The 70,367-nt window shown below is 50.1% G+C and overlaps 2 protein-coding genes across 3 annotated transcripts; both read left to right on the top strand.

The window, feature by feature from the left end:
* The first annotated feature begins 14,958 nt into the window (after positions 1-14,958).
* LOC121270965 (trypsin-like) lies at positions 14,959-20,672 on the top strand. Its single transcript, XM_041176641.1, has 5 exons — positions 14,959-15,001; positions 15,645-15,801; positions 17,705-17,955; positions 19,343-19,479; positions 20,452-20,672. The coding sequence occupies exons 1-5, from the start codon at positions 14,959-14,961 to the stop codon at positions 20,599-20,601; spliced, it is 738 nt and encodes a 245-aa protein (XP_041032575.1). The 3' UTR covers positions 20,602-20,672.
* Positions 20,673-37,727: 17,055 nt separating this feature from the next.
* LOC121271035 (trypsin-like) lies at positions 37,728-41,975 on the top strand. Of its 2 annotated transcripts, XM_041176729.1 has the most exons (6): positions 37,728-37,767; positions 37,984-38,140; positions 40,119-40,369; positions 40,780-40,789; positions 41,149-41,278; positions 41,826-41,975. In XM_041176729.1, the coding sequence occupies exons 1-6, from the start codon at positions 37,728-37,730 to the stop codon at positions 41,973-41,975; spliced, it is 738 nt and encodes a 245-aa protein (XP_041032663.1). The 2 variants fall into 2 exon arrangements, with proteins under 2 accessions (XP_041032663.1, XP_041032664.1); XM_041176730.1 differs by lacking the exon at positions 40,780-40,789 and having other exon boundaries at positions 41,142-41,278.
* Positions 41,976-70,367: the final 28,392 nt, after the last annotated feature.

The following is a 70,367-nucleotide window of genomic DNA, read 5'->3' as shown; positions in this document are numbered from 1 at the left end:
GCACACGCTGTGTCCGGGTTTTGCCAATGGTCATTGCTGTCTGACCAACTATTTCTTATAAGAAGCAGCTCAACCCCTACATTTCTAAGCTGCTCCTGGATTTCTGCACATTCGCGGACCAGCGTGCATGGACAGATAGGCATTGGCGGCCATCTGGCGTGGTCCTGTTGCGTGGGCAGGAGGAGGCACAGTGAAACTTTCAAAAAAGAAGAAAATAAACTCATCAGGCAAGAAGGAGGCAGAAGTGCTGGGTATTTCCGGCATTTTCTGTTTTTATTTCAGGTTTCCAGCATCTGCAAGTGTTTTGCTTTTGTGTTGAAATAAAAAAGACGATTGTTTGTTGGGAGGAATCTATGTCACTAAGTGGCTCACCCCCATAGCTACATGCAAGGGAAGGTGGCAGAAAGCGTCAATGTGAGTCTCCGCTTTGTATTTTGCAAGATTTTCAGCGCCAAACAAATTTCCTCTTCCGTGCAACACCTGCAGCATCACTGACTGAAAATTTGTGGATTTTAGTGGACGCTTCCACAAAAAAAGACACTTTAGAAAGAAGCAGGTGCTCCAGCAGTAAAAAGACATTCACTCAATGCCACTGGTTTTAAACATAGACACTGTACGTCATTATCTTATCTGGATATAGGACACGAGTTACTGTGCTGGTTGACTAGAGAGACCTGGAGGTGTTTGGGCTAGAGAGACCTGGAGGTGTTTGGGCTAGAGAGACCTGGAGGTGTTTGGGCTAGAGAGACCTGGAGGTGTTTGGGCTAGAGAGACCTGGAGGTGTTTGGGCTAGAGAGACCTGGAGGTGTTTGGGCTAGAGAGACCTGGAGGTGTTTGGGCTAGAGAGACCTGGAGGTGTTTGGGCTAGAGAGACCTGGAGGTGTTTGGGCTAGAGAGACCTGGAGGTGTTTGGGCTAGAGAGACCTGGAGGTGTTTGGGCTAGAGAGACCTGGAGGTGTTTGGGCTAGAGAGACCTGGAGGTGTTTGGGCTAGAGAGACCTGGAGGTGTTTGGGCTAGAGAGACCTGGAGGTGTTTGGGCTAGAGAGACCTGGAGGTGTTTGGGCTAGAGAGACCTGGAGGTGTTTGGGCTAGAGAGACCTGGAGGTGTTTGGGCTAGAGAGACCTGGAGGTGTTTGGGCTAGAGAGACCTGGAGGTGTTTGGGCTAGAGAGACCTGGAGGTGTTTGTTGGGCTAGGGAGACCTGGAGGTGTTTGGGCTAGAGAGACCTGGAGACGTTTGGGCTAGAGAGACCTGGAGGACGTTTGGGCTAGAGAGACCTGGAGACGTTTGGGCTAGAGAGACCTGGAGACGTTTGGGCTAGAGAGACCTGGAGGTGTTTGGGCTAGAGAGACCTGGAGGTGTTTGGGCTAGAGAGACCTGGAGGTGTTTGGGCTAGAGAGACCTGGAGGTGTTTGGGCTAGAGAGACCTGGAGGTGTTTGGGCTAGAGAGACCTGGAGGTGTTTGGGCTAGAGAGACCTGGAGGTGTTTGGGCTAGAGAGACCTGGAGGTGTTTGGGCTAGAGAGACCTGGAGGTGTTTGGGCTAGAGAGACCTGGAGGTGTTTGGGCTAGAGAGACCTGGAGGTGTTTGGGCTAGAGAGACCTGGAGGTGTTTGGGCTAGAGAGACCTGGAGGTGTTTGGGCTAGAGAGACCTGGAGGTGTTTGGGCTAGAGAGACCTGGAGGTGTTTGGGCTAGAGAGACCTGGAGGTGTTTGGGCTAGAGAGACCTGGAGGTGTTTGGGCTAGAGAGACCTGGAGGTGTTTGGGCTAGAGAGACCTGGAGGTGTTTGGGCTAGAGAGACCTGGAGGTGTTTGGGCTAGAGAGACCTGGAGGTGTTTGGGCTAGAGAGACCTGGAGGTGTTTGGGCTAGAGAGACCTGGAGGTGTTTGGGCTAGAGAGACCTGGAGGTGTTTGGGCTAGAGAGACCTGGAGGTGTTTGGGCTAGAGAGACCTGGAGGTGTTTGGGCTAGAGAGACCTGGAGGTGTTTGGGCTAGAGAGACCTGGAGGTGTTTGGGCTAGAGAGACCTGGAGGTGTTTGGGCTAGAGAGACCTGGAGGTGTTTGTTTGGGCTAGGGAGACCTGGAGGTGTTTGGGCTAGAGAGACCTGGAGACGTTTGGGCTAGAGAGACCTGGAGACGTTTGGGCTAGAGAGACCTGGAGACGTTTGGGCTAGAGAGACCTGGAGACGTTTGGGCTAGAGAGACCTGGAGGTGTTTGGGCTAGAGAGACCTGGAGGTGTTTGGGCTAGAGAGACCTGGAGGTGTTTGGGCTAGAGAGACCTGGAGGTGTTTGGGCTAGAGAGACCTGGAGGTGTTTGGGCTAGAGAGACCTGGAGGTGTTTGGGCTAGAGAGACCTGGAGGTGTTTGGGCTAGAGAGACCTGGAGGTGTTTGGGCTAGAGAGACCTGGAGGTGTTTGGGCTAGAGAGACCTGGAGGTGTTTGGGCTAGAGAGACCTGGAGGTGTTTGGGCTAGAGAGACCTGGAGGTGTTTGGGCTAGAGAGACCTGGAGGTGTTTGGGCTAGAGAGACCTGGAGGTGTTTGGGCTAGTGAGACCTGGAGGTGTTGGGCTAGAGAGACCTGGAGGTGTTTGGGCTAGAGAGACCTGGAGGTGTTTGGGCTAGAGAGACCTGGAGGTGTTTGGGCTAGAGAGACCTGGAGGTGTTTGGGCTAGAGAGACCTGGAGACGTTTGGGCTAGAGAGACCTGGAGACGTTTGGGCTAGAGAGACCTGGAGACGTTTGGGCTAGAGAGACCTGGACGTTTGGGCTAGAGAGACCTGGAGACGTTTGGGCTAGAGAGACCTGGAGACGTTTGGGCTAGAGAGACCTGGAGGTGTTTGGGCTAGAGAGACCTGGAGGTGTTTGGGCTAGAGAGACCTGGAGGTGTTTGGGCTAGAGAGACCTGGAGGTGTTTGGGCTAGAGAGACCTGGAGGTGTTTGGGCTAGAGAGACCTGGAGGTGTTTGGGCTAGAGAGACCTGGAGGTGTTTGGGCTAGAGAGACCTGGAGGTGTTTGGGCTAGAGAGACCTGGAGGTGTTTGGGCTAGAGAGACCTGGAGAGAGAGACCTGGAGGTGTTTGGGCTAGAGAGAGAGGTGTTTGGGCTAGATGTTTGGGCTAGAGAGACCTGGAGGTGTTTGGGCTAGAGAGAACTGGAGGTGTTTGGGCTAGAGAGACCTGGAGGTGTTTGGGCTAGAGAGACCTGGAGGTGTTTGGGCTAGAGAGGAGGTGTTTGGGCTAGAGAGACCTGGAGGTGTTTGGGCTAGAGAGACCTGGAGGTGGGCTAGAGAGACCTGGAGGTGTTTGGGCTAGAGAGACCTGGAGGTGTCTGGGCTAGAGAGACCTGGAGGTGTCTGGGCTAGAGAGACCTGGAGGTGTCTGGGCTAGAGAGACCTGGAGGTGTCTGGGCTAGAGAGACCTGGAGGTGTTGGGCTAGAGAGACCTGGAGGTGTTTGGGCTAGAGAGACCTGGAGGTGTTTGGGCTAGAGAGACCTGGAGGTGTTTGGGCTAGAGAGACCTGGAGGTGTTTGGGCTAGAGAGACCTGGAGGTGTTTGGGCTAGAGAGACCTGGAGGTGTTTGGGCTAGAGAGACCTGGAGGTGTTTGGGCTAGAGAGACCTGGAGGTGTTTGGGCTAGAGAGACCTGGAGGTGTTTGGGCTAGAGAGACCTGGAGGTGTTTGGGCTAGAGAGACCTGGAGGTGTTTGGGCTAGAGAGACCTGGAGGTGTTTGGGCTAGAGAGACCTGGAGGTGTTTGGGCTAGAGAGACCTGGAGGTGTTTGGGCTAGAGAGACCTGGAGGTGTTTGGGCTAGAGAGACCTGGAGGTGTTTGGGCTAGAGAGACCTGGAGGTGTTTGGGCTAGAGAGACCTGGAGGTGTTTGGGCTAGAGAGACCTGGAGGTGTTTGGGCTAGAGAGACCTGGAGGTGTTTGGGCTAGAGAGACCTGGAGGTGTTTGGGCTAGAGAGACCTGGAGGTGTTTGGGCTAGAGAGACCTGGAGGTGTTTGGGCTAGAGAGACCTGGAGGTGTTTGGGCTAGAGAGACCTGGAGGTGTTTGGGCTAGAGAGACCTGGAGGTGTTTGGGCTAGAGAGACCTGGAGGTGTTTGGGCTAGAGAGACCTGGAGGTGTTTGGGCTAGAGAGACCTGGAGGTGTTTGGGCTAGAGAGACCTGGAGGTGTTTGGGCTAGAGAGACCTGGAGGTGTTTGGGCTAGAGAGACCTGGAGGTGTTTGGGCTAGAGAGACCTGGAGGTGTTTGGGCTAGAGAGACCTGGAGGTGTTTGGGCTAGAGAGACCTGGAGGTGTTTGGGCTAGAGAGACCTGGAGGTGTTTGGGCTAGAGAGACCTGGAGGTGTTTGGGCTAGAGAGACCTGGAGGTGTTTGGGCTAGAGAGACCTGGAGGTGTTTGGGCTAGAGAGACCTGGAGGTGTTTGGGCTAGAGAGACCTGGAGGTGTTTGGGCTAGAGAGACCTGGAGGTGTTTGGGCTAGAGAGACCTGGAGGTGTTTGGGCTAGAGAGACCTGGAGGTGTTTGGGCTAGAGAGACCTGGAGGTGTTTGGGCTAGAGAGACCTGGAGGTGTTTGGGCTAGAGAGACCTGGAGGTGTTTGGGCTAGAGAGACCTGGAGGTGTTTGGGCTAGAGAGACCTGGAGGTGTTTGGGCTAGAGAGACCTGGAGGTGTTTGGGCTAGAGAGACCTGGAGGTGTTTGGGCTAGAGAGACCTGGAGGTGTTTGGGCTAGAGAGACCTGGAGGTGTTTGGGCTAGAGAGACCTGGAGGTGTTTGGGCTAGAGAGACCTGGAGGTGTTTGGGCTAGAGAGACCTGGAGGTGTTTGGGCTAGAGAGACCTGGAGGTGTTTGGGCTAGAGAGACCTGGAGGTGTTTGGGCTAGAGAGACCTGGAGGTGTTTGGGCTAGAGAGACCTGGAGGTGTTTGGGCTAGAGAGACCTGGAGGTGTTTGGGCTAGAGAGACCTGGAGGTGTTTGGGCTAGAGAGACCTGGAGGTGTTTGGGCTAGAGAGACCTGGAGGTGTTTGGGCTAGAGAGACCTGGAGGTGTTTGGGCTAGAGAGACCTGGAGGTGTTTGGGCTAGAGAGACCTGGAGGTGTTTGGGCTAGAGAGACCTGGAGGTGTTTGGGCTAGAGAGACCTGGAGGTGTTTGGGCTAGAGAGACCTGGAGGTGTTTGGGCTAGAGAGACCTGGAGGTGTTTGGGCTAGAGAGACCTGGAGGTGTTTGGGCTAGAGAGACCTGGAGGTGTTTGGGCTAGAGAGACCTGGAGGTGTTTGGGCTAGAGAGACCTGGAGGTGTTTGGGCTAGAGAGACCTGGAGGTGTTTGGGCTAGAGAGACCTGGAGGTGTTTGGGCTAGAGAGACCTGGAGGTGTTTGGGCTAGAGAGACCTGGAGGTGTTTGGGCTAGAGAGACCTGGAGGTGTTTGGGCTAGAGAGACCTGGAGGTGTTTGGGCTAGAGAGACCTGGAGGTGTTTGGGCTAGAGAGACCTGGAGGTGTTTGGGCTAGAGAGACCTGGAGGTGTTTGGGCTAGAGACAACTGGCGGTGTTTGGGTTAGAGACAACTGGAGGTGTTTGGGCTAGAGACAACTGGAGGTGATTGGGGTGGAGAGACATGGAGGTGTTTGGACTAGAGAGACCTGGATGTGTTTGGACTAGAGAGACCTGGAGGTGTTTGGACTAGAGAGACCTGGATGTGTTTGGACTAGAGAGGACTGGAGGTGTTTGGACTAGATAGGACTGGAGGTGTTTGGGCTAGAGAGAACAGGAGTTGTTTGGACTAGATAGGACTGGAGGTGTTTAGACTAGAGAGAACTGGAGGTGTTTGGCAGAGAGGGAACTGGAGGTGCTTTGGCTAGAGGGAACTGGAGGTGCTTTGGCTAGAGGGAACTGGAGGTGCTTTGGCTAGAGTGAACTGGAGGTGCTTTGGCTAGAGGGAACTGGAGGTGCTTTGGCTAGAGGGAACTGGAGGTGCTTTGGCTAGAGGGAACTGGAGGTGCTTTGGCTAGAGGGAACTGGAGGTGCTTTGGCTAGAGGGAACTGGAGGTGCTTTGGCTAGAGGGAACTGGAGGTGCTTTGGCTAGAGGCACCTGGAGGTGCTTTGGCTAGAGGCACCTGGAGGTGCTTGGGCTAGAGGCACCTGGAGGTGGTGGGCTAGAGGCACCTGGAGGTGCTTGGGCTAGAGGCACCTGGAGGTGGTGGGCTACAGGCACCTGAAGGTGGTTAGGCTAGTGAGATCTGGATGTGTTTGTACTGGAGAGTCATTTCATGGATTTTGTCATCGTTGGCTAGGCCAGCATTTGTTACCCATTCCCAAATGCCCTTGAGAAAATGATGGTATTTTGCCATAGGAACAGGAGAGTAGAAGGAGGCCATTCAGCCCTTTGAGTCTGCTTCACTCTTCAGTAGGATCATGGCTGATCAGCTTGTGGACTCTACGCTACTTTCCTGTCTACCGCCCCCCACCCCACCGAACCCCCACAACCAAACATCCCCTCCCACTCCCCCTTTTGCCCTCTGCCATAAACGTTGACTCCCTTGTCTATGGAAAACCTATCTAACTCTGCCTGGAATATGAATCTTCTAAACCGCTGCAGGCCACATGTGGTGTAGGTACACCATAAGCCAACGCGAGGTGGTCCACCTTTTTGATGTAGCAGTGTGCAGCTTTGCTCAGCTATTTCAGGAGGTAGTTAAGAGTCAATCCCATTACTGTGGGCCTGGAGTCACGTTTGGCCAGACCGGTTAAGGAGGGCGGATTTCCCTCCCTAAGGGGTGTTTGTGAAGCAGTTGGAGTTTTATGATCATTGATGATCTGTTCATGGTCCCCATTGCTTAGACTGGCTTTATAACTACTGGCTCATTAATAGGACTTAACTTCTAACAATTGCTTTAGTGTCATTAGAACTTGTGTCCCCAGGGGACTAGCTTGGGCCTCTTATTGGTCTAGTAAGCCTACCTCTAGGCCACCACCTCTCCAGAGGAGAAAGAAGGCTAACATGTGACGCAAACGGTGTTTTGCCGAGATGTTCAGAGGTGTTGATCGAGTGTTGTTCGCCCTCTGGAGACTGGTTCAACAGGGAGCGTGGAGTTGAAAAAGTGGTGCAAGCTGATTTGATAAATAATTTGGAAAGGGAGTTGGACAGACACTTCAGGGTATGGAAGTTACAGGACTGCGGACAATAAGCAGAATTTAGGACTCAATGGATCTGCCCATTCAAAGAGAGAATCGTGCATGATGGACTGAATGGCCTCTTTCTGTGCTGTCACTTTGTTTGGTTATTTTTCATTCATTTACAGGATGTGGGCATCACTGGTTAGACCAGCATTTATTGCCCATCCTTAATTGCCCCTGGAGAAGGTGGTGTTGAGCTGCTTTCTTGAACCACTGCAGTCCCTGTTATATACATACACCCACAGTGCTGTTAAGGAGGGAGTTCAGGGATTTGACCCAGCGACAGTGATGGAATGGCCGATATATTTCCAAGTTAGGATGGTGAGTGGCTTGGAGTGGAACTTCCAGGTGGTGATGTTCCCATGTGTCTGCTACCCTTCTACTTCCAGATGGTGGTGGTCATGGGTTTGGAAGGTGCTATTTAAGGAGCCTTGGTGAGTTCCTGCAGTGCATCTTGTAGATGGTACACACTGCGGCCACTGTGCAGTGGTGGAGTGAGTGAATGTTTGTGGATGTGGTGCCAATCAAGCAGGGCTGCTTTGTCCTGGATGGTGTCTAGCTTCTTGAGTGTTGTGGGAGCTGCACTCACCCAGGCAAGTGGGGAGTATTCTATAACCTGCCTTGTAGATGGTGGACAGGTTTTGGGGAGTCAGGAGGTAAGTTACTCACCGCAGGATTTTCAGCCTCTGACCTGCTCTTATAGTGACAGTATTAGAGAGATTGGGAGGGTTGTAGTGATTGAATTGAAGTGGAGTTTGTCGTGCTTTCAGATGCTCCTGGGAAATGTAGTATAATGAGATGAATGCAGATTATCAAAATATTGCGAACAGGAAAATAGGAATTGCTTCATCGGTGTTTATTTAATCATTTTATTTAATTGACCATTGGGTTCACACAGTTAGGTACCAATGCGGTGTGCAGGTATCTAGTTGTTCTCCATTGTTTCCCTAATCCAGCAGATATAGTTGTAGACTTTCGTGTAGACTCCAGGGTAATTTCTCTCTGCACAGCCTATTCCTCACGAGACAATTCCTTCCAACTTAACATTGCAAACCAGGGGACCCCTTGAATCCCCCTTTATGTGAGGAGAACAGCATCAGGTCAGAACACAATAATAGCAACTTGCATTTATATAGCGCCATTAACATCATAGAACAGCCCAAGCTACTGCACAGCAGCAGTTATCAAAGAATTTGTGACCCCGAGTCACATAAAGGAGATATTAGGGACTGGTGACCAAAAGCTTGGTTATAGAGGGAGGTTTTAAGCAGCGTATTAAAACAGGAAACAGATGGAGAGACAGAGAGGTGGAGAGGTTTAGGGAGGGAATTCAACAGCTTAGGGCCCCAGGCAGCTGAAGGCACGGAAGTCAATGGTGGAGCGATGGGAATCGGGGGATGGTCAAGAGGCCGGAATTGTTGGAGTGCAGAGATCGCGGAGGGTTTTAGGGGCTGGAGGAGGATACAGAGATGGGGATGGTTGTTGGTGCTGGAGGAGATTATAGAAATAGGGAGGGTTGAAGGGGCTGGAGTAGGTTACAGAGAGAGGGAGGTTTGTAGGGGTTGGAGGAGATTACAGAGATAGGGAGGGTTGTAAATGCTGGAGGAGGTTACAGAGATTGGGAGGAGTGTAGGGGCTGGGGGAGGTTAAAGAGATAGGGAGGAGTGTAGGGGGGGAGGTTACAGAGAAAGGGAGGGTTGTAGGGGCTGGAGGATGTTTCAGAGATAGGGAGGAGTGTAGGGGCTGGGGGAGGTTACAGAGATAGGGAGGGTTGTAGGGTCTGGAGTAGGTTACACAGAGAGGGAGGTTTGTAGGGGTTGGTGGAGGTTACAGACATAGGGAGGGTTGTAAATGCTGGAGGAGGTTACAGAGATAGGGAGGAGTGTAGGGGCTGGGGGAGGTTAAAGAGATAGGGAGGAGTGTAGGGGGGAGGGTACAGAGATAGGGAGGGTTGTAGGGGCTGGAGGAGGATACAGAGATAGGGAGGAGTGTAGGGGCTGGGGGAGGTTACAGAGATAGGGAGGGTTGTATGGGCTGGAGGAGATTACAGAGATAGGGAGATTTGTTGGGGCTGGAGGAGGATATAGAGATAGGGAGAAGTGTAGGGGCAGGAGGAGGTTACAGAGATAGGAAGGGATGTAGGGGCTGGAGGAGGTTATAGACATTGTGTTGTAGGGGCTGGAGGAGGTTACGGACATGGGGAGGGTTGTAGGGGCTGGAGGAGGTTACGGAGATAGGGAGGGTTGTAAGGGCTGGTGGATGTTACAGAGATACGGAGGATTGCAGTGACTGGAGGAGGTTACAGAGATAGGGAGTGTTTTAGGGGCTGGAGGAGGTTACAGATATCAGGAGGCTTGTAGGGACTGGAGGAGGTTACAGAGATAGGGAGTGTTGTAGGGGCTGGAGGAGGTTACAGAGATAGGGAGGATTGTAGGGGCTGGAGGAGATTACAGAGATAGGGAGGATTTTAGGGGCTGGAGGAGGTTGGACCTATATCCATTGATGTTTAGAGGAATGAGTGGTGACCTTATTGAAACATAAATGAGTCTGAGGGTTGTGGACAGGGCGGACACTGAGATGATGTTTCCTCTTGGACAAATCTACAGGGCACAGCCTCAATCGAATGGATCTTCTGCTTATGGTGCAGATCCATTGTTTCTCTCTGAGGGTCATTATTGTTTGGAATTCTCTACCCCAGAGAACAGAGGATGCTGGGTCTTTGAATATTTTCAATGCTGAGATCGATTCTGATTGATGAGAGGGATTCAAGTATTACAGAAAATTGGCAAGAACCTGGAATCAAGGTCATTCAAACTCACTGAATGGTTGAGCAGGTTTGAGGGACTGAATGGTCACCTCTTGCTCCTATTTCTTAAGTTCTCCTCTAGGAAAGGGGGTACCCCTCCCCAGTACGACACCCTGGAGCTCAGAGAATAAGGCCCCATTTATTAATGCATTTTTTATTCATTCATGGGATGCGGGCATCGCTGGCTGGGCCAGCATTTATTGCCCATCTCTAATTGCCCCTCAGATAGTGGTGGTGAGCTGCCTCCTTGAACTGCTGCAGCCCATGGCGTGTAGGTACACCCACAGTGCTGTAAGGGAGGGAGTTCCATTACCATGGTAAGAGTGTTGGGGGAAATACATACACAGGTGTCTCACGCTTGGGGTGTTCAATTTGGACCATGAGTCAGGGGGAATCCAGTTACTGCTCTGGAAGAATTAGGATTATGTCTCCATCTGAATCTTTCTGCATTCAGTGAATCTGGGGAGGTGACAGATTTGGGGAGAGTAAACAGAATGGAGAGCAAAATCTCTCACTGTCCTGTGTTTACCAGCACGTTACATCCTTACCTGACAGCTAACCTTCCCACCCTCCATGAATCCAGCACAGAACATGCTACTCGTGATGCTACCAGGATAATCCTACTGGCAGGTGCTTGGAGGCAGCACAGGGACATCGAGGCACTGGAGATCAGCAGGGCACAGAACTGGGAAAGGAACACATTTCACAAAGTTTACTCAATCTGGGGTTGGCTACAAAGCCAGGGATATGCAGTCACACATGTGGTCGCTGTAAAAGTCACAACTGACTGTGGGAAGGTACAGAGTGGGGGATCAGGGAGAATGTCTCCCATTAATAAACTGGAGAAATACGGAATCTGGAATAGTTGCCGATTGTATTCCTGATAACTGCCAAGAGGTATGATGCCACAATGGGTCCAAGTAGGGAAATCACAGCAATACAATTCAACAAATCACAGACACCCACTGCAACCTGTCAAATCACACACACACACCGCAATCTGTCTAATCATACACACATCGCATTCTGTCATATCACACTCACACTGCAATCTGTTAAATCACACTCACACTGCAATCTGTTAAATCACACTCACACTGCAATCTGTTAAATCACACTCACACGGCAATCTGTTAAATCACACAAACATAGCAATCTGTCAAATCACACACACTGCACTCTGTCAAATCACACACATGCACACACACTACACTCTTTCAAATCGCACACACTTGGCAATCCGTCAAATCAAACACACACTGCACTCTGTCGCATCACACACATTGCAATCCAACAAATCACGCGCACACACACTGCACTCTGTCAAATCACAGGCATGAAGCAGAGCTGGGTTTACTCCCAGTGTCCAAAGCTAACATTGCTCTTCCAACTTGCACCAGCCAAAGGCGACATAAAATCTTTACTGAGTTATTTACTTCACTGCTGACTGCGGTATTTGCCCTGCATCGAATGGTTTACAATGTTTGCAGCAGATATGTGAAGCAAGAGTTTGCATTTGTATAGCAACATCCACATCCTCCGGGCAACCCAAATGTGTTTCACAGACAGTGAACCATTTTTTAGTGTGTGGTCACTGTCGGGATGTGGACAATAAAAGTTGTTAGCTTGGCAGAGAGTACGATGCCTCAAACAGCCAGTGAGTTTGCTGAGCAGACAAGCTGTCCTTTCTGTGAGTCTGGGTGGGTTACTGACCAGGAGTCCTGTCCTCTCTGTGAGTTTATATGGGATACTGACCAGGAGTCCTGTACTCTCTGTGAGTTTAGGTGGGAGACTGACCAGGAGTCCTGTCCTCTGAGAATTAAGGTGGGATACTGACCAGGAGTCCTGTCCTCTCTGTGAGTTTAGGTGGGATACTGACCAGGAGTCCTGTCCTCTCTGTGAGTTTAGGTGGGATGCTGACTAGGAGTCCTGTCCTCTGGCAGTTTAGGTGGCATACTGACCAGGAGTCCTGTCCTCTCTGTGAGTTTAGAATTCTTGCTCTAGTTGTACAGGGTTTTGTTTAGACCACACCTGGAGTAGTGTGTGCAGTTTTGGCAATCTGAAATGAAATCAGTAAGTGCTGGAAATACGCAGCAGATCCAGCAGCATCTGTGCAGAGAAACACATTAACGTTTCGAGTCCATTGAAACTAGGAGCAAGAGAAGGCAGTTCGGCCCTTCGAGCCTGCTCTGCCATTCATTATGATCCACTTGAAGCTCTCGCACACCCTCATCCCAGAAACACATCCTTCAAGATCATGGAGGCTGGATTACAGCATGATGGATTAGTCAAGCTTGTGCTCCTTGAACAGTGGGATCTTGCCGCTTTCAACATCAATATTTCTACGTTTCAAGATATTCGACTTTTCTAAATTCACTTATCAAAGTGAAGAACCTCACACTTCCGCACATTATATTTCAGCTATTGTTATTCCATTGTGCAGTGTGTCTTTTCAAGAACGCTTTCATTGAATCAGAATGAGAGAGACAATCCAGGGCACTGAGTGCCTCGCACACTCGTAACCACCAACAATCTTGTCGTCATCGCGAGGGGCAGCAGCTGTGGTACCAATAGACGAGAGATCAGCATTAAACACTGGAGTAAACTGAGAGACAAGTAGCAGAAACAGAGAGAAGAGACAGAGGGAGAGGGAGAGAAAGAGAGAGAGAGACAGCGAGTTAAAGAGACAGAGGCAGTGAAACAGCAAGTGAGAGAGACACAGAGAGAAGAGTGAGAGAGACATAGAGAAAGGGAGAGACAGCGATTAGGAGAGACAGGCTGGGAAAGACTTCGAAAGGAGGAGCAGAAAGAGTGAGAGGAAACTCGAAAGAGCCATGGGAAAGAAAGGAAGTGGGACACGTTTACCAGCAAAGCCCAGTGACACGGCGAGCAGAAGGATCTTCATCGTTGCTTCAGGTTTCACGATGGCTGACTGCAGACAGCAGGGCTGTTTTAGAGGCTGTAGGAGCTCTGCTATCAGAGAATAACACGAACACAAGATTCATTAATGATCACAAGTCGGGGATACGTCCTTGGGAACATGAGGGGCAGGTGTGTGTTTCTCAGTTCTGTTCCCTGGGTTGTTTCAGAGGTCAATCAGTACAGTTCATGAGTGTAAATCTTCGGGTGTGACTCAGTTTACAATTTAGGTAGATTTAGAACTACAGTTGGGTTAAATAATTTTCGTATCCCGGACCGCGAAACGAGAGGCTTTAACAATAAGAATGGGATCCTTCCATGCACTGTGTGACACTGATTCAGCAAAATTATACTGGGACACAAAGAGTTAAATTATAAGGATTGTTTACTGGTCTCCTTTTCAGTTATCATGATTAAGGGGGTGATCGGATTCAGGAATTTTTCACTGATATGAATGAATTCTCGATAGAGAGAAGCTATTTCCTCAGGTTGGTGTTGGGGCAACTCTTTCGAGTACAAACACGTTTCCATCTGTTCCTATTCAGATGAAGTTACATTGTTTCATAGTTTGCCATTGTGAGATTTGAACTCTTGATCTTGGGGTTACAAGCCCAGTACCATAACCACGTGGCTATTTAGGCCAAGCCTGATGTTGGGGCAAAGGGGAGTCCAGAACAAGGGGGCAGAATCTTAAAATTGGAGCCAGGCTGTTCAGGGGGTGATGTCGGGAAGCACATTCTTCACACAAAGGGGCTGGAAATCTGGAACTCTCCCCACACACCCCACTCGCACAAAAAAGCATTGAGGCTGGAAGTGGTCAATTGAAAGTTTCAAAACTGAGAGTAAGGGGGAGAGGGTCCAGGATACAAGGGAGAGCTCCCCTGCTCTGATTCAAAATACTCATTGGAATTTGTACGGCAACTTGAGAGGGAAAATGCTTTAATACCCAAGTGACTGCACCCCTGACAGGGCAGCATGTAGTACAAGGGAATCGGCTACAGCAAGGTTTAATGTGGGACTGGGAACAGTCCTGCTCACAGTGTGAAGTAAGGAGTTACATGATCAGAGTCTGGCAAGTGTTGTGTGCTGGACAGAGACTAGTGTAGAAGCCAGCATTGATTTACCGCCTAGCTTGGACCATACCCTGTATAAATGTACATTGCTATGCTTTATCAGTAAACACAATGTGCAGTCCCACATTAACCCTTGCATTTAGCAGATACCCTTGTACTACATGCTGCCCGGTCAGTGGGGGTGTCACTTGGGTATTAAATCATTTCCCTCTCAAGTGGACGTACAAATGCCAACGAGTATTTTGAATCAGAGCAGGGGAGCTCTCCCTTGTATCCTGGACCCTCTCCTCCTTACTCTCAGTTTTGAAACTTTCAATTGACCCCTTCCAGCCTCAATAATTTTCTGTGGGAGTGGGGTGGGTGGGGAGATCCAGATTCCCACCCGCCTTTGTGTGAAGAATGTTCTTCCTGACATCACCCCCTGAACAGCCTGTCTCCAATTTTAAGATTCTGCCCCCTTGTTCTGGACTCCACCCTCCCCCAACACCAACCTGAGAAAATAACTTCTCTCTATCGAGAATTCTTTCATATCAGTGAAAAAGTCCTGAATCCGATCACCCTCATAACTCAAAAGGAGACCAGAAAACAATCCTTGTAATTTAACTCTTTGTGTCCCAGTATAATTTTGCTGAATCAGCATAGTCACACAGTGCATGGAAGGATCCCATTCTTACTGTTAAATCTCTCGTTTCGCGGTCCGGGATACGAAAATTATTTAACCCAACTGTAGTTCTAAACCTACCTCAATTGTAAAACGTCTCACACCCTAAGATTTACACTCATGAACTGTACTTATTGAACTCTGAAACAACCCAGGGAACGGAACTGAGAAACACACACCTGCCCCTCATGTTCCCAAGGACGTATCCCCCAATTGTGATCATTAATGAATCTAGTGTTCGTGTTATTCTCTGATAGCAGAGCTCCTACAGCCTATAAAACAGCCCTGCTGTCTGCAGTCAGCCATCATGAAACCTGAAGCAATGATGAAGATCCTTCTGCTTGCCGTGTCACTGGGCTTTGCTGGTAAACGTGTCCAATTTCCTTTCTTTCACATGGCTATCTCGAGTTTCATCTCACTCTTTCTGCTCCTCCTCTTGAAGTCTTTCCCAGCCTCTCTCCTAATCGCTGTCTCTCCTTCTCTCTCTGTCTCTATCATTCTCTCTCTATGTCTTTCTCACTCTTTGTCTCCGTGTCTCTCACTCGCTGTCTCTCTGCCTCTCTCTCTTTCACTTGCTGTCTCTCCCTCTCACTCGCTGTCTCCCTCTGTCTCTCTCTCTCGCTCTCACACTGTCTCTCTCTCTCTCACTCTCTGTCTCTCTCACTCTCTCTATGTCTCTCTCACACTTTGTCTCTGTGTCTTTTCATTCGTTGTCTGCCCCCTCACTCCCTGTCTCTCTCTCTCTCTCTGTCACTTTCTCTGTCTCTCTCTCTCTCACACTCTCTGTCTCTCATTCTTTCTCTCTATGTCTCTCTCATTCTTTGTCTCTATGTCTATGCATTCGCTGTCTGTCCCTCTCACTCACTGTCTCTCTGTCTCTCTCGCTGTCTCTCTCTCCCTCTGCCTCTCCCTCTGTCTCTCTCTCTGTCTCTCCATCTGTCTCTCTGCTGTTTGTCTCTCAGCTTACTCCAGTGTTTAATGGTGATCTCGCTTCTATTGGTACCACAGCTGCTGCCCCTCGCGATGACGACAAGATTGTTGGTGGTTACGAGTGTGCGAGGCACTCAGTGCCCTGGATTGTCTCTCTCAACGTGGGAAGGCACATGTGTGGGGGATCTCTGATCCACCCCGAATGGGTGGTCTCCGCCGCTCACTGCTATCGGGGGCAAGTACCGCGGGCTCTGCGTGAAAAGAGGTTAAAAGGTCAAAGGGAGAGTTTACGCTTCGAACCGAGAGCTTGGTTCTTGAGTTTTGCAGGCTTCTCGATGAGGGTCCCAAGATTGTGTTTCCATCGTGTGGGGAAGGTTGGGATGACTGAAGCCATTGCCTTCGGTCTCCGTGACCAACTCCGTTCCCCAGTCATCGATTCCGCCCCCTTCCCCTCCCTGGTCACTATCTGACCAGACCATTCTCACCCTCATTGTCCAGTTAACCCTGAGCTGAGCATCCATCCCCCTATCATCTCCATCACCAAGACAGCCCATTTCCACCTCCGTAACATCACCCCACTCCGCAATTGCTTCAGCTTATCAACTGCTGAAACCCTCATCCACCTCAAGCTCGACTACTCCAGCACGCTGTAGGCCAGCCTCCGTGATCTTGAAGGCTGTTAGCGGGATGAGGGTGTACCAGCGGGTCGAGTGGAGTATAAAACAGTGGCACAGCGCAGTTGGGCCAAATGACCAGTTTCTGTAAATTCTGATTCAATGAAAGCGTTCTCAAAAAGACACACTGCACAATGGAATAACAATAGCTGAAATATAATGTGCGGAAGTGTGAGGTTCTTCACTTTGATAAGCAAATTTAGAAAAGTCAAATATCTTGAAACGTAGAAATGTTGATGTTGAAAGAGGCAAGATCCCACTGTTCAAGGAGCACAAAGAAAGCAAACAACATGTTGTCCTTTATTGCAAGGGGATTGAAGTACAGGAATAAACAGGACTTGCTGCAATTGTACAAGGCTTTGCGGAGACTGTATCCATAACACAGCGCCTAGTTTTGGTCCCCACAACCTCACTGCCCCATACCCAAGCTCATAGCAACTCCTGTTCCCTCATCAGCCTCTGTTGCTCGTTGACTAACGTTGGCTCCCAGTCTGCAACTCATTGACTCTAAAATTCTCATCTTTGCTTTCAAACCAATACATGATCACTTGCCCGCTCCGTACGTAACCCTCTCCATACCCTATAACCCTTCCTACCTCTGTAACATCCTCCTGTCCCTACAACCCTCCCTATTTCTGTAACCTCCTCCAGCCTCTACAACCCTCCCTATCTCTGTAACCTCCTCCAGCCCCTACAACCATCCCTATCTCTATAGCCTCCTCCAGCCCCTACAACCCTCCCTATTTCTGTAACCTCCTCCAGCCTCTACAACCCTCCCAATCTCTACAGAATCCTCCAGCCTCCAGAACCCTCCCTATCTCTGTAACCTCCTCCAGCCTCTACAACCCGCCCTATCTCTGTAACCTCCTCCAGCCCCTACAACCCTCCCTATCTCTATAGCCTCCTCCAGCCCCTACAACCCTCCCTGATTCTGTAACCTCCTCCAGCCTCTACAACCCTCCCTGCCTCTGTACACTGCTCCATTTGTGGCCTCTCGAGCAGCCTCAGATTTTGCTGGCTCCTGTGTGGGATTCAGGAATACAGGGGGAAAGAAAATAACTTTTTCTCTAAATAGTAGTGGGGTGGAATTATGAGACCCACACACAAATACCCCTCCACCCCGAAGACCTTCAGATGATAAACTGTTTGACGTATTGACACTTAATTGGGAGTTAAGCAACTGAGGGATATTCAGAAAGGGCAGTGAACTGGGACTTAACATTTACCATTGGCAACAAAAATGGAGGATGGGCCCAAGAGGCCTCTCTTCCTGTCTTCCCAAGTGGTCACGAGCCCTTATCATTGCCCTGTGGAAAACAGACTAGCATTCCCTTTACTGTCATTCCAAGCCCAGGAAGCTGACAGGGAACAGCCGAGTTAGCGCTGCGCGCCAATGGGCTGAAGCAAGTTGGCCACCGGTCAAGCACAGTCACGCTCTAAGCTGGTTCTCTATCTTATTCCTAGTGGTATCCAGGTGCGTCTGGGGGAGCACGACATCACGGCCAGAGAGGGCACCGAGCAATTCATTAGAGCCGCCAGAGTCATCAGACACCCCGGGTTTAACTACCGCACCCTGGACAACGACATCATGCTGATCAAACTGTCCAAACCTGCTGCACTCAACAGCAACGTGGGGACCATCGCCCTGCCGAGAAGCTGTGCCTCTACGGGGGAATATTGCCTGGTATCCGGCTGGGGAAACACCGAGTCCCACGGTAAGGGTCAGAGAGGGAGCTGACTCGACCAGAGTCTCTGCGAGTGCTCGCTGGGGGTGTGTGGGAGGGAGGTCAGGGTTTAGCAATGGGCCGGAAGATGAAGCTCTTACACTGAGCTGTACCGATAGCAATAATCCCACAGGGTCTTCAGTAAACAGGCCGACATTTATCAGCAAAGAACGTTCCTCACCTTGAATGCGGCCGGCGTCTCTTCCTGTTGATGTAGCGCAAACTCCCGTCTCTCTCGAGCGCCTCGTCCCTTCACCCGACCCATTACCCTGACACCCAGCGCATGTCGACCTCCAGCTAAATGCCGCAGCTGCTTGGCTGTGCACAGAATGATCCCACAAATAGCGCTGAGAGTCACGGCTGGTCGACCTGCTCTCAGTCGTGTTGGGGTGGTGTGGTGGGGTGGGTGTGGGGTGAGGTGAGGTGGGGTGGTGGGGTGGGTGTGGGGTGAGGTGAGGTGGGGTGGGGGTGGTGGGTGCTAATGATGTTCCAGCGAGGGCACCCTGCTCTCCCTCAACCATCCCACAGGTCCTTTCACATCCAGCCGAGCTCATGGCAGAAGGTCTCGGTTTAGAGCCTTGTGGAAGGTGCTGACCAGTCATAGTACGGTGCCCCTCCACCCCCGCCTCCTGAACCCTCCCCCTACCCAGCCCCCCGCCTCCTGCACGCTCACCCCCACCCACACCCAGCCCCCCCGCATCACCCTGAAATGTGAGCAGAGATTACGATGCATTGAGGGTTGGAAGCTGTGATGCTCTGACCCTGAGATAAGACTATGAAGCTTTCCCCTATGGATCTCAGGCAGCCGCTAAGTGTTGTGTCATCCAGTGCGAAGGCCTCTCTGCTTGGAACCGGGGGAACTTGGGTTTGAACCTTCACTCCAGAAACCTGAGCCCTCCTGGTGTCCGCACCAAGGGAGTGCTGCACACCCAGCGGTGCCGTCTTTTTCAGGCGAGACGCTTCCTCGCCCAGTCCCTCGCCTGGTCTTCTCAGGCTGGTGTGAAAGATGTCCCAGCCCCTACATTTTGGAGGAGAGGGAGGGAGCTGCGCCCTGTGACCTGGACCAATGGGCATCCCCCACCCCCCCAACCCCCACCCCCCACCACCACCACCAACACCGAAACAGATCTCCAAGTAATTATCTCTTTGCGGTTCGCGGGATCTTGCTGTGCACAAACCAGCTGCTCTGTCTCCTGCAATCCAAGACTTTGAAAAGTGCGTCACTGGCTGTGAGGTGTTGTGAGAAGGGCTGAGGTTGTTTTGGAAATGCGCGGTCATTCGTTGGAAGTGAGAATGTGCAGCATCGAATGTTTTGACCCCCACGTAGGTGTGGATAAGATCGCGCGCCCTCTAACCTCTAACCTTTGTTTTGATTTAGTGGTCAGCGGGGACCGGCTGCAGTGCCTGGATGCGCCTGTTCTCAGCAATGCCGCTTGTGAAGGTTCCTACCCTGGGTTGATCACCAACAACATGATGTGCGTCGGTTATCTGGGTGGCGGGATGGATTCTTGCCAGGTACGGGCCCTTGGACAATACGAGACAGCCCAGAGAGACCCCCCCCCCTCCCTATCACGGGGGGAGGGGAGCTGGGGTAAAGGCGGTAAGAGCGGGGCTCAACTGGATTGCTCCCTGCGAGAGCCAGCATGCACAGGATGGACCGAATGGGCCTCCCTCCTGAACCGTGTACTTAACGTCCTCCAGAACCTACAACCCTCTTTATCTCTGTAACCTCCACCAGCCTCTACAACCCTCCCTATATCTGTAACCTCCTCCAGTCCCTACAACACTGCCTATCTCTGTAAATTCCTCCAGCACCTACAGCCCTACCTATCACTGTAAACTTCTCCAACCCCTACAACCCTCCCTATCTCTGTAACCTCCTTCAGCCCCTAAAGCCCTCCCTATCTCTGCGAACCCCTCTAGACCTTACAACCCTCACTATCTCTTTTACCCCACTCCAGTCCGTACAACCCTCCCTATCCCTGTAACCTCCTCCAGCCCCTATAACCCTCCGAGATCTCTGTGCTCCTCCAATTCCAGCCTTGTAACCATTCCCCGATTCCCATCGCTCCACCATTGTGGCCGTGCCTTCAGTTGCCTGGGGCCTAAAGTTGTTGAATTCTGTCCCTAACCCTCTCCACCTCTCTCTGTCTCTCTCTTGTTCACGTGCTCTCTCTCTCTCCTCCTTTAAGACTCTCCAGCCTTTTTGACTGAGCTTTTGATCACCCATCCCTGATATTTCCTTTCGGGTCTCCATGTCAAATGTTGTCTGATTAACATAGCTGTGAAGATTCTTGGGGACGTTTTATTATGATACAGTCTCTATACAAAAGCAAGGTGAACCAGGGGGAAGATGTGCCACGTGAGGTTGGCCAATATTCGGTGTGGTTGAACGTTTGCGATGAGCACGTGGGTTTCGAACTCTCTTTAAGCGCTGACCTCACCATGCGGAGCTGCTGATGAATTTGATGTGCTCTTCTTCCACAGGGAGACTCCGGTGGTCCCGTCGTGTGTAATGGAGTGCTCCAGGGCATCGTGTCCTGGGGGTACGGCTGTGCGGACAGAGGCTACCCCGGAGTCTACACCAAGGTCTGCAATTACATGTCCTGGATCCAGGACACCATCGCCGCAAACTGAGCTCATCACTTGGTAGGGAAGAAACCTCCAATCTAATATGGTGCTGAACAATTCTCTGCTCCACGTCCTAGGCCTGACCTTTCTGTGCCAGCTCATGTAAAAAATCAATAAAATAAATTGCAAAAATACAACACACTTTGTCTTTTCCAGTCTGAGGAACGCTCACCCTCAATGTTCTCCCCTCCACTTGATCGCATCAACTTGGCTCCTGTTCGCTTGAGTTTACTAACCGAGTGGTTGAAGATGATCAAAGGATTCGATAGGGTCGATAGAGAGAAGCTATTTCCTCTGGTGGTGGGGGGGTGGTGGGAGGGGGAAAGAGTCCAGAACAAGGGGGCAGAACCTTAAAATTTGAGCCAGACCGTTCAGGGGGTGATGTCACTTCTTTACACAAAAATCTGGAACTCTTTCTGCCAGCCCCCGTCCCCCAAAACCCCATTCCTCCCGCCCTGCTCAAAGGCTCTGTGGGTGCTGGGTGCCACCAATCATAATGCGATTGAATGGCAAGGTGCGATAGTTGGATTCTGTCTATTGGAGATGGTCATTGCCTGACACTTGTGTGGCGTGAATGTTACTTGCCACTTGTCAGCTGAAGCCTAGATATTGTCCAGGTCTTGCAGCATTTGGACATGGGCTGCTTCAGTATCTGAGGAGTCGCGAATGGTGCTGAACATTGTGCAATCATCAGCGAACATCCCCACTTCAGACCTTTTGATGGAAGGAAGGTCATTGATGAAGCAGCTGAAGATGGTTGGGCCGAGGACACTACACTGGGGAACTGCTGCAGTGATGTCCTAGACCGCTGATGACCTACCTCCAACTACCACAACCATCTTCCTTTGTGCTCGGTATGATTCCAGCCAAGTGGTTATGGTACTGGGTTTGTAACCCTAAGATCAAGAGTTCAGGTCTCACAATGGTAAACTATGAAACAATGTAACTTCATCTGAAACAGATGGAAATGGGTTTGTACTCGAAAGAGTTACATGGACTCATTGAGCTGATTGGCCTCCTTCTGTGCTGTAATTACTTGATTGACCCTATATCACCATCTATAGTATGATTCCAACCAGTGGTGAGTTTTCCCCTTTATTCCCAACTGACTCCAGTTTTACTAGGACTCCTTGATGCTACACTCGGTCAAATGCTGCCTTGATGTCAAGGGCAGTCACTCTCACCTCACCTCAGCAATTCAGCTCTTTTGTCTGTCTTTTTGCCAAGGCTATAATGAGGTCAGAGTTTGAGTAACACTGGACTGCAAAGGGATTTGGGAGTCCTAGTCCTGGATTCTCTTAAGGTTAACTTGCAGCTTGAGTCGGTAATTAGGAAGGCAAATGTAATGTTGGCATTTATTTCGAGAGGACGAGAATATAAAAGCAGGGATGTGCTGCTGAGACTTTATAAGGCTCTGGTCAGACCACATTTAGAATATTGTGAGCAATTTTGGGCCCCATATCGCAGGAAGGATGTGCTGGCCCTGGAGACGGTCCAGAGGAGGTTTACAAGAATGATCCCAGGAATGAAAGGCTTAACATATGAGGAACGTTTGAGGACTCTGAGTCTATACTCAATGGAGTTTAGAAGGATGAGGGGGGATCTGATTGACAATTACAGAATACTGAAAGGCCTGGATAGAGTGGCATGGGGAAGATGTTTCCATTAGTAGTAGAGACTAGGACCCGAGGGCACAGCCTCAGAGTAAAGAGAAGACCTTTTAGACCAGAGATGTGGAGAAAATTATTTAGCCTGAGAGTGATGAATCTATGGAATTAATTGCCACAGAAGGCTGTGGAGGCCAGGTCATCGAGTGCATTTAAGACTGAGATAGATAGGTTCTTGATTAGTAAGGGGTACATAGGTTACGGGGAGAAAGCGTGAGAATGGGGTTGAGAATCTTATCAGTCATGACTGATTGGAGGAGCAGACTCGATGGGCTGAATGGCCTAATATCTGCTCCTATGTCTTATGGTCTTAAGGGTTCATGCCAGTGTTGTATGGGCCTATACTGCCTTGGGTTTAGCAGAATGAGATCTGAGCTCATTGGTGCACAGCAAATTTTCAGGGGGTGAGGCAGGGTCGATGCTGAGAGGCTGTTTGCCCTCCGCACACACACCCACCCCAGATCCCTGAAACCACACCACCGGCCGGAGAATCTCAAATTCGGGAGCGGGCACAGTCTCAGGATAAGTGGAATGAAATGAGTAGAAATTTCTTCAATTGGAGGGTTTGTGAACTTTGGAATTCTCTCCTCCCCTGAGAGCTGTGGATGCTCCGTCGTTGAGTCTATTCAACACTTGAGGTCGAGAGACTTTTGGACACTAGTGGAGAGGGTGGGAAAGAGGAACAGAGGGAGAAGATCAGCCCTGATCTGACTGAATGGGGAGCAGGCTTGAGGCACTTTGGGAGATGCTAAGGTCAAGAAAGGTGACATAAAAGTCCTTCAATCTTTCCTGCAGCCCCAATGCGTTTTGGTTAAAATGCTGGTTATAACTATTTACATGCAGTTAATATTCATATTCTATAGTCCACTGCTGTCCAGACCATTATCTTGGGCACTCACAATCGGCTGATCCCTTCCTAATGAGGCGAAACCTGATGTCCAGACAGCAGGTTGAGATGTACAATCCGACAAACACATCTCCTTCAACCTCAAAACTCAAGTTGCAGATTTGACTATTCATAAGCGCCCTTGGACCAGCCTCACAAATTTCATCCTCCCTCAATGTCCGGGGAAACAAAACTCTGTTGTATCCCGTGTCCTAACGGACACCAACTTCCCCTGTAACCCTCCCTCTCTCTGTAACCTCCTCCAGCCTCTATAACCTTCCATATCTCTGTAAACTCCTCCAGCCCCTAGAAGCCTCCCTATTTCTGTAACATCCTCGGGCCCGTACAACCCTCCTTATCTCTGTAACCACCACCGGCGCCTACAGCCCTCCCTATCTCTGTAATTGCTTCCAGATCCTAAAACCCTCTGAGATCTCTGCGCACCTCCAATTCTGGCCTCTTGACCAACCCCCAATTCCCATCGCTCCACCATTGGTGGCCGTGCCTTCAGCTGCCTGGGGCCCTAAGGTATTGAATTCACTCCCTAAATCTCTCCACTTCTCTCTGTCTCTCTCTTGTTCACGTGCGCCCTCTCTCTCTCCTCCTTTAAGATGCTCCAGCCTTTTTGATCGAGCTTTTGATCACCCATCCCTAATATTTCCTTTCCGGTCTCCATGTCAAATGCCGTCTGATTAACGTTGCTGTGAAGCTTCTTGGGGACGTTTTACAATGACACAGGCACTATATAAATGCAAGGTGAACCGGGGGGAAGCTGTGCCATGTGAGGTTGGTCAATATTCGGTGTGGTTGAATGTTTGCGGTGAGCACGCGGGTTTCGAACTCTCTTTAAGCGCTGACCTCACCATGCGGAGCTGCTGATGGATTTGATGTGCTGTTCTTCCACAGGGAGACTCCGGTGGTCCGGTCGTGTGTAATGGAGTTCTCCAGGGCATCGTGTCCTGGGGGTACCTCTGTGCAGACAGAGGCTACCCTGGAGTCTACACCAAGGTCTGCAATTACATGTCCTGGATCCAGGACACCATCGCTGCAAACTGAGGTCATCACTTGGCGGGGGTGGGCCCTCCGATCTAATATGGTGCTGAATAATTCTCTGCTCCGCGTCCTAGGCCTGACCTTTCTGTACCAGCTCATGGAAAGAATCAATAAAAAACATTGCAAAAATACACCACACTTTGTCTTTTCCAGTCTGAGGAACTCCCACCCTTAATGTTCTCCCCTCCCCTTGATCGCATCAACTTGGCTCCTGTTCGCTTGAGTTTACTAACCGAGCGGTTGAAGATGATCAAAGGATCGATAGAGAGAAACTATTTCCTCTGGTGGGGGGTGCGGAGGGTTTTGGGGGCGGTGGTGGTGGGAGGGGGGAAAGAGTCCAGAACAAGGGGGCAGAACGTTAAAATTAGTTCCAGAATGTTCAGGGGGTGATATCACTTCTTCACACAAAAATCTGGAACTCTCTCTCCCCGACCCTGTCCCCCAAAATCCCATTCCTCCCGCCCTGCTCCAAGGGCCTTTGGGTACTGGGTGCCAGAAATGGTAAAGCCATTGAACGGCGAGGGGAAATAGTTGGATTCCATCTATTGGAGATGGTCATTGCCTGGAACTCGTGTGTTGTAAATGTTACTTCCCACTTGTCAGCCCAAGGCTGGATATTGTCTAGGTCTTGCTGCATTTGGACATGGACTGCATCAGTATCTGAGGAGTCGTGAATGGTGCTGAACATTGTGCAATCATCAGCGAACATCCCCACTTCTGACTTTATGAGGAAGGAAGATCATTGATGAAGCAGCAGAAGATGGTTGGGCCGAGGACACTACCCTTGGGAGCTCCTGCAGTGATGTTCTGCAACTGAGATGACTGACCTCCAACGACCACATCCATCTTCCTTTGTGCTCGTTATGACTCCAACCAGTGGAGAGTTTTCCCCTTTATTCCCAACTGACTCCAGTTTTGCTGGGGCTCCTTGATGCCACACTCATTCAAATGCTGCCTTGATGTTAAGGGCAGTCACTCTCGCTTCACTTCAGGAGATCAGCTCTTTTGTCCGTGTTTGGACCAAGGCTCTTATGAGGTCAGAGGTTGAGTAACCCTGGCGGACCCAAGCTGAGCATCAGTGAGCAGGTAATAGCTGGTTGGGGTTTGTCCTGCTTTTAGAGTATAGGACATACCAGGGCAATTTTTCACATAGCCAGGTAGATGCCAGTGTTGTATGGGCCTATACTGCCTTGGATTTAGGAGAATGAGATCTGAGCTCTTTGACACACACAAAATTCACAGGTGGTTAAGCAGGGTCGATGCTGAGAGGCTGTTTCTCCTCTGCACCTCCCCCAACCCGTCCACCACCCCAGTTCCCTCAAACCACACCACCAGCCGGAGAATCTCAAATTTGCGAGCAGGCACAGTCTCAGCATAAGAGGACTGAGATGAGGAGAAATTTCTTCAATTGGAGGGTTGTGAAGCTTTGAAATTCTCTCACTCCCCCCGCCCCCTCAGGAGCTGTGGATGCTCAGTCGTTGAGTCTATTCAACACTTGAGGTCGATAGTATTTTGGAAACCAGGGGAGAGGGTGGGAAAGGGGAACTGAGGGAGAAGATCAGCCCTGATCTGACTGAATGGGGAAGCAGGCTTGAGGGGCTGAATGGCCTTTCCCTTTGCAAAGCACTTTGGGAGATGCTGAGGTCAAGAAAGGTGACATAAAAGTCCTTTCATCTTTCTTGCAGCCCCTATGCGTTTTGGTTAAAATGCTGGTTATAACTGTTTACATGCAGTTTATATTCATATTCAGTAGTCCACTGCTGTCCAGACCATTATCTGGGGCACTCACAATCGGCTGATCCCTTCCTACTGAGGCTAAACCTGATGCCCAGACAAAAGGTTGAGATGGACAATCCTACAAACACATGTCCTTCAACCTCAAAACTCAAGTTGCAGATTTGACTATTTATAAGCCCCCATGGACTGGCCTCCCTAATTCCATCCTCCCTCAATGTACAGGGAAACAAAACTCTGTTGGATCGCGTGTCCTAAGGGACACCAAGTTCCCCTATAACCCTACATCACTGTGCAAACTCCTCCAGCCCCTATAACCCTCCTTATCTCTGCAACTGCCTCCAGCCTCTAAAATCATCACTAACTATGTAACCTCCACCAGCCCCTACAACCCGCCCTATCTCTGTAACTTCCTCCAGCCCCTACAACCCTCCCTGTCTCTGTAACCCCCTCCAGCCCCTACAATCCTCCCTAAATCTGTAACCTCTTCCAGCTCCTAAAACCCTCCCTGTCTCTGTAACCCCTTCCAATCCCTACATCCCGCCCTCTCTCTGTAACCTCCTACATCCTTTTCAACCCTCCCTATCTCTGTAACCTCCTCCATCCCCTATAACCCTCCAAGGAATCTGCTCTCCTCCAATTCCATCCTATTGAACATCCCCTGATTCCCATCACTCCAACATTGACAGCTGTGCCTTCACCTGCCTTGGACGTCAACTCTGGAACTCCCTCCCTGAACCTCTCCTCCTCTCACTCTCTCTTTTTCTCTCCCCTGCTCTAGAGAGCCTCCTTAAAAACAGAACTCTTTGACCAAGCTTTTGATCACCTGTCCGTAAAGTCTTTTATGTGGCTCCAGGAGGAAAGACAGACATATTGAGTTAGGATACAGGTTTGACACCATCTCTTTGAATGGCGGAACCAGCCTGAGGCGCTGATTGGCCTCCTGCTGTTCCTGTATTCCTGATGATTTATTATGTGCGAATCTCAGTCCAAGGTTATAATATTCCACCAATATCTCACTGGATAGATTATGGGATTTGGAAAGCCAGTTAAGCATTTCGATTAGGGAGGAAGATTAATAATCAAATTCTATTATCTGTGACCTTTTATAAGCTCTATCTCAGCTTCCAAAAGCAGAGCCATAAAACAGCATTGGGAGAGAAAGGGGTAAAGGGATTCAGGTGATGGGCCTATGTTGTATCAATTGGACGTGAGTGGGGAAGCTGAATATGCATCCAGGAAAAATTATGTTGAGGAAAATGAAGTAGGATAACTCTGTCCTGGATAATGGGACTCAAATTCCCTGAATATGCATCCTCGGGGTCACACTCCTGTATCTGCAGGCCCTGGCCTGTGTGCTTTCTACTTCTTTGACAACACTTTAAAACTATCTCCAGCCACTTTGAAGAGGAAGACGATTGTCACACCTTTGGTTCCCTCCACGTGCTGCCTCAGACCTTTAGGTGGCTGCATCCCTTTAAATTTCCTCTAAAGGGATCAAAAAACCTGTCTTAATGCATTGGTCCCACATTCCTTAATCACCCCCCAAACCCACAACCTCTACCATCTAGAAGGACAAGGGCAGCAGATGCATGGAAATGACACCACCTGCAAGTCCCTTTCCAAGCCACTCACCATCCTGACTTGGAACTTTATCGGCTGCCCCTTCCCTGTCGCTGGGTCAAAATCCTGGAACTCTCTCCCTAAGAGCACTGTGGGTGTACCTACACCACAAGGACTGCAGCGGCTCAAGAAGGCGGCTCACCACCACCCTCTTATCACCGCTTTTTATTCATAACCTTGAAAGTTCCTCAAATACCTGTCAGACTCCCTCTTGAAATTATTTACGAGGGTATATCTTATGGAGAACATATTACTCGCCACTTCCCCACTGGTCAAAAAGTCACTCGGCACCTTGGCATCTTTAAATCAAGCTACCCTGTGCAGCAAGACGGCATAACTAGTTCTCCCAGCTAGGGGGTGTTATATGACATGACTCACACCTCTCCAATTTGGCTTTGACCAAGGGTGTATACTTCTTTCTCTAAGTTCCAAGCATTAAGAATTTGAAAACTAGGTTACAGGTCTCTTTGTCCTAGCAGACTGTGGAGGGAGGGGCCTGGCTTATGAAATGTTGATGGTCTTTATATAATTCCCTTTTAAGTTGGTCTCTGCAGCCCACAGGAGTCATTAGTGTCTCTTCAGAGATAACGAGATGCAAAGTGCTGCCAGACAGCTTCTATTGGTCAAGGGTCACAGCCCAACATAGCTTCAGTCATTTGAAAAGGTCATTGTCCAGTTTTAAAAGTTTAGGAAGTAATTACACGTAAAATATATATGTTTTATAAAATTATAGTGTGCGGTCTTAGCCCTATTACAAGACCGAAACCAGTTACAGGAAGACTTTCCTGCTTTTATATTAAAAACATTCGAGGCACTTTGTGTGCTGCACAGAGACATCTCCGATTTCCACTTTCCCTCTTGTAATAATGATGTACAGATCCAATAGGCAGTCGGTGACTCAGAGGAGTAAATCGTGGCTGGAATTGGCAGCTCAGTCCTACACAATCCAACGGTTACTCATCAGCAAACGCAGTGACCAGGTTTTGCCAAAGGTCATCGCTGTCTGAGCCAGCTATTTCTTATCAGAAGCTGCTCAACCCCTAACTTTCTAAGCTGCTCCTGGATTTCTGCACATTCGCGGACCGGCGTGCATGGGCAGATAGGCATTGGCGGCCATCTGGCGTGGTCCTGTTGCGTGGGCAGGAGGAGGCACAGTGAAACTTAAAAAAAGAGGAAAATAAACTCATTAGGCAAGAAGGAGGCAGAAGTGCTGAGTATTTCCGGCATTTTCTGTTTTTATTTCAGGTTCCAAGCAACTGCAAGTGTTTTGCTTTTGTGTTGAAATAAAAAAGACGGTTGTTTGTTGGGAGGAATCTGTGTCACTAAGTGGCTCACGCCCATAGCTACATGGAAGGGGAGGTGGCAGAAAGCGTCAATGTGAGTCTCACCTTTGTATTTTGCAAGATTTTCAGCGTCAAACAAACTTCCTCTTCCGTGCAACACCTGCAGCAACACTGACTGAAAATTTGTGAATTTTGGTGGAGGCTTCCACAAAAAAAGACACTTTAGAAAGAAGCAGGTGCTCCAGCAGTAAAAAGACATTTACTCAATGCCACTGGTTTTAAACGTAGACACTGAACGTCATTATCTTACATGGATATAGGGCGCGAGTTGCTGTGCAGGTTGACTAGAGAGACCTGGAGGTATTTGGGCTGGAGAGACCTGGAGGTGTTTGGGCTAGAGAGAACTGGAGGTGTTTGGGCTAGAGAGACCTGGAGGTGTTTGGGCTAGAGAGACCTGGAGGTATTTGGGCTAGAGAGACCTGGAGGTGTTTGGGCTAGAGAGACCTGGAGGTGTTTGGACTAGAGAGAACTGGAGGTGTTTTGACTAGAGAGAACTGGAGGAGTTTGGGCTAGAGAGAACTGGGGGTGCTTTGGCTAGAGAGAACTGGAGGTGCTTTGGCTAGAGAGAACTGGAGGTGCTTTGGCTAGAGAGAACTGGAGGTGCTTTGGCCAGAGGCACCTGGAGGTGCTTTGGCTAGAGGCACCTGGAGGTGCTTGGGCTGGAGGCACCTGGAGGTGTTTGGGCTAGAGGCACCTGGAGGTGCTTGAGCTAGAGAGAATTGGAGCTGTTTGTGCTGGAGAGTTATTTCACTGATGTTGTTATCGCTGGCTAGGCCAGCATTTGTTACCCATTCCTAATTGCCCTTGAGAAAATGATGGTGAGTTGCCATCGGAACAGGAGAGTAGAAGGAGGCCATTCAGCCCTTTGAGTCTGCTTCACTCTTCAATAGGATCATGGCTGATCAGCTTGTTGACTCTACACCACTTTCATGTCTACCACGCCAACCAACACCCCTCCCCACCAAACACTACCCTCCTTTTCCCCCTTTTGCCCTGTACCATAACCGTTGACTCCCTTGTCTTTGGAAAAGCTATCTAACTCTGCCTGGAATATGAATCTTCTGAACCGCTGCAGGCCACATGTTGTGCAGGTACATCCTAAGCTGACGCCAGATGGTCCACCTTTTTGGTGTAGCAGTGAGCGGCTTTGCTCAGCCATTTCAGGGGGTAGTTAAGAGTCAACCCCACTGCTGTGGGCCTGGAGTCACATTTGGCCAGACTGGGCAAGGAGGGAGGATTTCCCCCCATAAGGGGCGTTTGGAAGCATTTGGAGTTTGATGACCATTGATGATCGTTTCATGGTCCCCATTGCATAGACTGGCTTTATAACTACTGGCTCATTAATAGGACTTACATTCTACCAATTGCTTTAGTGTCATTAGAACTTGTGTCCCCAGGGGACTAGCTTGGGCCTCTTATTGGTCTAGTAACCCTACCTCTAGGCCACCACCTCTCCAGAGGAGAAAGAAGGCTAACATGTGACCCTAACGGTGCTTTGCCGAGATGTTCAGAGGTGTTGATAGAGTGTTTTTCGCCCTCTGGAGACTGGTTCAACAGGGAGCGTGGAGTTGAAAAAGTGGCGCAAGCTGATTTGATTAATAATTTAGAAAGGGAGTTGGACAGACACTTGAGGATATGAAAGTTACAGGATTGCAGACAATAAGCAGAATTTAGGACACAATGGAACTGCTCCTTCAAAGAGAGAATTGTGCATGATGGACTGAATGGCCTCTCTCTGTGCTGTCACTTTGTTTGGTTATTTTTCATTCATTTACAGGATGTGGGTGTCACTGGTTAGACCAGCATTTATTGCCCATCCCTAATTGCCCCTGGAGAAGGTGGTGGTGAGCTGCCTTCTTGAACCACTGCAGTCCCTGTTATGTAGGTACACCCACAGTGCTGTTAAGGAGGGATGTCCAGGATTTTGACCCAGCGACAGTGATGGAACGGCCGATATATTTCCAAGTCAGGATTGTGAGTATCTTGGAGGGGAACTTCCAGGCGGTGATGTTCCCATGTGTCTGCTACACTTGTCCTTCCAGATGGTGGTGGTCGTGTCTCTGGAAGGTGCTGTTGAAGGAGCCTTGGTGAGTTCCTGCAGTGCATCTTGTAGATGGTAAACACACTGCTGCTACTGTGCACTGGTGGTGGAGGGAGTGAATATTTGTGGATGTGGTGCCAATCAAGCAGGGCTGCTTTGTCCTGGATGGTGTCGAGCTTCTTGAGTGTTGTGGGAGCTGCACTCATCCAGGCAAGTGGGGAGTATTCTATAACACTCCTAACTTGTGCCTTGTAGATGGTGGACAGGCTTTGGGGAGTCAGGAGGTGAGTTACTCACCGCAGGATTCTCAGCCTCTGACCTGCTCTTGTAGCCACAGTATTAGAGAAATCAGGAAGGTTGTAGTGATTGAATTGAAGAGGAGTTTGTCGTGCTTTAAGATGCACCTGGGAGATGTAGTATAATGAGATGAGTGCTGATTATCAAAATATTGCAAAACAGGAAAATAGGAATTGCTTCATCGGTGTTTATTAAATCATTTTATTTAATTGACCATTGGGTTCACACAGTTAGGAACCAATGCGGTGTGCAAGTATCTAGTTGTTCTCCATTGTGTCCCTGATCCAGGAGATATAGTTGCAGACTTTTGTTTAGACTCCATGGTAATTTCTCTCCGCACAGCCTATTCCCTACGAGACAATTCCTTCCAACTTCCTATTGCAAACCAGGGGACCACCTGTATCGCCCTTTATGTGAGGAGTACAGCATCAGGTCAGAACACAATAATAGCAACTTGCATTTACATAGGACCAGAAACATCATAGAACATCCCAAGCTACTGCACAGCAGCAGTTATCAAAGAATTTGTGACCCCGAGTCACATAAAGGAGATATTAGGGACTGGTGACCAAATCTTGGTTATAGATGGAGGTTTTAAGGAGCGTCTTAAAACAGGAAACAGAGGGAGAGAGAGGTGGAGAGATTAAGGGAGGGAATTCAACAGCTTAAGGCCCCAGGCAGCTGAAGGCACGGCCGTCAATGGTGGAACGATGGGAATCGGGGGATGGTCAAGAGGCTGGAACTGGGGGAGTGCAGAGATCTCAGAGGGTTTTAGGGGCTGGAGGAGGATACAGAGATGGGGAGGGTTGTTGTCGCTGGAGGAGATTATAGAAATAGGGAGGGTTGTAGGGGCAGGAGGAGGTTACAGAGAGAGGGAGGTTTGTACGGGTTGGAGGAGGTTACAGAGATAGGGAGCATAGTAGATGCTGGAGGAGGTTACAGAGATAGGGAGAATTGTCGGGGCTGGAGGAGAATATAGAGATAGGGAGGAGTGTTGGGGCTGGAGGACGTTAGAGAGTTAGGGAGTGATGTAGGGGCTGGAGGAGGTTATAGACATTGTGTTGTAGGGCTTTGAGGAGGTTACAGAAATAGGGAGGGATGTAGAGGCTGGAGGAGGTTACAGAGATAGGGAAGGTTTTCGGGGCTGGAGGAGGATACAGAGAAAATGAGGATTGTAGGGGCTGGAGGACGATGCAGAGATAGGGAGTGATTTAGGGGCAGGAGCAGGTTACAAAGATGGGGTTATAGGAGCTGGAGGAGGTTGCAGAGATAGGGAGGATTTAGGGGCTGGAGGACGTTACAGAAATAGTGAGGGTTTAAGGGTCTGGAGGAGGTTACAGAGATAGGGAGAGTTGTAGGGCTGGAGTAGGTTACAGTGATAGGGAGGGTTGTAGGGGCTGGAGGAGTGTACGGAGATAGGGAGGGTTGTAGGTGCTGGAGGAGTTTACGGAGATAGGGAGGGTTGTAGGGGCTGGAGGAGGTTGGACCTATACCCATTGATGTTTAGAGGAATGAGTGGTGATCTTATTGAAACATAAATGAGTCTGAGGGTTTTGGAAAGGGCGGACACTGAGATGAAGTTTCCTCTTGGACAAATCTAAGGGGCACAGCCTCAATCGAATGGATCTTCTGCTTACGGTGCAGATACATTGTTTCTCTCTGAGGGTCATTATTGTTTGGAATTCTCTACCCCAGAGAGCAGAGGAAGCTGGGTCTTTGAATATTTTCAATGCTGAGATCGATTCTGATTGATGAGAGGGATTCAAGTATTACAGACAATGGGAAAAACCTTGGAATCAAGGCCACAGTCAGGTCATTCAACCTCACTGAATGGTTGAGCAGGTTTGAGGGACTGAATGGTCACCTCTTGCTCCTAATTCTTAAGTTCTCCACTAGGAGAGGGGGAACACCTCCCCAATCCGACACCCTGGAGCTCAGAGTATAAGGCCCCATTTATTAATGCATTTTTTATTCATTCACAGGATGTGGGTATCGCTGGCTGGGCCAGCTATTATTGCCCATCTCTAATTGCCCCTCAGATAGTGGTGGTGAGCTGCCTCCTTGAACCGCTGCAGCGCATGACGTGTAGGTACACCCACAGTGCTGTTAGGGAGGGAGTTCCATTACCCTGGTAACAGTGTTGGGGGAAATAAATACACAGGGGTATCACCCTTGGGGTGTTCAATTTAGACCGTGAGTCAGGGTGAATCCAGTTACTGCTCTGGAAGAATTAGGATTATGTCTCCATATGAATCTTTCTGCATTCAGTGTAACTGGGGAGGTGACAGATTTGGGGAGATTGAACAGAATGGAGAGCAAAATCTCTCGCTGTCCTGTGTTTACCAGCACGTTACATCCTTACCTGACAGCTAACCTTCCCACCCTCCATGAATCCAGCACAGAACATGCTACTCGTGATGCTACCAGGATAAGCCTTCTGGCAGGTGCTCGGAGGCAGCACAGGGACATCGAGGCACTGGAAATCAGCAGGGTACAGAACTGGGAAAGGGAAACATTTCACAAAGTTTACTCAATCTGGGATTGGCTACTAAGCCAGGGATATGCAGTCACATGTGGGGTCACTGTAAAAGACACAACTGACTGTGGGAAGGTACAGAGTGGGGGATCAGGGAGATTGTCTCCCATTAATAAACTGGAGAAATACGGGATCTGGAATAGTTGCCGATTGTATTCCTAAAAACTGCCAAGAGGTATGATGACACAATGGGTCCAAATAGAGAAATCACAGCAATACAATCCAACAAATCACAGACACACACACTGCACTCTGTCAAATCACACACACGCACACACACTGCAATCTGTCAAATCACACACACTTTGCAATCCGTCAAATCACACACATACTGCACTCTGTCACGTCACACACATTGCAATCCGCCAAATCACGCGCACACACACTGCACTCTGTCAAATTACAGGTATGAAGCAGAGTTGGGGTTTCCTCCCAGTGTCCCGAGTTAACATTGCTCTTCCAACTTGCAACAGCCAAAGGCGACATAAAATCTTTACTGAGTCATTTACCTCACTGTTGTCTGCGGTACTTGCCCTGCATCGAATGGTGTACGATGTTTGCAGCATATATGTGAAGCAAGAGTTTGCATTTGTATAGCAACATCCACATCCACCGGACAACCCAAATGTGCATCACAGATAGTGAACCATTTTGTAATGCGTGGTCTCTGTCGGGATGTGGACAATCAAATTTGTTAGTTTGGCAGAGAGTACAATGCCTCAAACAGCCAGTGAGTTTATTGAGCAGACAAGCTGTCCTTTCTGTGAGTTTAGGTAGGATACTGACCAGGAGTCCTGTCCTCTCTGTGAGTTTAGGTGGGATACTGACCAGGAGTCCTGTCCTCTCTGTGAATTTAGGTGCAATACTGACCAGGAGTCCTGTCCTCTATGTGAGTTTAGTTGGGATACTGACCAGGAGTCCTGTCCTCTCTATGAGTTTAGGTGGGATACTGACCAGGAGTCCTGTCCTCTCTGTGAGTTTAGGTGGGATACTGACCAGGAGTCCTGTCCTCTCTGTGAGTTTAGAATTCTTGCTCTAGTTGTACAGGGTTTTGTTGAGTCCACACCTGGAGTAGTGTGTGCAGTTTTGGCAATCTGAAATGAAAACAGTAAGTGCTAGAAATACTCAGCAGATCCAGCAGCATCTGTGGAGAGAAACACATTAACGTTTCGAGTCCATTGAAACTAGGAGCAGGAGAAGGCCATTCGGCCCTTCGAGCCTGATCTGCCATTCATTATGATCCACTCGAGCCTCTTGCACACCCTCATCCCACAAACACATCCTTCAAGATCACGGAGGCTGGACTACAGCGTGCTGCAGTAGTCGAGCTTGAGGTGGATGAGAGTTTCAGCAGTCGATAAGCTGAGGCAGGGTCGGAATGGGGTTATGTTACGGAGGTGGAAATGGGCTGTCTTGGTGATGGAGATGATAGGGGGATGGATGCTCAGCTCAGGGTTAACTGGACAATGAGGGTGTGATTGGTCTGGTCAGATAGTGACCAGGGAGGGGAAGGGGGCGGTATCAATGACTGGGGAACGGAGTTGGTCACGGGGACCAAAGGCAATGGCTTCAGTCGTCCCAACCTTCCCCACACGATGCAAACACAATCTTGGGACGCTCATCTAGAAGCCTGCAAATCTCGAGAACCGAGCTCTCGGTTCGAAACTAAACTCTCCCTTTGACCTTTTAACATCTTTTCACGCAGAGCCCTCGGTACTTGCCCCCGATAGCAGTGAGCAGCGGAGACCACCCATTCGGGGTGGATCAGAGATCCCGCACACATGTGCTTTCCCACGTTGAGAGAGACAATCCAGGGCACTGAGTGCTTCACACACTCGTAACCACCAACAATCTTGTCATTATCGCGAGGGGCAGCAGCTGTGGTACCAAGAGAAGAGATATCACCGTTAAACACTGGAGTAAACAGAGGGACAAGCAGCAGAAACAGAGAGACATGACAGAGGGAGAGACAGAGGGAGAGAGAGAGAGACAGAGAGAGGGAGAGAGACAGCGAGTTAAAGAGACAGAGGCAGGGAACCAGAGAGTGAGAGAGGCACAGACACAAGAGTTAGAGAGACAAAGAAAGAGAGAGACAGGCTGGGAAAGACTTCGAAAGGAGGAGCAGAAAGAGTGACAGGAAACTCGAAAAAGCAATGGGAAAGAAAGGAAGTGGGACACGTTTACCAGCAAAGCCCAGTGACACGGCGAGCAGATGGATCTTCATTGTTGCTTCAGGTTTCACGATGGCTGACTGCAGACAGCAGGGCTGTTTTAGAGGCTGTAGGAGCTCTGCTATCAGAGAATAACACAAACACAAGATTCATTAATGATCACAAGTGGGGCATACGTCCTTGGGAACATGAGGGGCAGGTGTGTGTTTCTCCGTTCTGTTCCCTGGGTTGTTTCAGAGTTCAATCAGGACAGTTCATGAGTGTAAATCTTAGGGTGCGAGACGGTTTACAATTTAGGTAGGTTTAGAACTACAGTTGGGTTAAATAATTTTCCTTTCCCAGACCGTGAAACGAGAGACTTTAACAATAAGAATGGGATCCTTCCATGCACTGTGTGACACTGATTCAGCAAAATTATACTGGGACAAAAAGAGTTAAATTATAAGAATTGATTTCTGGTCTCCTTTTGAGTTATGCTGGTTAACGGGGTGATCGGATTCAGGAATTTTTCACTGATATGAAAGAATTCTCGATAGATAGAAGCTATTTCCTCAGGTTGGTGTTGGGGAAGGGGGGTGTCCAGAACAAGGGGGCAGAATCATAAAATTGGAGCCAGGCTGTTCAGGGGGTGATGTCAGGAAGTACATTCTTCACACAAAGTGGGGTGGATATCTGGAACTCTCCCCACCCACCACACTCCCACAAAAAAGCATTGAGACGCTGATGCGTTTACTGATAATGCATAGCTATGTACATTTATACAGGGTATAGTCCAAGCTAGGCGCAAAATCAATGCTGGCTTCTACACTAGGCTCTGTCCAGCACACAACACTCACCAGACTTGGACCTGTGACTCCTTTCCTTACACTGTGGGCAGGACTGTTCCCAGTCCCACATTAACCCTTGCTGTAGCAGATACCCTTGCACTACATGCTGCCCTATCAGGGGTGCAGTCACTTGGGTATTAAAGCATTTTCCCTCTCAAGTGGACGTACAAATTCCAATGAGTATTTTGAAGCAGAGCAGGGGAGCTCTCCCTTGTATCCTGGACCCTCTCCTCCATACTCTCAGTTTTGAAACTTTCAATTGACCCCTCCCAGCCTCAGTGCTTTTTTGATGGAGTAGGTTGGGAGGGGAGAGTTACAGATTTCCATCCCAAATTGTGTGAAGAATGTGCTTCCCGACATCACCCCCTGAACAGCCTGGCTCCAATTTGAAGATTCTGCCCCCTTGTTCTGGAATCCCCCCTTCCTAACATCACCTCCCCCAAATACCTCCTGAGGAAATAGCTTCTCTCCATCGAGAATTCTTTCATATCAGTGAAAAAGTCCTGAATCCGATCACCCCCTTAACCATCATAACTCAAAAGGAGACCAGAAAACAATGCTTATAATTAAACTCTTTGTGTCCCAGTATAATTTTGCTGAATTAGCAGTGTCACACAGTGCATGGAAGGATCCCATTCTTATTGTTAAAGTCTCTCGTTTCGCAGTCCAGAAAAGGAATAGTTTTTACCCAACTGTAGTTCTAAATCTACCTAAATTGTAAACCGTCTCATGCCCTAAGATTTACACTCATGAATTGTACTTATTGAACTCTGAAACAACCCAGGGAACAGAACTGAGAAACACACACCTGCCCCTCATGTTCCCAAGGACGTATCCCCCACTTGTGATCATTAATGAATCTTGTGTTCGTGTTATTCTCTGAGAGCAGAGCTCCTACAGCCTATAAAACAGCCCTGCTGTCTGCAGTCAGCCATCGTGAAACCTGAAGCAACGATGGAGATCCTTCTGCTTACCGTGTCACTGGGCTTTGCTGGTAAACGTGTCCCACTTCCTTCCTTTCCCATGCCTCTCTCGAGTTTCCTCTCACTCTTTCTGCTCCTCCTCTTGAAGTCTTTCCCAGCCTGTCTCTCCTACTCGCCATCTCTCTTTCTGTCTCTCTGTCTTTCGCTCTCTCTCTGTCTCTCTCTGCAGCTTGTCCCTCCGTTTACTCCAGTGTTTAATGGTGATCTCTCTTCTCTTGGTACCACAGCTGCTGCCCCTCGCAATGATGACAAGATTGTTGGTGGTTACGAGTGTGTGAAACACTCAGTGCCCTGGATTGTCTCTCTCAATGTGGGATGGCACAATTGTGGGGGATCTCTGATCCACCCCGAATGGGTGGTCTCCGCCGCTCACTGCTATTTGAGGCAAGTACTGAGGGCTCTGCGTGAAAAGAGGTTAAAAGGTCAAAGGGAGAGTTTATGCTTAGAACCAAGAGCTTGCTTCTCGAGTTTTGCAGGCTTCTCGATGAGGGTCCCAAGATTGTGTTTGCATCATGTGGGGAAGCTTGGGACCACTGAAGCCATTGCCTTCAGTCCCCGTGACCAACTCCGTTCCCCAGTCATTGATACCGCCCCCTTCCGCTCCCTGGTCACTATCTGACCAGACCATTCTCACCCTCATTGTCCAGTTAACCCTGAGCTGAGCATCCATCCCCCTATCATCTCCATCACCAAGACAGCCCATTTCCACCTCCGTAACATCACCCCACTCCGTCCCTGCCTCAGCTTATCTACTGTTGAAACCCTCATCCACCTCAAGCTCGACTACTCCAGCATGCTGTAGTCCAGCCTCCGTGATCTTGAAGGCTGTTAGTGGGATGAGTGTACGAGAGGCTTGAGTGGAGTGTAAAACAGTGGCACAAAACAGTTGGGCCAAATGACCATTTTCTGTGGTAAATTCTGATTCAATGAAAGCATTCTCGAAAAGACACACTGCACAATGGAATAACAATAGCTGAAATATAATGTGAGGAAGTGTGAGGTTCTTCACTTTTATAAGCAAATTTAGAAAAGTCGAATATCTTGAAACGTAGAAATGTTGATGTTGAAAGAGGCAAGATCCCACTGTTCAAGGAGCACAAAGAAAGCAAACAACATGTTGTCCTTTATTGCAAGGGGATTGGAGTATAGGAATAAACAGGACTTGCTGCAATTGTACAAGGCTTTGCGGAAACAGTATCCATAACACAGCGCGTAGTTCTGGTCCCCAAAACCTCACTGCCCCATATCCAAACTCACAGCAACTCCTGTTCCCTGATGAGCCTCTGTCGCTCTCTGACTAACGTTGGCTCCCAGTCTACAACTCATTAACTCTAAAATTCTCATCCTTGCTTTCAAACCAATGCATGATCACTTGCCCGTTCCCTACATACCCCTCTCCATAACCTATAACCATCCCTACCTCTGGAACCTCCTCCAGCCCCTACAACCCTCCCTATCTCTGTAACCTCCTCCAGTGCCTTCAACCCTCCCTCTATCTGTAACCTGATCCAGTGCCTATAAATCTCCCTATCTCTGTAACCCCCTCCAGCCCCTACAACCTTCCCTATCTCTGTAACCTCCTCCAGTGCCTATGACCCTCCCTATCTCTGTAACCTCCTCCAGCCTCTACATCCCTCCCTATCTATGTAACCTCTAACAGCCTCTACAACCTTCCCTATCTCTGCGATACCCTCCAGCCCCTACAACCCTCCCTGTCTCTACAACCTCCTCGAGCCCCTACACCCCTTCCTATCTCTGTAAGCACCTCCAGCCTCTACAACCCTCCTTATTTCTGTAACCTCCTGCAGCCCCTCCAACCCTCAATATCCCTGTAACCTCCTCCAGCCCCTATAACCCTCCCTGCCTCTGTACACTCCTCCATTTGTGGCCTCTCGAGCAACCTCAGATTTTGCTGACTCCTGTGTGGGATTCAGGAATACAGGGGGAAAGAAAATAACTTTTCCTCCAAAGAGTAGTGGGGAGGAATTATGAGACCCACACACACATACCCCTCCACCCCGAAGACCTTCAGATGATAAACTGTTTGATGTATTGACACTTAATTGGGAGTTAAGTGACTGAGGGATATTCAGAAAGGGCTGTGAACTGGGACCTAACATTTGCCATTGGCAACAAAAATGGAGGATGGGCCCAAGAGGCCTCTCTTCCTGTCTTCCCAAGTGGTCACGAGCCCTTCTCATTGCCCTGTGGAAAACAGACTAGCATTCCCTTTACTGTCATTCCAAGCCCAGGAAGCTGACAGGGAACAGCTGAGCTAGCGCTGCACACCAATGGGCTGAAGCAAGATGGCCACCGGTCAACCACAGTCACGCGCTAAGCTGGTTCTCTATCTTATTCCTAGTCATATGCAGGTGCGTCTGGGGGAGCACGACATCACAGCCAAAGAGGGCACCGAGCAATTCATTCAATCTGCCAGAGTCATCAGACACCCCGGGTTTAACCCCAACACTGTGGACAACGACATCATGCTGATCAAACTGTCCAAACCTGCCACACTCAACGATAACGTGGGGACCATCGACCTGCCAAGCAGCTGTGCCTCTGCCGGGGAATATTGCCTGGTATCCGGCTGGGGAGACACCGAGTCCAACGGTAAGGGGCAGAGAGGGAGATGACTCGACCCGAGTCTCTGTGAGTGCTTGCTGGGGGTGTGTGGGAGGGAGGTCAGGGTTTAGCAATGGGCCGGAAGATGGTGGCAGTGCGTGTTGACCTCCAGCCAAATGCCGCAAGCTGCTTTGCTGTGCACAGAAAGATCCCACAATTAGCTCTGAGGTTCACGGCTGGTCGACCTGCTCTCAGTCGGGTTGGGGTGGTGGGGTGGGGTGGGTGTGGGGTGGGGTGTGGTTGGGGTGGTGGGGTGGGTGTGGGGTAAGGTGGGGTGGGGGAAGGGGTGCTAATGTTGGTCCAGCGAGGGCACCCTGCTCTCCCCCAACCATCCCACAGGTCCTTCCACATCCAGCCGAGATCATGGCCATGGGTTTCGGTTTACCGCCTTGTGGAAGGTGCCAACCAGTCATAGTACGGTGCCCCCTCCGCCCACCCCCTGCCCCCTGTACGCTCCCCCCACACACCCAGACCCCCAAGCCTCCTGCACCCTCACCCCACACAAGCCCCCTCATCACCCTGAAATGTGAGCAGAGATTACGATGCATTGAGGGTTGGAAGCTGTGACATTCTGACCCTGAGATAAGAATTTGAAAAGTGCGTCACTGGCTGTGAGGTGTTGTGAGATGGGCTGAGGTTGTTATGGAAATGCGCGATCGTATATTGGTAGTGAGAATGTGCAGCATCAAATATTTGGACCCCCACGTAGGTGTGGATAAGCTCGCGCGCCCTCTAACCTCTGACCTTTGTTTTGATTTAGTGGTCAGCGGGGACCGGCTGCAGTGCCTGGATGACCCGGTTCTCAGCAATGCCGCTTGTGAAGGTTCATACCTGGGGATGATCACCAACAACATGATGTGCATCGGTTATCTGGATTTCGGGAAGGGTTCTTGCTGGGTACGGGCCCTTGGACAACATGGGACAGCCCAGAGGGATCCCCACTCCCTTTCACGGCGGAGAGGGGGGGTGCGGGGTGGCGGGGATGTGTGGGGTGGGTAACGATGGTAAGAGCAGGGCTCAACTGGATTGCTCCCTGGTAGAGACAGCATTCACAGGATGGACCAAATGGCCCTCGCTCCTCAACTGCGTACTGTAACCTCCTCCAGCCCCTACAACACTCCCTATCTCTGTAACCTCCTCCAGCCCCTACAACGATCCCTATCTCTGTAACCTCCTCCAGCCCCTACAACGATCCCTATCTCTGTATCCTCTTCTAGCCCCGACAACTCTCCCTATCTCTGTAACCTCCTCCAGCTCCTACAACCCAGCCTATACAGGCACTGTATAAATGCAAGGTGAACCGGGGGAAGCTGTGCCATTTCAGCTTGGCCAATATTCGGTGTGGTTGAATGTTTGCGGTGAGCACGCGGGTTTCGAACACTCCTTTAGCGCTGACCTCACCGTGCGGAGCTGCTGATGGATTTGATGTGTTGTTCTTTCACAGGGAGACTCCGGTGGTCCCGCCGTGTGTAATGGAGTGCTCCAGGGCATCGTGTCCTGGGGGTACGGCTGTGCGGTCAGAGGCTACCCCGCAGTCTACACCAAGGTCTGCAATTACGTGTCCTGGATCCAGGACACCATCGCCGCAAACTGAGGTCATCACTTGGCGGGGGAGAGCCCTCCAAGTTAATATGGTGCTGAATAATTCTCTCTCCGCATCCTAGGCCTGACATTTCTGTACCAGCACATGGAAAGAATCAATAAAAAAAATTGCAAAAATACACCACACTTTGTCTTTTCTAGTCTGAGGTACTCCCACCCTCAATGTTCTCCACTACCTTTATCGCATCAACTTGGCTCTGTTCACTTGAGTTTACCAACCGATCAGTTGAAGATGATCAAAGGATTCGATAGGGTCGATAGAGAGGAACTATTTCCTCTGGTGGGGGGGAAAGACTCCAGAACAAGGGGGCAGAATGTTAAAATTCAAGCCAGATGGTTCAGGGGGTGATGTCACTTCTTTACACAAAAATCTGGAATTCTCTCTTCCCACCCCCGTCCCCCAAAACCCCATTTCTCCTGCCCTGCTCAAAGGGCCTGTGGGTGGCGGGTGCCAGCAATGGTAAAGCCATTGAACAGCTAGGGGAAATAGTTGGATTCTGTCTATTGGAGATGGGCATTGCCTGACACTTGTGTGGCGGGTATGTTACTTGCCACTTGTCAGCTCAAGCCTGGATATTGTCCAGGTCTTGCTGCATTTGGTCATGGACTGCTTCAGTATCTGAGGGGTCACGAATGCTGCTGAACATTGTGCACTCATCAGTGAACATCCCCACTTCTGAACTTATGATGGAAGGAAGGTCATTGATGAAGCAGCTGAAGATGGTAGGGCCATGGACACTACCCTGAGGAGCTCCTGCAGTGATGTCCTGGATCCGAGAGACTGACCTCCAACAACCACATCCATCTTCCTTTGTGCTCGGTATGATTCCAACCAGTGGAGAGTTTTCCCCTGTATTCCCAACTGACTCCAGTTTTGCGAGGGCTCCTTGATACCACACTCAGTCAAATGCTGCCTTGATGTCAAGGACAGTCACTCTCGCCTCACCTCAGGATATCAGTTCTTTAGTCCGTGTTTGAACCAAGGCTATTATGAGTTCAGAGGTTGAGTAACCCTGGCGGAACCCAAACTGAGCATCAGTGAGCAGGTAAGAGCTGTTTGGGATTTGTCCTGATTTTAGAGTATAGAACATACCAGGGCATTTTTTCACATTGCCAGGTTGATGCAAGTGTTGTATGGGCCTATACTGCCAAGGGCTTAGGAGAATGTGATTTGAGCTCATTGATACACAAAAAATTCTCAGGGGGTTAAGCAGGGTCGCTGCTGAGAGGTTGTTTCTTCACTGCACCTCCCCCACCGCAGTTCCCTCAAACCAAACCACCGGCCGGAGAATCTCAAATTCGGGAGCAGGCACAGTCTCAGGAATCGTGGACTGAGATGAGGAGAAATTTCTTCAATTGGAGGGTTGTGAATTTTTGGAATTCTCTCCCCTCCACCACCACCACCAACCCCCCCCCACCCCAACCCACCCCACCCCCCCCAACACCCCAACCGCCCCAGAGAGCTGTGGGTGCTCAGTTGTTGAGTCTATTCAACACTTGAGGTCGATAGTATTTTGGACACTAGGGGAGAGGGTGGGAAAGGGGAACTGAGGGAGAAGATTAGCCCTGATCTGACTGAATGGGGAAGGAGGCTTGAGGGGCTGAATGGCCTCTCCTGTTGCAAAGCACTTTGCGAGATGCTGAAGTCAAGAAAGGTGACATAAAAGTCCTTCCCTCTTTCTTGCAGCCCCTATGAGTTTTGGTTAAAATGCTGGTTATAACTGTTAATACAGTTAATATTCATTTTCTGTAGTCCACTGCTATCCAGACCATTATCTTGTGCACTCACAATTTGCTGATCCCTTCCTACTGAGGCTAAACCTGATGCCCAGACAGAAGGTTGAGAGGGACAATCCTACAAACACACATCCTTCAACCTGAAAACTCAAGTTGCAGATTTGACTATTTGTAAGCGCCACTGGACCGGCCTCCCAAATTCCATCCTCCATCAATGTCCGGGGAAACAAAACTCTGTTGGATCCCGTGTCCTAAGGGACACCAAGTTCCACTGTAAACCTACCTCACGGTGCAAACTCCTAGAGCCCCTACAACCCTTCTTATGTCTGTAACCTCCCCCAGCACCTACAACACTCCCTATCTCGGTAACCCCCTCCAGCCCCTACATCAGTTCCCTATCTCTGTAACCTCCTCCAGCCCCTACATCCCTCCCTATCTATGTAACCCCCTCCACCCCCTACAACCCTCCCTATCTCTGTAACCTCTTCCAGCCACTACAACACTCCCTATCTCTGTGACCCTCTCCAGCAACTACAACCCTCGCTATCTCTGTAAACTCCTCCATCCCATACAACCCTCCCTAAATCTGTAAACTCTTCCAGTCCCCACAACCCTCCCTGTCTCTGTAACACCCTCCAGCCCCTACAAACCTCCCTAAATCTGTAACCTCTTCCAGCCCCTACAACTCTCCCTGTCTCTGTAACCTCCTCCATTCCCACAATCCTCCTGCTCTCTGTAACCTCCTCCATCCTTTTCAACCTCCCTATCTCTGAAACCATATCCAGCCCCTATAACCCTCCAAGGTCTCTGCTCTCCTCCAATTCCATCCTCTTGAACATCCCCCAATTCCCATCACTCCATCATTGGCAGCCATGCCTTCGTCTGTCTGGGAACTAAACTCTGGAACTCCCTCCCTAAATCTCTCCTCCTCTCACTCTCTCTGTCTCTCCCCACCTTTAAGACGCTCCTCAAAAAATGAACACTTTTACCAAGCTTTTGATCACCTGTCCCTAAAGTCTCATTATGTGGCTCAAGGTGGAAAAGATGGACATATTGAGTTAGGATACAGGTTGGCCATGATCACTTTGAATGGCAGAACCAGCTTGAGGGGCTGAATGGCCTCCTGCTGTTCCTGTATTCCTGATGATTCATTATGTGGTAATCTCAGTCCAAGGTTATAATATTCCACCAATATCTACCTGGATAGATTAAGGGATTTTTAAAGCCAGTTAAGCATTTGGAGTAGGGAGGAAGATTAATAATCAAATTCTATTATCAGTGACCTTTTATAAGCTCTATCTCAGCTTCCAAAAGCAGAGCCATAAAACAGCATTGGGAGAGAAAGGGATAAAGTGATTCAGGTGATGGGCCAATGTTGTATCAGTTGGACGTAAGAGGGGAAGCTGAATATGCATCCAGGAAAAGTTATGTTGAGGAAAATGAAGTAGGGTAACTCTGTCCTGGATAATGGGATTCAAACTCCCTGAATATGCATCCTTGGGGGTCACACTCCAGTAACTGTGGGTCCTGACCTGTGTGCTTTGCTTTTCTACCTCTTTGAAAACAAGTGCAGCCTCAGACCTTTAGGTCGCTACATCCCTTTAAATTTCCTCTAAAGGGGTCAAAAAACCTGCCTTGCTGCATTGGTCCCACGTTCCTTAATCACCCCCCAAACCCACAACCTCTACCATCTGGAAGGACAAGGGCAGCAGATGCATGGGAATGCCACCACCTGCAAGGCCCTTTCCAAGCTACTCACCATCCTGAATTGGAACTTTATCAGCTGCCCCTTCACTGTCACTGGGTCAAAATCCTGGAACTCTCTCCCTAAGAGCACTGTGGGTGTACCTACACCACAAGGACCGCAGCAGTTCAAGAAGGCGGCACACCACCACCCTCTTATCACTGCTTTTTATGCATAACCTTGAAAGTTCCACAAATGCCTGTCAGACTCACTCTTGAAATTATTTACGAGGGTATATCTTATGGAGAACACATTAATCACCACTTCCCCACTGGTCGAAAAGTCGCTCGGCACCTTGAAATCTTTAAATCAAGCTACCCTGTGCAGCAAGACGGTAAAACCAGTTCTTCCAGCTAGGGGGCGTTATATGACATGACTCCCACCTCTCCAATTTGGCTTTGACCAAGGGTGTATATTTCTTTGTCAAAGTTTCAACCATTAAGAATTTGAAAAGAAGGTTAGAGGTCTCTTTGTCCTAGCAGACTCTGGTCTTTATATAATTCCCTTTTAATTTGGTCTCTACAGACCACAGGGGTCATTAGTGTCTCTTCCGAGATAACGAGATGCAAAGTGCTGCCAGACAGCTTCTATTGGTCAAGGGTCACAGCCCGACATAGCTTCAGTCGTTTGAAAAGGTCATTGTCCAGTTTTAAAAGTTTAGGAAGTAATTACACATAACATATATATGTTTTATAAAATTATAGATTGTGCGGTCTTAGCCCTATTACAAGACCGAAACCAGTTACAGGAAGACTTTCCTGCATTTATATGACGGGACAGGAATTCCTGGATGTTCGATAACCCAGGGTCCACCTTCGCCGACACTAGTAGCCACCTGATCCTATAATAATGAAGTTATTGACTAATCAGAGTGATTAGTCTCTATTGATTAGACCACAGCAAATCCACTCGCGAGTATGGGGAGAAACTCCTCCAGTGATGAAGAGCTTTGTGAAACATTAGAGCTAAACTTCCCTATTTCTCCCGCTTTATGGAATTCCTGGTTCAATGTTCCTTCTCTCATCTCCTGGCGTCGGCGCTGATGATGGGAACCCGTTGTTGCGCTGGACAGCGTTTAAATTCTTCCTTAACCAGGGGTGCAGTGCTGCAGGAGCGCACCTCCTATACCACCTCATGTCACAGTAGGAGCAAGTCTGACTTCAGACTCGCATTAAAGAGGTCGGACACCAGGCGCGATAAGAGAGCGAGGCCTGAGGCTTGATTTGACAGGATTGTGAGTTGAGATTGGTTGATACGGATGGATATTGCCTTAATTCGAGACGCGTGTCTGAGTTGAAGTACAGCGGGGGTTGATTCTTTGGCAGTGGAGTGTGTTTGTTGACTAAGGCTTTACCGTATGGCAGCCACATAGCCAAAAGACAACATTTTGCCAATACACAGGAATACAATTACACAATCAGGATCAACATAGACCTTGAAGTGAGACAGAAGACATATTTTTTACTGTGGGAACTTACTGAGATTTTTTAACCAGAATACGTTACCGGGAGAAGGAAGGATTAATAGCATTCGAGGCACTTTGTGTGCTGCGCAGAGACATCTCCGATTTCCACTTTCCCTCTTGTAATAAGGATGTACAGATCCAATAGGCAGTCGGTGACTCAGGAGTAAATCGTGGCTGGGATTGACATCTCAGTCCTACACAATCCAACGGTTACTCATCAGCACACGCTGTGTCCGGGTTTTGCCAATGGTCATTGCTGTCTGACCAACTATTTCTTATAAGAAGCAGCTCAACCCCAAAATTTCTAATCTGCTCCTGGATTTCTGCACATTCGCGGACCAGCGTGCATAGTCAGATGGGCATTGGCGGCCATCTGGAGTGGTCCTGTTGCGTGGGCAGGAGGAACAGTGAAACTTAAAACAAGAGGAAAAATAAACTCATCAGGCAAGAAGGAGGCAGAAGTGGTGAGTATTTCCGGCATTTTCTGTTTTTATTTCAGGTTTCCAGCATCTGCAAGTGTTTTGCTTTTATGTTGAAATAAAAAAGACGATTGTTTGTTGAGAGGAATCTATGTCACTAAGTGGCTCACCCCCATAGCTACATGCAAGGGGAGGTGGCAGAAAGCGTCAATGTGAGTCTCAGCTTTGTATTTTGCAAAATTTTCAGCGCCAAACAAACTTTCTGTTCCGTGAAACACCTGCAGCATCACTGACTGAAAATTTGTGGATTTTAGTGGAGGCTTCCACAAAAAAAGACACTTTAGAAAGAAGCAGGTGCTCCAGCAGTAAAAAGACATTCACTCAATGGCACTGGTTTTAAACATAGACACTGTACGTCATTATCTTACATGGATATAGAACGCGAGTTACTGTGCTGGTTCACTAGAGAGACCTGGAGGTGTTTGGGCTGGAGAGACCTGGAGGTGTTTGGGCTGGAGAGACCTGGAGGTGTTTGGGCAGGAGAGACCTGGAGGTGTTTGGGCAGGAGAGACCTGGAGGTGTTTGGGCAGGAGAGACCTGGAGGTGTTTGGGCAGGAGAGACCTGGAGGTGTTTGGGCAGGAGAGACCTGGAGGTGTTTGGGCAGGAGAGACCTGGAGGTGTTTGGGCAGGAGAGACCTGGAGGTGTTTGGGCAGGAGAGACCTGGAGGTGTTTGGGCAGGAGAGACCTGGAGGTGTTTGGGCAGGAGAGACCTGGAGGTGTTTGGGCAGGAGAGACCTGGAGGTGTTTGGGCAGGAGAGACCTGGAGGTGTTTGGGCAGGAGAGACCTGGAGGTGTTTGGGCAGGAGAGACCTGGAGGTGTTTGGGCAGGAGAGACCTGGAGGTGTTTGGGCAGGAGAGACCTGGAGGTGTTTGGGCAGGAGAGACCTGGAGGTGTTTGGGCAGGAGAGACCTGGAGGTGTTTGGGCAGGAGAGACCTGGAGGTGTTTGGGCAGGAGAGACCTGGAGGTGTTTGGGCAGGAGAGACCTGGAGGTGTTTGGGCAGGAGAGACCTGGAGGTGTTTGGGCAGGAGAGACCTGGAGGTGTTTGGGCAGGAGAGACCTGGAGGTGTTTGGGCAGGAGAGACCTGGAGGTGTTTGGCCTGGAGAGACCTGGAGGTGTTTGGCCTGGAGAGACCTGGAGGTGTTTGGCCTGGAGAGACCTGGAGGTGTTTGGCCTGGAGAGACCTGGAGGTGTTTGGCCTGGAGAGACCTGGAGGTGTTTGGCCTGGAGAGACCTGGAGGTGTTTGGCCTGGAGAGACCTGGAGGTGTTTGGCCTGGAGAGACCTGGAGGTGTTTGGCCTGGAGAGACCTGGAGGTGTTTGGCCTGGAGAGACCTGGAGGTGTTTGGCCTGGAGAGACCTGGAGGTGTTTGGCCTGGAGAGACCTGGAGGTGTTTGGCCTGGAGAGACCTGGAGGTGTTTGGCCTGGAGAGACCTGGAGGTGTTTGGCCTGGAGAGACCTGGAGGTGTTTGGCCTGGAGAGACCTGGAGGTGTTTGGCCTGGAGAGACCTGGAGGTGTTTGGCCTGGAGAGACCTGGAGGTGTTTGGCCTGGAGAGACCTGGAGGTGTTTGGCCTGGAGAGACCTGGAGGTGTTTGGCCTGGAGAGACCTGGAGGTGTTTGGCCTGGAGAGACCTGGAGGTGTTTGGCCTGGAGAGACCTGGAGGTGTTTGGCCTGGAGAGACCTGGAGGTGTTTGGCCTGGAGAGACCTGGAGGTGTTTGGCCTGGAGAGACCTGGAGGTGTTTGGCCTGGAGAGACCTGGAGGTGTTTGGCCTGGAGAGACCTGGAGGTGTTTGGCCTGGAGAGACCTGGAGGTGTTTGGCCTGGAGAGACCTGGAGGTGTTTGGCCTGGAGAGACCTGGAGGTGTTTGGCCTGGAGAGACCTGGAGGTGTTTGGCCTGGAGAGACCTGGAGGTGTTTGGACAGGGAGACCTGAGTGTTTTGGACCAGGGGTGACCTGGAGTGTTTTTGGACCAGGGAGACCTGGAGTGTTTGGACCAGGGAGACTGGAGTGGTTTGGACCTGGGAGACCTGGAGTGTTTGGCCAGGGAGACCTGGAGGTGTTTGGACCTGGGAGACCTGGAGGGTTTGGACCAGGAGAGCCTGGAGGGTTTTGGACCGGGAGACCTGGAGGGTTTTGGACCAGGAAGACCTGGAGGTTTGGACCATGGAGAGCCTGGAGGGTTTGGCCCAGGGAGAGCCTGGAGGGTCTGGGTGAGACCTGGAGGGGTTTGGACAGGGAACTGAGGTGTTTGGAGGGAGAGAAACTGGAGTGTTTGGACAGGGAGAATTGGAGGTGTTTGGACCAGGGAGAGCTTGGAGGGGTTTTGGACCAGGGAGAGCTGGAGGGGTTTGGACCAGGGAGAGCTGGAGGGTTTGGACCAGGGAGAGCTGGAGGGGTTTGGACCAGGGAGAGCTGGAGTGTTTGGACCAGGGAGAGCTGGAGTGTTTTGGACCAGGGAGAGCTGGAGTGTTTTGGACCAGGGAGAGCTGGAGTGTTTTGGACCAGGGAGAGCTGGAGTGGTTTTGGACCAGGGAGAGCTGGAGTGTTTTGGACCAGGGAGAGCTGGAGTGTTTTGGACCAGGGAGAGCTGGAGTGTTTTGGACCAGGGAGAGCTGGAGTGTTTTGGACCAGGGAGAGCTGGAGTGTTTTGGACCAGGGAGAGCTGGAGTGTTTTGGACCAGGGAGAGCTGGAGTGTTTTGGACCAGGGAGAGCTGGAGTGTTTTGGACCAGGGAGAGCTGGAGTGTTTTGGACCAGGGAGAGCTGGAGTGTTTTGGACCAGGGAGAGCTGGAGTGTTTTGGACCAGGGAGAGCTGGAGTGTTTTGGACCAGGGAGAGCTGGAGTGTTTTGGACCAGGGAGAGCTGGAGTGTTTTGGACCAGGGAGAGCTGGAGTGTTTTGGACCAGGGAGAGCTGGAGTGTTTTGGACCAGGGAGACTGGAGTGTTTTGGACCAGGGAGACCTGGAGTGTTTTGGACCAGGGAGACCTGGAGTGGTTTGGACCAGGGAGACCTGGAGTGGTTTGGACCAGGGAGACCTGGAGTGGTTTGGACCAGGGAGACCTGGAGTGGTTTGGACCAGGGAGACCTGGAGTGGTTTGGACCAGGGAGACCTGGAGTGGTTTGGACCAGGGAGACCTGGAGTGGTTTGGACCAGGGAGACCTGGAGTGTTTTGGACCAGGGAGACCTGGAGTGTTTTGGACCAGGGAGACCTGGAGTGTTTTGGACCAGGGAGACCTGGAGTGTTTTGGACCAGGGAGACCTGGAGTGTTTTGGACCAGGGAGACCTGGAGTGTTTTGGACCAGGGAGACCTGGAGTGTTTTGGACCAGGGAGAGCTGGAGTGTTTTGGACCAGGGAGAGCTGGAGTGTTTTGGACCAGGGAGAGCTGGAGTGTTTTGGACCAGGGAGAGCTGGAGTGTTTTGGACCAGGGAGAGCTGGAGTGTTTTGGACCAGGGAGAGCTGGAGTGTTTTGGACCAGGGAGAGCTGGAGTGTTTTGGACCAGGGAGAGCTGGAGTGTTTTGGACCAGGGAGAGCTGGAGTGTTTTGGACCAGGGAGAGCTGGAGTGTTTTGGACCAGGGAGAGCTGGAGTGTTTTGGACCAGGGAGAGCTGGAGTGTTTTGGACCAGGGAGAGCTGGAGTGTTTTGGACCAGGGAGAGCTGGAGTGTTTTGGACCAGGGAGAGCTGGAGTGTTTTGGACCAGGGAGAGCTGGAGTGTTTTGGACCAGGGAGAGCTGGAGTGTTTTGGACCAGGGAGAGCTGGAGTGTTTTGGACCAGGGAGAGCTGGAGTGTTTTGGACCAGGGAGAGCTGGAGTGTTTTGGACCAGGGAGAGCTGGAGTGTTTTGGACCAGGGCGAGCTGGAGTGTTTTGGACCAGGGAGAGCTGGAGTGTTTTGGACCAGGGAGAGCTGGAGTGTTTTGGACCAGGGAGAGCTGGAGTGTTTTGGACCAGGGAGAGCTGGAGTGTTTTGGACCAGGGAGAGCTGGAGTGTTTTGGACCAGGGAGAGCTGGAGTGTTTTGGACCAGGGAGAGCTGGAGTGTTTTGGACCAGGGAGAGCTGGAGTGTTTTGGACCAGGGAGAGCTGGAGTGTTTTGGACCAGGGAGAGCTGGAGTGTTTTGGACCAGGGAGAGCTGGAGTGTTTTGGACCAGGGAGAGCTGGAGTGTTTTGGACCAGGGAGAGCTGGAGTGTTTTGGACCAGGGAGAGCTGGAGTGTTTTGGACCAGGGAGAGCTGGAGTGTTTTGGACCAGGGAGAGCTGGAGTGTTTTGGACCAGGGAGAGCTGGAGTGTTTTGGACCAGGGAGAGCTGGAGTGTTTTGGACCAGGGAGAGCTGGAGTGTTTTGGACCAGGGAGAGCTGGAGTGTTTTGGACCAGGGAGAGCTGGAGTGTTTTGGACCAGGGAGAGCTGGAGTGTTTTGGACCAGGGCGAGCTGGAGTGTTTTGGACCAGGGCGAGCTGGAGTGTTTTGGACCAGGGCGAGCTGGAGTGTTTTGGACCAGGGCGAGCTGGAGTGTTTTGGACCAGGGCGAGCTGGAGTGTTTTGGACCAGGGAGAGCTGGAGTGTTTTGGACCAGGGCGAGCTGGAGTGTTTTGGACCAGGGCGAGCTGGAGTGTTTTGGACCAGGGCGAGCTGGAGCGGTTTGGACCAGGGAGAGCTGGAGCGGTTTGGACCAGGGCGAGCTGGAGCGGTTTGGACCAGGGCGAGCTGGAGCGGTTTGGACCAGGGCGAGCTGGAGTGTTTTGGACCAGGGAGAGCTGGAGTGTTTTGGACCAGGGCGAGCTGGAGTGTTTTGGACCAGGGAGAGCTGGAGTGTTTTGGACCAGGGAGAGCTGGAGTGTTTTGGACCAGGGAGAGCTGGAGTGTTTTGGACCAGGGAGAGCTGGAGTGTTTTGGACCAGGGAGAGCTGGAGTGTTTTGGACCAGGGAGAGCTGGAGTGTTTTGGACCAGGGAGAGCTGGAGTGTTTTGGACCAGGGAGAGCTGGAGTGTTTTGGACCAGGGAGAGCTGGAGTGTTTTGGACCAGGGAGAGCTGGAGTGTTTTGGACCAGGGAGAGCTGGAGTGTTTTGGACCAGGGAGAGCTGGAGTGTTTTGGACCAGGGAGAGCTGGAGTGTTTTGGACCAGGGAGAGCTGGAGTGTTTTGGACCAGGGAGAGCTGGAGTGGTTTGGACCAGGGAGAGCTGGAGGGGTTTGGACCAGGGAGAGCTGGAGTGGTTTGGACCAGGGAGAGCTGGAGGGGTTTGGACCAGGGAGAGCTGGAGTGGTTTGGACCAGGGAGAGCTGGAGGGGTTTGGACCAGGGAGAGCTGGAGGGGTTTGGACCAGGGAGAGCTGGAGGGGTTTGGACCAGGGAGAGCTGGAGGGGTTTGGACCAGGGAGAGCTGGAGGGGTTTGGACCAGGGAGAGCTGGAGGGGTTTGGACCAGGGAGAGCTGGAGGGGTTTGGACCAGGGAGAGCTGGAGGGGTTTGGACCAGGGAGAGCTGGAGGGGTTTGGACCAGGGAGAGCTGGAGGGGTTTGGACCAGGGAGAGCTGGAGGGGTTTGGACCAGGGAGAGCTGGAGGGGTTTGGACCAGGGAGAGCTGGAGGGGTTTGGACCAGGGAGAGCTGGAGGGGTTTGGACCAGGGAGAGCTGGAGGGGTTTGGACCAGGGAGAGCTGGAGGGGTTTGGACCAGGGAGAGCCTGGAGGGGTTTGGACCAGGGAGAGCCTGGAGGGGTTTGGACCAGGGAGAGCCTGGAGGGGTTTGGACCAGGGAGAGCCTGGAGGGGTTTGGACCAGGGAGAGCCTGGAGGGGTTTGGACCAGGGAGAGCCTGGAGGGGTTTGGACCAGGGAGAGCCTGGAGGGGTTTGGACCAGGGAGAGCTGGAGCGGTTTGGACCAGGGAGACCTGGAGCGGTTTGGACCAGGGCGAGCGGGAGCGGTTTGGACCAGGGCGAGCGGGAGCGGTTTGGACCAGGGAGAGCGGGAGGGGTTTGGACCAGGGAGAGCGGGAGGGGTTTGGACCAGGGAGAGCGGGAGGGGTTTGGACCAGGGAGAGCGGGAGGGGTTTGGACCAGGGAGAGCGGGAGGGGTTTGGACCAGGGAGAGCGGGAGGGGTTTGGACCAGGGAGAGCGGGAGGGGTTTGGACCAGGGAGAGCGGGAGGGGTTTGGACCAGGGAGAGCGGGAGGGGTTTGGACCAGGGAGAGCGGGAGGGGTTTGGACCAGGGAGAGCGGGAGGGGTTTGGACCAGGGAGAGCGGGAGGGGTTTGGACCAGGGAGAGCGGGAGGGGTTTGGACCAGGGAGAGCGGGAGGGGTTTGGACCAGGGAGAGCGGGAGGGGTTTGGACCAGGGAGACCTGGAGGGGTTTGGACCAGGGAGACCTGGAGGGGTTTGGGCAGGATAGGACTGCAGGTCTTTGGACTGGATAGGACTGCAGGTCTTTGGACTGGATAGGACTGCAGGTCTTTGGACTGGATAGGACTGCAGGTCTTTGGACTGGATAGGACTGCAGGTCTTTGGACTGGATAGGACTGCAGGTCTTTGGACTGGATAGGACTGCAGGTCTTTGGACTGGATAGGACTGCAGGTCTTTGGACTGGATAGGACTGCAGGTCTTTGGACTAGATAGGACTGCAGGTCTTTGGACTAGATAGGACTGCAGGAGTTTGGACTAGATAGGACTGCAGCTGTTTGGACTAGATAGGACTGCAGCTGTTTGGACTAGATAGGACTGCAGGTCTTTGGACTAGATAGGACTGCAGGTCTTTGGACTAGATAGGACTGCAGGTCTTTGGACTAGATAGGACTGCAGGTGTTTGGACTAGATAGGACTGCAGGTGTTTGGACTAGATAGGACTGCAGGTGTTTGGACTAGATAGGACTGCAGGTGCTTGGACTAGATAGGACTGCAGGTGCTTGGACTAGATAGGATTGGAGCTGTTTGGACTAGATAGGACTGGAGCTGTTTGGACTAGATAGGACTGGAGCTGTTTGGACTAGATAGGACTGGAGCTGTTTGGACTAGATAGGACTGGAGCTGTCTGGACTAGATAGGACTGGAGCTGTCTGGACTAGATAGGACTGGAGCTATCTGGACTAGATAGGACTGGAGCTGTTTGGACTAGATAGGACTGCAGCTGTTTGGACTAGATAGGACTGCAGCTGTTTGGACTAGATAGGACTGCAGGTCTTTGGACTAGATAGGACTGCAGGTCTTTGGACTAGATAGGACTGCAGGTGTTTGGACTAGATAGGACTGCAGGTGTTTGGACTAGATAGGACTGCAGGTGCTTGGACTAGATAGGACTGCAGGTGCTTGGACTAGATAGGACTGGAGCTGTTTGGACTAGATAGGACTGGAGCTGTTTGGACTAGATAGGACTGGAGCTGTTTGGACTAGATAGGACTGGAGCTGTTTGGACTAGATAGGACTGGAGCTGTCTGGACTAGATAGGACTGGAGCTGTCTGGACTAGATAGGACTGGAGCTGTTTGGACTAGATAGGACTGGAGCTGTTTGGACTAGATAGGACTGGAGCTGTTTGGACTAGATAGGACTGGAGCTGTCTGGACTAGATAGGACTGGAGCTGTTTGGACTAGATAGGACTGGAGCTGTTTGGACTAGATAGGACTGGAGCTGTTTGGACTAGATAGGACTGGAGCTGTTTGGACTAGATAGGACTGGAGCTGTTTGGACTAGATTGTCCTGCAGGTTTTTGGACCAGAGACCACTGGAGGTGTTCAGCATAGAGGGAACTGGTGGTGCTTTGGCTAGAGGGAACTGGAGGTGCTTTGGCTAGAGGGAAGTGGAGGTGCTTTGGCTAGAGGGAAGTGGAGGTGCTTTGGCTAGAGGAATGTAGAGGTGCTTTGGCTAGAGGGTAATGGAGGTGCTTTGGCTAGAGGCCACTGGAGGTGCTTGGGCTAGAGGCACCTGGAGGTGCTTGGGCTAGAGGCACCTGGAGGTGCTTGGGCTAGAGGCCGCTGGAGGTGCTTGGGCTAGAGGCACCTGGAGGTGCTTGGGCTAGAGGCACCTGGAGGTGCTTGGGCTAGAGGCACCTGGAGGTGTTTGGGCTAGAGGCACCTGGAGGTGCTTGGGCTAGAGGCACCTGGAGGTGCTTGGGCTAGAGGCACCTGGAGGTGCTTGGGCTAGAGGCACCTGGAGGTGCTTGGGCTAGAGGCACCTGGAGGTGCTTGGGCTAGAGGCACCTGGAGGTGCTTGGGCTAGAGGCACCTGGAGGTGCTTGGGCTAGAGGCACCTGGAGGTGCTTGGGCTAGAGGCATCAGGAGGTGTTGGGCTAGAGGGACCTGGAGGTGTTTAGGCTAGCGAGATCTGGATGTGTTTGTACTGGAGAGTCATTTCACAGATTTTGTCATCGTTGGCTAGGCCAGCATTTGTTACCCATTCCCAATTGCCCTTGAGAAAATGATGGTGAGTTGCCATAGGAACAGGAAAGTAGAATGAGCCCATTCAGCCCTTTGAGTCTGCTTCACTCTTCAATAGGATCATGGCTGATCAGCTTGTGGACTATATGCTAATTTCCTGTCTACGGCCACCACACCCCCCAACCACCCCGCCCCCCCCCCCCACCCCCCCCACACCAAATGTCCCCCTCCACCCCGCCCCCCCCCCCCCCCCTCTTTTGCCCTCTGCCATAAATGTTGACTCCCTTTTCTGTGCAAAACCTATCAAACTCTGCCTGGAATATGAATCTACCAAACCGCTGCAGGCCACATGTGGTGTAGGTACACCATAAGCCGACGCCGGGTGGTCCACCTTTTTGGTGTAGCAGTGTGCAGCTTTGCTCAGCCATTTCAGGAGGCAGTTAAGAGTCAACCCCATTGATGTGGGCCTGGAGTCACATTTGGCCAGACCAGGTAAGGAGGGCCGATTTCCCTCCCTAAGGGGCGTTTGTGTAGCAGTTGGTCTTTTATAATCATTGATGATCTGTTCATGGTCCCCATTGCTTAGACTGGCTTTATAACTACTGGCTCATTAATAGGACTTACATTCTACCAATTGATTTAGTGTCATTAGAACTTGTATCCCCAGGGGACTAGCTTGGGCCTCTTATTGGTCTAGTACCCTACTTCTAGGCCACCACATCTCCAGAGGAGAAAGAAGGCTAACATGTGACGCTAACTGTGTATTGCCGAGATGTTCAGGGGCATTGATAAAGTATTGTTCGCCCTCTAGAGATAGGTTCAACAGGGAGCGTGGAGTTGAAAAAGTGGTGCAAGCTGATTTGATAAAAAATTTGGAAAGGGAGTTGGACAGACACTAGAGGATACGGAAGTTACAAGACTGCGGACAATAAGCAGAATTTAGGCCTCAATGGATCTGCCCATTCAAAGAGAGAATCGTGCACGATGGACTGAATGGCCTCTTTCTCTGCTGTCACTTTGGTTATTTTTCATTCATTTACCGGATGTGGGTGTCACTGGTTAGACGAGAGTTTATTGTCCATCCTTAATTGCCCCTGGAGAAGGTGGTGTTGAGCTGCTTTCTTGAACCACTGCAGTCCCTGTTATGTACATACACCCACAGTGCTGTTAAGGAGGGAGTTCAGGGATTTGACCCAGCGACAGTGATGGAACAGTTGATATATTTCCAAGTTAGGATGGTGAGTGGCTTGGAGGGGAACTTCCAGCTGGTGGTGTTCCCATGTGTCTGCTACCTTTGTCCTTCAAGATAGTGGTAGTCGTGGGTTTGGAAGGTGCTATTGAAGGAGCTTTGGTGAGTTCCTGCAGTGCAACTTGTAGATGGTACACACTGCAGCGACTGTGCGGTGGCGGAGGCAAAGAATGTTTGTGGATGTGGTGCCAATCAAGGAGGGCTGCTTTGTCCGGGATGGTGTCGAGCTTCTTGAGTGTTGTGGGAGCTGCACTCATCCAGGCAAGTGGGGAGTATACTATAACACTTGTGCCTTCTAGATGGTGGACTGGCTTTGGGGAGTCAGGAGGTGAGTTATTCACCGCAGGATTCTCAGCCTCTGACCTGCTCTTATAGTGACAGTATTAGAGAGATCGGGAGGGTTGTAGTGATTGAATTGAAGAGGAGTTTGTCATGCTTTCAGATACACCTGGGAGATGTAGTATAATGAGATGAGTGCAGATTATAAAAATATTGCGAACAGAAAAATAGGAATTGCTTCATCGGTGTTTATCTAATCATTTTATTTAATTGACCATTGGGTTCACACAGTTAGGAACCAATGCAGTGTGCAGGTATCTAGTTGTTCTCCATTGTTTCCCTAATCCAGGAGATATAGTTGTAGACTTTCGTGTAGACTCCAGGGTAATTTCTCTCTGCACAGCCTATTCCCCATGAGACAATTCCTTCCAACTTACCATTGCAAACCATGGAACCCCCTGAATCCCCCTTTATGTGAGGAGAACAGCATCAGGTCAGAACACAACAAAACAACTTGTATTTATATAGCGCCATTATAATCATAGAACAGCCCAAGCTACTGCACAGCAACAGTTATCAAAGAATTTGTGACCCCGAGTCACATAAAAGAGATATTAGAGACTGGTGACCAAAAGCTTGGTTATAGAGGGAGGTTTTAAGGAGCGTCTTAAAACAGCAAACAGATGCAGAGACAGAGAGGTGGAGAGGTTTAGGGAGGGAATTCAACAGCTTAGGGGACCAGGCAGCTGAAGGCACGGCAGTCAAAGGTGGAGCGATGGGACTCCGGGGATGGTCAAGAGGCCGGAATTGTTGGAGTGCAGAGATCTCGGCAGTTTTTAGGGGCTGGAGGAGGATACAGAGATGGGGAGGATTGTAGGCACTGGAGGAGATTATAGAAATAGGGAGGGTTATAGGTGCTGGAGTAGGTTAAACAGAGAGGCACGTTTGCAGGGGTTGGAGGAGGTTACAGAGATAGCGAGAGTTGTCGGCACTGGAGGAGGATATAGAGATAGGGAGGAGTGTAGGGGCTGGAGGAGGTTACAGAGATAGGGAGGGTTGTAGGGGCTGGAGGAGGTTACAGAAATACGGAGGGTTGTAGGGGCTGGAGGTGTTTACAGAGAAACGGAGGGTTGTAGGGGCTGGAGTAGGTTACAGAGATAGGGAGGGTTGTAGGGGCTGGAGGAGGTTACAGAGATAGGGAGGGTTGTAGGGGCTGGAGGAGGTTACAGAGATACGGAGGGTTGTAGGGGCTGGAGTAGGTTACAGAGATAGGGAGGGTTGTAGGGGCTGGAGGAGGTTACAGAAATAGGGAGGGTTGTAGGGGCTGGAGGAGGTTACAGAGATAGGGTGGTTTGTAAGGACTGGAGCAGATTACAGAGATAGGGAGGATTGTAAGGGCTGGAGGAGGTTGGACCTATACCCATTGATGTTTAGAGGAATGAGTGGTGACCTTATTGAAACATAAATGATTCTGAGGGTTCTGGACAGGGCAGACACTGAGATGATGTTTCCTCTTGGACAAATCTAAGGGGCACAGCCTCAATCGAATGGATCTTCTGCTTACGGTGCAGATATATTGTTTGTCTCTGAGGGTCATTATTGTTTGGAATTCTCTACCCCAGAGAGCAGAGGAAGTTGGGTCTCTGAATATTTTCAATGCTGAGATCGATTCTGATCGATGAGAGGATTCAAGTATTACGGACAATTGGCAAGAACCTGGAATCAAGGCCACAGTCAGGTCATTCAACCTCACTGAATGGTTGAGCAGGTTTGAGGGACTGAATGGTCACCTCTTGCTCCTATTTCTTAAGTTCTCCTCTCGGAGAGGGCGTACCCCTACCCAATACGACACCCTGGAGCTCAGAGTATAAGGCCCCATTTATTAATGCATTTTTTATTCATTCATGGGATGCGGGCATCTCTGGCTGGGCCAGCATTTATTGCCCATCTCTAATTGCCCCTCAGATAGTGGTGGTGAGCTGCCTCCTTGAACCGCTGCAGCCCATGGCATGTAGGTACAGCCACAGTGCTGTTAGGGAGGGAGTTCCATTACCATGGTAACAGTGTTGGGGGAAATACATACAAAGGGGGTGTCACCCTTGGGGTGTTCAATTTGGACCGTGAGTCAGGGGGAATCCAGTTACTGCTCTGGAAGTATTAGGATTATGTCTCCATCTGAATCTTTCTGCATTCAGTGAAACTGGGGAGGTGACAGATTTGGGGAGATTCAACAGAATGGAGAGCAAAATCTCTCACTGTCCTGTGTTTACCAGCACGTTGCATCCTTACTTGACAGCTATCCTTCCCACCCTCCATGAATCCAGCACAGAACATGCTACTCGTGATGCTACCAGCATAAGCATTCTGGCTGTTGCTCGGAGGCAGCACATGGACATCGAGGCACTGGAGATCAGCAGGGTACAGAACTGGAAAGGAACACATTTCCCAAAGTTTATTCAATCTGGGATTGGCTACAAAGCCAGGGATATGCAGTCACACATGTCGCTGTGAAAGTCACAACTGACTGTGGGAAGGTAAAGAGTGGGGGATCAGGGAGAATGTCTCCCATTAATAAACTGGAGAAATACGGAATCTGGAATAGTTGCCGATTGCATTCCTGATAATTGCCAAGAAGTATGATGCCACAATGGTTCCAAATAGAGAAGTCACAGCAATACAATCCAACAAATCACAAACACACACTGCAATCTGTCACATCACACTCACACTGAAATCTGTCAAATTACACACACACGGCAATCTGTCAAATCACACACACAAAGCAATCCGTCAAGTCACACACACACACGCCACAATCTGTCAAGTCACACACATTGCAAACCGTCAAATCACACACACACACACTGCACTCTGTCAGATCACACACACGAACACACACACTGCACTCTGTCAAATCGCATACACTTTGCAATCCGTCAAATCACACACACACTGCACTCTGTCACGTCACACACATTGCAATCCAACAAATCACGCGCACACACGCACTCTGTCAAATCACAGGCATGAAGCAGAGCTGGGTTTACTCCCAGTGTCCTAAGCTAACATTGCTCTTCCAACTTGCACCAGCCAAAGACGACATAAAATCTATAGTGAGTCATTTACCTCACTGTTGACTGCGGTATTTCCCCGGCATCAAATGGTTTACAATTTTTGCAGCAGATATGTGAAGCAAGAGTTTGCATTTGTATCGCAAAATCCACATCCTCCAGGCAACCCAAATGTGCTTCACAGACAGTGAACCATTTTTTAGTGTGTGGTCTCTGTCGGGATGTGGACAATCAAAGTTGTTAGCTTGGCAGAGAGTACGATGCCTCAAACAGCCAGTGAGTTTATTGAGCAGACAAGCTGTCCTTTCTGTGAGTTTAGGTGGATTACTGACCAGGAGTCCTGTCCTCTCTGTGAGTTTAGGTGGGATACTGACCAGGAGTCCTGTCCTCTCTGTGAGTTTAGGTGGGATACTGACCAGGAGTCCTGTCCTCTCTGTGAGTTTAGGTGGGATACTGACCAGGAGTCCTGTCCTCTCTGTGAGTTTAGTCACGGATGAGATACTGACCAGGAGTCCTGTCCTCTCTGTGAGTTTAGAATTCTTGCTCAAGTTGTACAGGGCTTTGGGGATACCACACCTGGAGTAGTGTGTGCAATTTTGGCAATCTGAAATGAAAACAGTAAGTGCTGGAAATACTCAGCAGATCCAGCAGCATCTGGGGAGAGAAACACATTAACGTTTCGAGTCCATTGAAACTAGGAGCATGAGAAGGCTATTCGGCCCTTCTAGCCTGTTCTGCCATTCATTATGATCCACTTGAACCTCTCGCACAAACTCATCCCAGAAACACATCCTTCAAGATCACGGAGGCTGGACTACAGCGTGCTGGAGTACTCGAGCTTGAGGTGGATGAGGGTTTCAGCAGTCGATAAGCTGAGGCAAGGGCAGAGTGGTGTGATGTTACGGAGGTGGAAATGGGCTGTCCTGGTGATGGAGATGATAGGGGGATGGATGCTCAGCTCAGGGTTAACTGGACAATGAGGGTGAGAATGGTCTGGTCAGATAGTGACCAGGGAAGGGAAGGGGCGGTATCGATGACTGGGGAACGGACTTGGTCACGGGGACCAAAGGCAATGGCTTCAGTCATCCCAACCTTCCCCAAACGATGCAAACACAATCTTGGGACGCTCATCGAGAAGCCTGCAAATCTCGAGAACCAAGCTCTTGGTTCGAAGCGTATACTTTACTTTTGACATTTTAACCTCTTTTCACGCAGAGTCCTCAGTACTTGCCCCCGATAGCAGTGAGCGGCGGAGACCACCCATTCGGGGTGGATCAGAGATCCCCCACACATGTGCCGTCCCACGTTGAGAGATACAATCCAGGGCACTGAGTGCTTCGCACACTCGTAACCACCAACAATCTTGTCGTCATCACGAGGGGCAGCAGCTGTGGTACCAAAACAAGAGATATCAGCATTAAACACTGGAGTAAACTGAGAGACAAGCAGCAGAAACAGAGAGACAGAGACAGAGGGAGAGATAGAGAGAGAGAGAGAGAGAGACAGAGGCAGGGAAAGAGCGAGTGAGAGAGACACAGAGATAAGAGCGAGAGAGACATAGACAGAGGGAGAGACAGCGTGTAGGAGAGTCCACTGGCCGGAAAATCACAAATTCGGGAGCGGGCACAGACTCAGGATAAGTGGATTGAGATGAGGAGAAATTTCTTCAATTGGAGGGTTGCGAATCTTTGGAATTCTCTCCCCTCCAACCAAACCACCACCACCCCCCCCCCCACACCCCCACCCCCCGCCCACCCCGGCCCCCCCCCCCCCCCCCCCACCCCCCCATTCAAACAAGTCCAGGGAGCGGTGGGTGCTCAGTCGTTGAGTCTATTCAACATTTGAGGTCACTAGATTTTTGGACATTAGGGGAGTGGGTGGGAAAGGGAAACTGAGGGAGAAGATCAGCCCTGATCTGACTGAATGGGGAAGAAGGCTTGAGGGGCTAAATGGCCTCTCCTGTTGCAAAGCCCTTTGGGAGATGCTGTGGTCAAGAAAGGTGACATAAAATTCCTTCCACCTTTCTTGCAGCCCCTATGCGTTTTGGTTAAAATGCTGGTTATAATTATTTACATGCAGTTAATATTCATATTCTGTAGTCCACTGCTCTCCAGACCATTATCTTGGGAACTCACAATTGGCTGATCCCTTCCTACGGAGGCTAAACCTGATGCCCAGAGTGAAGGTTGAGATGGACAATCCTACAAACACATGTCCTTCAACCTCAAAACTCAAGTTGGGATTTGGCTATTTATAAGCCCCCATGGACCGGCCTCCCAAATTCCATCCTGCCTCAATGTCCAGGGAAACAAAACTCTGTTGGATCACGTGTCCTTACGGACACCAAGTTTCCCTATAACCCTCCGTGACTGTGCTAACTCCTCCAACGCCTATAACACTCCCTATCTCTGTAACCTCCTCCAGCCTCTAAAACCCTCACTATCTATGTAACCTCCACCAGCACCTACAACCCTCCCTATCTCTGTAACCTCTTCAAGCCCCTACAACACTCTCTATCTCTGTAAGCCCCTGCAGCCCCAACAACCCTCCCTAAATCTGTAACATCTTCCGAGCTCCGACAACCCTCCATGTCTCTGTAACCCCCTCCAGCCGCTACAACCCTCCCTAAATTTGTAACCTCTTCCAGCTCCTAAAACCCTCCCTGTCTCTGTATGCCCCCCAAGTCCCTACAACCCTCCCTCTCTCTGTAACCTCCTCCATCCTTTTCAACCCTCCCTATCTCTGTACCCTCCTCCATCCCCTATAACCTTCCAAGGTCTCTGCTCTCTTCGAATACCATCCTCTTGAACATCCCCCGATTCCCATCACTCCACCATTGAAAGCCATGCATTCATCTGCCTTGGACGTCAACTCTGGAACTCCCTCCCTGAACCTCTCCTCCTCTCAGTCCCACTTTTTCTCTACCCTGCTCTAAGACCCTCCTTAAAAACAGAGTTCTTTCACCAAGCTTTTGATCACCTGTCCCTAAAGTCTTTTATGTGGCTCCAGGGGGAAAAGACAGACATATTGAGTTAGGATACAGGTTGCAGACGATCTCTTTGAATGGTGGAACCAGCTTGAGGGGCTGAATGGCCTCCAGCTGTTCCTGTATTCCTGATGATTCATTATGTGGTAATCTCAATCCAAGATTATAATATTCCACCAATGTCTCACTGGATAGATTATGGGATTTGGAAAGCCAGTTAAGCATTTGGAGTAGGGAGGAAGATTAATAATCAAATTCTATTATCTGTGAGCTTTTATAAGTTCTATCTCAGCTTCCAAAAGCAGAGCCATAAAACAGCATTGGGAGAGAAAGGGATAAAGGGATTCAGGTGATGGGCCAATGTTGTATCAATTGGACGTGAGTGGGGAAGCTGAATATGCATCCAGGAAAAGTTATGTTAAGGAAAATGAAGTAGGGTAAATCTGTCCTGGATAATGGGACTCAAACTCCCCGAATATGCATCCTCGGGGTCACACTCCAGTATCTGCAGGTCCTGGCCTGTGTGCTTTACTTTTCTAGCTCTTTGACAACACTTTAAAACTATCTCCAGCCACTTTGAAGAGGAAGACGATTGTCACACCTCTGGTTCACTCCACATGCAGCCTCAGACCTTTAGGTGGTTGCATCCCTTTAAATTTCCTCTAAACGGGTCTAAAAACCTGCCTTAATGCATTGGTCCCACGTTCCTTAATCACCCCCCAAACCCGCAACCTCTACCATCTGGAAGGAGAAGGGCAGCAGATGCATGGGAATGCCACAACCTGCAAGTCCCTTTCCAAGCCACTCACCATCCAGACTTGGAACTTTATTGGCTGCCCATTCCCTGTCGCTAGGTCAAAATCCTGGAACTCTCTCCTTAACAGCACTGTGGGTGTACATACACCACAAGGACCACAGCGGCTCAAGAAGGCGGCTCACCACCACCCTCTTATCACCGCTTTTTATGCATAACTTTGAAAGTTCCTCAAATACCTGTCAGACTCACTCTTGAAATTACTTACAAGGGTATATCTTATGGAGAACATATTACTCACCACTTCCCCACTGGTCGAAAAGTCACTCGGCACCTTGGCATCTTTAAATCAAGCTGCCCTGTGCAGCAAGACGATACAAGTAGTTCTCCCAGCGAGGGGGCGTTATATGACATGACTGCCACCTCTCTGATTTGGCTTTGACCAAGGGTGTATATTTCTTTGTCAAAGTTCCAACCATTAAGAATTTGAAAAGAAGGTTGGAGGACTCTTTGTCCTAGCAGACTGCAGTGGGAGGGGCCTGTCTTATGAAATGTAGATGGCCTTTATATAATTCCCTTTTAATTTGGTCTCTACAGCCCACAGGGGTCATTAGTGTCTCTTCAGAGATAAGGAGATGCAAAGTGCTGCCAGACAGTTTCTATTGGTCAAGGGTCACAGCCCAACATAGCTTCAGTCATTTGAAAAGGTCATTGTCCAGTTTTAAAATTTAGGAAGTAATTACACATATATATATGTTTTATAAAATTATAGAGTGTGTGGTCTTGGCCCTATTACAAGACCAAAACCAGTTACAGGAAGACTTTCCTGCTTTTATATTCCGCCTGTCGGGACAGGAAGTCCTAGATTTTCGATAACCCAGGGTCCACCTTCGACCACACTAGTAGCCACCTGATCCTATAATAATGAAGTTATTGACTAATCAGAGTGATCAGTCTCTATTGATTAGACCACAGCAAATCCACACGTGAGGTGGGGGAGAATCTCCTCCAGTGATGAAGAGCTTTGTGAAACATTAGAGCTAAACTTCCCTTTTCCTCCCGCTTTATGGAATTCCTGGTTCAATATTCCTTCCCTCATCTCCTGGCGTCGGCGCTGATGATGGGAACCCGTTGTCGTGCTGGACAGCGTTTAAATTCTTCCTTAACCAGGGGAGTAGAGCTGCAGGAGCGCACCTCCTATACCACCTCATGTCACAGTAGTAGCAAGTCTGACTTCAGACTCGCATTAAAGTGGTCGGCAACCAGGCGCGTTACGAGGGCGAGGCCTGAGGCTTGATTTGACAGGATTGTGAGCTGAGATTGGTTGATACGGATGGATATTGCCTTAATTCGAGCCGCGTGTCTGAGACGAAGTACAGCGGCGGTTGATTCTTTGGCAGTGAACTGTATTTGTTGACTAAGGCTTTATCGTATGTCAGCCACATAGCCAAAAGACAGCATTTTGTCAATACACACGAATACAATTACACAATAAGGATGAACAGGACTAATACATGGACCTTGAAGTGAGAAAGAAGGCTTATTTTTTATTGTGGGAACTTAGTGAGATTTTTTAACCAGAATACGTTTCCGGGAGAAGGAAGGATTAATAACATTCGAGGCACTTTGTGTGCTGCGCAGAGACATCTCCGATTTCCACTTTCCCTCTTGTAATAATGATGTACAGATCCAATAGACAGTCGGGGACTCAGAGTAGTAAATCGTGGCTGGGATTGACAGCTCAGTCCTACACAATCCAACGGTTACTCATCAGCACACGCTGTGTCCGGGTTTTGCCAATGGTCATTGCTGTCTGACCAACTATTTCTTATAAGAAGCAGCTCAACCCCTAAATTTCTAAGCTGCTCCTGGATTTCTGCACATTCGCGGACCAGCGTGCATGGACAGATAGGCATTGGCGGCCATCTGGCGTGGTCCTGTTTCGTGGGCAGGAGGAGGCACAGTGAAACTTTAAAAAAAGAGGAAAATAAACTCATCAGGCAAGAAGGAGGCCGAAGTGCTGGGTATTTCCGGCATTTTCTGTTTTTATTTCAGGTTTCCAGCATCTGCAAGTGTTTTGCTTTTGTGTTGAAATAAAAAAGACGATTGTTTGTTGGGAGGAATCTATGTCACTAAGTGGCTCACCCCCATAGCTACATGCAAGGGGAGGTGGCAGAAAGCGTCAATGTGAGTCTCAGCTTTGTATTTTGCAAGATTTTCAGCGCCAAACAAATTTCCTCTTCCGTGCAACACCTGCAGCATCACTGACTGAAAATTTGTGGATTTTAGTGGAGGCTTCCACTAAAAAAGACACTTTAGAAAGAAGCAGGTGCTCCAGCAGTAAAAAGACATTCACTCAATGCCACTGGTTTTAAATATAGACACTGTACGTCATTATCTTATAAGGATATAGGACGCGAGTTACTGTGCTGGTTGACTAGAGAGACCTGGAGGGGTTTGGACTCGAGAGACATGGAGGGGTTTGGACTAGGGAGACATGGAGGGGTTTGGACTGGAGAGACTGGAGGGGTTTGGACTAGGGAGACATGGAGGGGTTTGGACTAGGGAGACATGGAGGGGTTTGGACTAGAGAGACCTGGAGAGATTTGGACTAGAGACAACTGGAGGTGTTTGGGCAGGAGAGACATGGAGATGTTTGGACTAGAGAGACCTGGATGTGTTTGGACTAGAGAGAACTGGAGGTGTTTGGGCAGGAGAGACATGGAGGTTTTTGGACTAGAGAGACCTGGATGTGTTTGGACTAGAGAGAACTGGAGGTGTTTGGATTAGATAGGACTGGAGGTGTTTGGATTAGATAGGACTGGAGGTGTTTGGACTAGAGAGAACTGGAGGTGTTTGGCAGAGAGGGAACTGGAGGTGCTTGGGCTAGAGGAAACTGGAGGTGCTTTGGCTGGAGGGAATTGGAGGTGCTTTAGCTAGAGAGAACTGGAGGTGCTTTGTCTACAGAGAACTGGAGGTGCTTTGTCTACAGAGAACTGGAGGTGCTTTGTCTACAGAGAACTGGAGGTGCTTTGTCTACAGAGAACTGGAGGTGCTTTGGCTAGAAGGAACTGGAGGTGCTTTGGCTAGACGGAAGTGGAGGTGCTTTGGCTAGACGGAACTGGAGGTGCTTTGGCTAGAGGGAACTGGAGGTGCTTTGGCTAGAGGGAACAGGAGGTGCTTGGCTAGAGGGAACTGGAGGTGCTTTGGCTGGAGGCACCTGAAGGTGCTTTGGCTGGAGGCACCTGAAGGTGCTTTGGCTGGAGGCACCTGAAGGTGCTTTGGCTAGAGGCACCTGGAGGTGCTTGAGCTAGAGGCACCTGGAGGTGCTTGGGCCTGAGGCACCTGGAGGTGCTTGAGCTAGAGGCACCTGGAGGTGGTGGGCTAGAGGCACCTGGAGGTGCTTGGGCTAGAGGCACCTGGAGGTGGTGGGCTACAGGCACCTGGAGGTGTTCAGGCTAGTGAGATCTGGATGTGTTTGTACTGGAGAGTCATTTCATGGATTTTGTCATCGTTGGCTAGGCCAGCATTTGTTACCCATTCCCAATTGCCCTTGAGAAAATGATGGTGTTTTGCCATAGGAACAGGAGAGTAGAAGGAGGCCATTCAGCCCTTTGAGTCTGCTTCACTCTTCAATAGGATCATGGCTGATCAGCTTGTGGACTCTACGCTACTTTCCTGTCTACCGTCCCCCACCCAACGACCCACCCCCACCCGCCCCAACCAAACATCCCCCTCCCACTCCCCGTTTTGCCCTCTGCCATAAACGTTCACTCCCTTGTCTATGGAAGACCTATCTAACTCTGGCTGGAATATGAATCTTCTAAACCGCTGCAGGCCACATGTGGTGCAGGTACACCATAAGCCGAAGCCAGGTGGTCCACCTTTTTGGTGTAGCAGTGAGCAGCTTTGCTCAGCCATTTCAGGAGGTAGTTAAGAGTCAACCCCATTACAGTGGGCCTGGAGTGACGTTTGGCCAGACCGGGTAGGGAGGCTGGATTTCCCTCCCTAAGAGGTGTTTGTGAAGCAGTTGGAATTTTGCGATCATTGATGATCTGTTCATTGTCCCCATTGCTTAGACTGGCTTTTTAACTACTGGCTCATTAATAGGACTTAACTTCTATCAATTGAATTAGTGTCATTAGAACTTGTGTCCCCAGGGGACTAGCTTGGGCCTCTTATTGGTTTAGTAACCCTACCTCTAGGCCACCACCTCTCCAGAGGAGAAAGAAGGCTAACATGTGACGCTAACTGTGTTTTGCCGAGATGTTCAGAGGTGTTGATCGAGTGTTGTTTGCCCTCTGGAGACTGGTTCAACAGGGAGCGTGGAGTTGAAAAAGTGGTGCAAGCTTATTTGATAAATAATTTGGAAAGGGAGTTGGACAGACACTTCAGGGTACGGAAGTTACAAGACTGCGGACAATGAGCAGAATTTAGGACTCAATGGATCTGCCCATTCAAAGAGAGAATCATGCACGATGGACTGAATGGCCTCTTTCTGTGCTGTCACTTTGGTTATTTTTCATTCATTTACAGGATGTGGGCATCACTGGTTAGACCAGCATTTATTGCCCATCATTAATTGCCCCTGGAGAAGGTGGTGTTCAGCTGCTTTCTTGAACCACTGCAGTCCCTGTTATGTAGATACACCCACAGTGCTGTTAAGGAGGGAGTTCAGGGATTTGACCCAGCGACAGTGATGGAATGGCCGATATATTTCCAAGTTAGGATGGTGAGTGGCTTGGAGGGGAACTTCCAGGTGGTGATGTTCCCATGTGTCTGCTACCCTTGTCCTTCCAGATGGTGGTGCTCATGGGTTTGGAAGGTGCTACTGAAGAAGCCTTGGTGAGTTCCTACAGTGCATTTAGTAGATGGTACACCATGCGGCCACTGTGCAGTGGTGGAGTGAGTGAATGTTTGTGGATGTGGTTCCAATCAAGCAGGGCTGCTTTGTCCTGGATGGTGTCTAGCTTCTTGAGTGTTGTGGGAGCTGCACTCACCCAGGCAAGTGGGGAGTATTCTATATCCTGCCTTGTAGATGGTGGACAGGTTTTGGGGAGTCAGGAGGTAAGTTACTCACCGCAGGATTCTCAGCCTCTGACCTGCTCTTGTAGTGACAGTATTAGAGAGATCGGGAAGGTTGTAGTGATTGAATTGAAGAGGAGTTTGTCGTGCTTTCAGATGCACCTGGGAGATGTAGTATAATGAGATGAATGCAGATTATCAAAATATTGCGATCAGGAAAATAGGAATTGCTTCATCGGTGTTTATTTAATCATTTTATTTAATTGACCATTGGGTTCACACAGTTAGGAACCAATGCGGTGTGCAGGTATCTAGTTGTTCTCCATTGTTTCCCTAATCCAGGAGATATAGTTGTAGACTTTCGTGTAGACTCCAGGTAATTTCTCTCTGCACAGCCTATTCCCCACGAGACAATTTCTTCCAACTTACCATTGCAAACCAGGGGACCCCCTGAATCCCCCTTTATGTGAGGAGAACATCATCAGGTCAGAACACAATAATAGCAACTTGCATTTATATAGCACCATTAACATCATAGAACAGCCCAAGCTACTGCACAGCAGCAGTTATCAAATAATTTGAGGCCCCGAGTCACATAAAGGAGATATTAGGGACTGGTGACCAAAAGCTTGGTTATAGAGGGAGGTTTTAAGGAGCGTCTTAAAACAGGAAACAGATGGAGAGACAGAGAGGTGGAGAGGTATAGGGAGAGAATTCAACAGCTTAGGGCCCCAGGCAGCTGAAGGCACGGCAGTCAATGGTGAAGCAATGGGACTCCGGGGATGGTCAAGAGTTTGGAATTGTTGGAGTGCCGAGATCTCGGAGGGTTTTAGGGGCTGGAGGAGGATACAGAGATGGGGATGGTTGTTGGTGCTGGAGGAGATTATAGAAATAGGGAGGGTTGTAGGGGCTGGAGTAGGTTACACAGAGAGGGTGCTTTGTAGGGGTTGGAGCAGGTTACAGAGATAGGGAGGGTTGTAAATGCTGGAGGAGGTTACAGAGATAGGGAGGAGTGTAGGGGCTGGGGGAGGTTACAGAGATAGGGAGGGTTGTAGGGGCTGGAGCAGATTACAGAGATAGGAAGATATGTTGGGGCTGGAGGAGGATATAGAGATAGGGAGAAGTGTAGGGTCTGGAGGAGGTTACAGAGATAGGGAGGGTTGTAAATGCTGGAGGAGGTTACAGAGATAGGGAGGAGTGTAGGGGCTGGGGGAGGT

The sequence above is a fragment of the Carcharodon carcharias genome, chromosome 29 (assembly GCF_017639515.1).
Source record: "Carcharodon carcharias isolate sCarCar2 chromosome 29, sCarCar2.pri, whole genome shotgun sequence".
In the NCBI taxonomy this organism is placed as follows: Eukaryota; Metazoa; Chordata; class Chondrichthyes; order Lamniformes; family Lamnidae; genus Carcharodon; species Carcharodon carcharias.
This window is presented reverse-complemented; position numbering and strand designations above follow the sequence as displayed.

What these genes read in the sequence shown, in the direction of transcription:
- LOC121270965 (XM_041176641.1), top strand. Translation starts at nt 14,959, where the DNA reads ATGATGAAGATCCTTCTGCTTGCCGTGTCACTGGGCTTTGCTG. An exon ending in GGGAAACACCGAGTCCCACG is followed by an intron (nt 17,956 to 19,342) that starts GTAAGGGTCAGA and finishes GTTTTGATTTAG; the next exon opens with TGGTCAGCGGGGACCGGCTG. An exon ending in GCGGGATGGATTCTTGCCAG is followed by an intron (nt 19,480 to 20,451) that starts GTACGGGCCCTT and finishes CTTCTTCCACAG; the next exon opens with GGAGACTCCGGTGGTCCCGT.
- LOC121271035 (XM_041176729.1), top strand. Translation starts at nt 37,728, where the DNA reads ATGGAGATCCTTCTGCTTACCGTGTCACTGGGCTTTGCTG. An exon ending in CGTGTCACTGGGCTTTGCTG is followed by an intron (nt 37,768 to 37,983) that starts GTAAACGTGTCC and finishes TTGGTACCACAG; the next exon opens with CTGCTGCCCCTCGCAATGAT. An exon ending in TCGGGAAGGGTTCTTGCTGG is followed by an intron (nt 41,279 to 41,825) that starts GTACGGGCCCTT and finishes GTTCTTTCACAG; the next exon opens with GGAGACTCCGGTGGTCCCGC.